General features: G+C 35.1%; 4 protein-coding genes across 5 annotated transcripts; 2 read left to right on the top strand and 2 right to left on the bottom strand.

Annotated features, from left to right (window-relative positions):
* Nucleotides 1-1,752: 1,752 nt before the first annotated feature.
* On the bottom strand, nucleotides 1,753-9,845 carry LOC107596274 (uncharacterized). Its single transcript, XM_016286970.1, has 10 exons — nucleotides 9,627-9,845; nucleotides 7,782-7,893; nucleotides 6,632-6,727; nucleotides 6,377-6,516; nucleotides 5,317-5,596; nucleotides 4,954-5,135; nucleotides 4,596-4,775; nucleotides 4,399-4,439; nucleotides 3,482-3,577; nucleotides 1,753-1,903 (listed from the first exon to the last, which is right to left on the bottom strand). The coding sequence occupies exons 2-10, from the start codon at nucleotides 7,834-7,836 to the stop codon at nucleotides 1,753-1,755; spliced, it is 1,221 nt and encodes a 406-aa protein (XP_016142456.1). The 5' UTR covers nucleotides 7,837-7,893; nucleotides 9,627-9,845.
* Nucleotides 9,846-13,974: 4,129 nt separating this feature from the next.
* On the top strand, nucleotides 13,975-28,681 carry LOC107596237 (serine/threonine-protein kinase NIM1). The gene is made up of 5 exons (XM_016286925.1): nucleotides 13,975-14,179; nucleotides 15,999-16,310; nucleotides 17,300-17,568; nucleotides 18,005-18,671; nucleotides 28,605-28,681. The coding sequence occupies exons 1-5, from the start codon at nucleotides 14,110-14,112 to the stop codon at nucleotides 28,640-28,642; spliced, it is 1,356 nt and encodes a 451-aa protein (XP_016142411.1). The 5' UTR covers nucleotides 13,975-14,109; the 3' UTR covers nucleotides 28,643-28,681.
* LOC107596238 (C-C motif chemokine 25-like) lies at nucleotides 28,423-34,852 on the bottom strand. 2 transcript variants are annotated; one of them, XM_016286926.1, is made up of 5 exons: nucleotides 34,797-34,852; nucleotides 34,128-34,209; nucleotides 32,447-32,564; nucleotides 31,955-32,066; nucleotides 28,423-29,537 (listed from the first exon to the last, which is right to left on the bottom strand). In XM_016286926.1, the coding sequence occupies exons 2-5, from the start codon at nucleotides 34,189-34,191 to the stop codon at nucleotides 29,523-29,525; spliced, it is 309 nt and encodes a 102-aa protein (XP_016142412.1). In that variant the 5' UTR covers nucleotides 34,192-34,209; nucleotides 34,797-34,852; the 3' UTR covers nucleotides 28,423-29,522. The 2 variants fall into 2 exon arrangements, with proteins under 2 accessions (XP_016142412.1, XP_016142413.1); XM_016286927.1 differs by having other exon boundaries at nucleotides 34,128-34,206; nucleotides 34,797-34,850.
* A 14,744-nt stretch (nucleotides 34,853-49,596) lies between these two features.
* On the top strand, nucleotides 49,597-68,108 carry LOC107596273 (ran-binding protein 3-like). Its single transcript, XM_016286969.1, has 13 exons — nucleotides 49,597-49,607; nucleotides 49,916-50,002; nucleotides 50,143-50,214; nucleotides 56,997-57,062; nucleotides 59,192-59,293; nucleotides 61,385-61,485; nucleotides 63,433-63,546; nucleotides 63,673-63,770; nucleotides 63,848-63,923; nucleotides 64,956-65,052; nucleotides 67,193-67,317; nucleotides 67,739-67,859; nucleotides 67,945-68,108. Exons 3-13 carry the CDS (start codon nucleotides 50,163-50,165, stop codon nucleotides 68,106-68,108), a joined length of 1,116 nt encoding a protein of 371 aa, XP_016142455.1. The 5' UTR covers nucleotides 49,597-49,607; nucleotides 49,916-50,002; nucleotides 50,143-50,162.
* Nucleotides 68,109-72,089: the final 3,981 nt, after the last annotated feature.

Raw genomic sequence — 72,089 nt, 5'->3', positions numbered from 1 at the left:
ACCGCGGGCGGTTGACTTCCCTCAAAATGGATCCATTAATTGAGACAAAGGAGGATAATGTGATACAGGAACAATAATTATTTCGACAAACACCGTGAGAAGGTTCCAGCATGTGCCCTGTGTTTTCATGTTAATGGCAGACACACCTGCTCAAACAGTTGGATTTACAATCTCGCGCGGCTCGTATGATAATGGGAACATTTATTTGAAGAAATGGGCTCGAGTGTGATTCAATATATAGTTAATGTAAGTGCGAGGGACTTCGCTGGGTGGTTTAGACTGGTTTAATTTCTCATCTGTAATTGTTTGTTTTCATTAGGGGCAGTGTGATTTTTTTAAACACTAATGGATTGCATAAGCTTAATGGATGGCATGAGCTCTTGATATATTAATGCCGAAGGAGACTGTTGTTGCATGGCATCTTTGCAATCAGTTATATTTTAGTTTCAGAGTTGTTGACTTATCTGATTGATATCTTCCAAGCTTTAAAATCAAAGTAGGTGGCCCCAGTTGAAGCATCATTACGGTGCCTCTTATGCCCTTAAAGACTATATTAGGTGCAAATACTGTCTGCACTGTACTATCTATGTTTTGGATGTTGCAGTTTACTCATTTATATGTCACAAATCACAAACAGTTGCAACAAAGCATTAGAAATGTGCATTTGGACAGTGCAGGGACTATAAACATGACATTCAATTTGACTATCTATCTATCTATCTGAAAACTATCTATCCATCTATCTATCTGAAATCTATCTATCTATCTATCTATCTATCTATCTATCTATCTATCTATCTATCTTTAATGATAGATAGAAAAATGTTTAAAATGTTTAAACATGTTTAAAAACATACAAATCTTAATGCAACATTTTTTAGTTTATAAATGTATAATCTTAGAATTATTTATTTTGGATTACAAGTTTTGCACAAATTTTATAATTTTGTAAACAAAATGCATAGATTGTGAATTGCACATTTAATTTCTGAAAACTTGTTTTAGATTGTGAATTGTATGTAATATTTTCCAAAAATGTAAGAAATTAGCTTACATTATTACATTATTATCTTATTATCTTATAGTATCTCTTTAAATAGATGCAAATGTTAATGCACAAGTTTATATATTTCTAATGTTATAATTTTTTAATTGGGATTAAAACTTTTTGTATATAAACTTTATTGTAGGCTATACATGTTTATAATTCTTTGTATAAATTGTGAATTTTACATTTCATAGTTATAATTTCCAAATAAGGCCAGAAATTGTCTTACCCACATTTGACAAATTGGATTGCTTTTTTATTGGTTTGCAATAACTTTTAGTTGTCTCTCTGTAATGATCTTTTTGGGATTACAGTATTTCGTAGGCTCTTTTGCATATGCAACACCTCTTTGTCATTTGCATTTCTTGCAACACTTTAATTATTGGTTGATTTGTAACGTGATTTAAAACTGAGACATGATTTGCATGTGTAACTTTCTTTAGTTGCTCTGTGCAGATTGTCATGTAATCCAAAAATCGTGGACTGAAACTTACTGACATAGATTTTATTTACAAAATACTTTTTACATAATTTACATATATTACAGAAATATCGGAACAGCATCATTGCATCATGCCTTTAAATTGCCATCCATTAATGCACATCCCCAAACCTGACATTACAGTCGTGAAAATGATCCATGAGGGAAACTTCATCATGTTCTCATTGTAGTTTCTGAAGTCATCCAGTAGAGGACGCCGTGTTTAAGACTGGCATAGACAGGAAGTGATGGCCAGAACAGTGCGGATTTGGCCATGTTGACTGGGGAACGTGTGGCTCTCGTAGTCTTGAGGAACACAAGCATTGCCCTGTCCTTCAGCCCACAGCAGACATTCACCGAGATCAGACGAGCTCCTGCAGAAACACACAAGTGTGTTAGTCAACATCCAATAAAATGCACTCAAATCATCAATGGCAAAGGTTTAAAGGTGCACTAAATAACTTTTCAACTGTAAAAAAAAGTGTTAAAACCCTACAAATGAGCAATACTTTTAGAAAATCTGTTTAAAATGATGTTAAATGATATATAGTGTCATATAACATCAAATGCAGTTTTGGACATCTCACTAATGAAACTTAACTAGATCAGTTATTGTCAAAATTTACCAGCATGTTCACCATCCAAGTATCACACATTATAATGAGCCATAGCATTATTTCTCACTAAGCTTAGAACATTTTGTGTGTCTATTTTTACATTTGTTCATTAACATTTACAAAAGCTGTTTAAAATTGTTAATGTTAATAGAAAGCTCACTCAGTGAGTTTGAGTAAAACATTCATTTAGGACAGAAACAACATGATTCTACAAGTTACATATCGATAGATCCTATACATTTATACTTTTATATACTCTACAGGTCAAAAGTTTGGAATAATTTGGAATAAAAAGTTTGGAATAATTAAATTTTTTAAATGATTTTGTCTCTTCTGTTCACAAAGGCTGCATTTATTTAATCAAATACAGTAAATATTGTGAAAATTGTTACAATTTCAAAAACTGGTTTCTATTTGAATATTTAAAATGCAATTTACTGTAGATACTAGAATGATTTCTGAAGATCATGTGAAACTGAAGACTGGAGTAATGATGCTGAAAATTCAGCTGCGCATCACAGGAATAAATGTACAATATGTTACAATAGAATACAATTAAATTGTAATAATATTTCACAAAATTGCTGTTTTTACTGTATTTTTGACCAAATAAATGCAGCCTTTGTGAACATAAGAGACAAAAACATTAAAAATAAAAGTTAATTATTTCAAAATACGCAATATTTTACTTTATATTTTTTATTTACTTTATGTATACTCTTTATTTATATATTTATACTTTATTCATTGACTGATTTTATTTACAGTGTAACATCTTTATATCTAACTACTGTCAGACTGTTGAATTATTATTTTTACACTGTATTTCATTATGTAAATTGTCAAATTACTGTATAAGGTATACTGTATATCTAATTTATATATACTGTGTATATATATATATATATTATAACAACTTATAACATCCAAGTGAAAGATAAAACACCAAAATGTCAGGGAAAGAAAATAAAAAAACAGAATCACTGAGATGGAAAAAGCCCCCCCCCCCCTCCTAAAAATGACTTGTAAACTCAATCAGGTGTAGCCTCTCAATCACCTTCTCAATGGCACACAAAGCCATTTGACCTTCAACTGTGATCAGCTGTGCTCATTTTGATTAGCTCAGCATGAAAAGAGCTTTCCTGGAGCATCTCAGTCCTACAACTGAAGCAAACAATCAACTCTGGGTGGCAAGGCACTGTCAAAAGATCTCTGGGATAAAGTTGTGGACAGGCACATGTCAGGAGATGAGACAATAAGATTTCAAAGGCTTTATCAATGAAGCACAGTGAAGTCTGTTATTAAGAAATGGAAGGTATTTGGTGAAACACAGACCCTCCCTGGATCAGGACGTCGCTCCAAACTGGATGAGAGAGCCGGAGGAAACTGCTCAGAGAGGTGACCGAGAGACCTACAGCAACTCTGAAGCAGCTGCAGGAATTTATGACAAAGAGTGGTCATTGTGTACACGTGACAACAATATCACAAATCCTCCACAAATGTGGCTTGTATGGGAGGCTCGCAAGAAAAAAGCCACATGCAGTCATGACTGAGCTTCGCCGAAACACACCTTGAAGATTCTGAGGTAGATGAGACTAAAATTGAATTATTTGGCCTCAACACCAAACGATATGTCTGGTGGAAATCCACTACAGCTCAGCATCCAAATAACAGCATTGCTCCAGTAAAGCATGGAGGTGGTGATGTCCTGTTATGGGGTGTTTCTCTGCAGCAGGGACTGGAGCACTCGGCATGATAGAAGAAAAAATGGACCGGGCAAAATACCGTCAAATTCTTGAGGAAAATCTGCTGTCCTCTGCCAGAAAGTTGTCAATGGGAAGAAGGTTTACCTTCCAACATGAACATGACCCAAAGCACACAGCAGAACTGAGCACACAGTGATTGAAGGAGAAAAAGGTGAATGTCTTTGCATGGCTTGTCAGAGCCCAGACTTAAACCCCACTGAAAATCTGAGACTGTAGTCCACAAGCACTCAGCATTAAATTGAACTGAACTTGAGCAGTTCAGCAAAAGGTGGTTCAACAAAATACTGACACAACGGGGTGATTCCTTTTCCAACTCAGTGATTCTGTTTTTTAATTTTTTGACATGTTGGTGTTATACCTTTTATTTTTTTTTCATCATAACACCAAAAAACAACTACCCTGAAAATGTTTAAATATGCATTAGAAAACAATGGAAATCACATATAAAATTAACTGTTGTATTTCTGCTTTGGATTAAAAACTGACCGAAGTGTCAAAGCAAACAGCGATATATCATTCAGAATAAACTGTTAAAAATCTCTAAAACAAAATTAACCACAATTAGAAATTGGTTGAAAGCCTGGGAATTGTGCAAAAACAAAAACAGTTTATTTTCATTCACTCACAGTTGAAGCTCAATTTATGCAATTCATGCAATTGCAATTGTTTGTTGTTTTACTCACCCTCAGACTTTCTACTTGGACTCCGTCATCGTTGTACGTGATCTCGTAATGATACTCTACATACGGGATTCGGTAGCATCCCTCCATTAGTTTGCACTGGGCCACCGTTTGGATCAGCTCCACTTTGTTTGGAGTTTCAATGAGGGTGGAATCAAACTTAGTCGGTACACATGAAAATCCCTCTGTAGGCATTAAGAAAATTAAAAAAGTATCATAATGCATTTAATATTGCATAAATTTAGAGGCATATCAGTAATTATTTGCTACTTAAGCTACTAGTTTCTTTCCTGTAACCAACAGGATTGATCATTAGGGATATATTCTAGTGCACACTGATTATAGAGGGAATTTTACTCACCCTCAGACTTTCTACTTGGACTCCGTCATCGTTGTACGTGATCTCGTAATGATACTCTACATACGGGATTCGGTAGCATCCCTCCATTAGTTTGCACTGGGCCACCGTTTGGATCAGCTCCACTTTGTTTGGAGTTTCAATGAGGGTGGAATCAAACTTAGTCGGTACACATGAAAATCCCTCTGTAGGCATTAAGAAAATTAAATCATAATGCATTTAATATTGCATAAATTTAGAGGCATATCAGTAATTATTTGCTACTTAAGCTACTAGTTTCTTTCCTGTAACCAACAGGATTGATCATTAGGGATATATTCTAGTGCACACTGATTATAGAGGGAATTTTATTTCGTTTTCTCTTACCTGGTGCCCCTTTCGACCCGACACATTTGCCTGCATCTATGACGCTTTCGTACGGAGTCTCAGAGTGGTATGTTTTCAGAGATGGCGCTCGGACACACCGGCTCATTTTGGCTTCGCAGTGACAGTCCTCGATGATCTCGACCTCCCGTAGACCTTCATACAGCATCACGCGGTCCACACGCACCCCGGCCGGCTCGCAGGTGGAGCTCAGTCCACAGGACGGGGAACCGCTGATGGGCGCTGCAGCTCCAGAGGAGGAGGATGGATCCAGATGCCTCATCTACAGTGGTTATGGGGAAAAAAATATTAAGTTGGGCTTCTAAGGTGTATGAATAACCAATTGTTGTGGATACTTACATTAAAATGTAAAAGTTTGACTTAATAAAATTCTTTTTTTTCTTTTTTAAATATATAATGTATCATTTATATGTAAATATATAATGTATTATTATTAATTTATCTTTATTTAAATTATATACATATATATATATAAATATTAATAATTAAAAAACTACTAAAATTGTAATTATAAAAATATAATGCATATTTTATGCATTGACAATTAATCTATAACATTATTTTTAATATTATTTAATTAAATGAAAAATTATTAATGTAAAATCACTTCACTCTTAAAAAGTAGTTGCTTGCTCTCTACACTCAAAAAAGCATTAACTAAATGAATGGATGTGAATGTGAATATTTATATGTACTGGAGGAAAGTAAATATATATATACACACAATATACAATTTATACAATTATATACAATTTCCTATTGTAATTATATATTTCAAATATATAATATCTAACTATCCCTTTCTCTTTATTTTATATAAATATATAATGTATAATTTATACATAAGTATATAATTTATTAATATAATATTAAATAATTTATTATAATTACAACTATATAATTTATAATAATAGAAAATATTTAGATATAATAAATAATTTAAACATAGCTCAAAAAAAAATTTGTTAAAAATATTTTGCATGTTTGTTTTTATTTCGAGAAATGTCTCCATCTTGTGGTCAGCAGTAGAATTTTTTTTTACCTTTTTGTGTCGCAGGAAATCAAGCACTGAGGGATGTTTAGAGCTCATTAACCCCGCCTCCAATGACGTAGAACGCGCTGATTGGCCACAATGCGTTCTGCACACACCCACATCAGCATTCACAGGACTGCCAGAAATATCTGTTACATAAAAAGAAAAAAAATTAAGTGACTGATAGTCATTAAAACAAATGATTGCTCCAGACTACTGAAAATGTGTTTCTATTTGTATTTATATAAAAGAACTAAAGCAAACCTTTGCCAATGTAGATGATGTGGCTCTGGCGTCTGCAGCAGGCTCTCTCTGTGAACAGGTTTCTGGACTCTGTGTTTTTACCTAAAACAGCTGTGACTAAATGACACAAATATGCAAATAAAGTGATATTAGGTCAAAATTGAATTAAGACTGGGGCAAAGCATAATTTGCATCAATGAAATGCAATGAAATTGTTCTAATATAGAGATAAAGACTGCATGTGACCAGGGATATCATTAACAAAAGTTACTTGAGATACAATAAATGTCAACTGAAATAAAATTAAATATAAAGAACACTTATTGTTTTATGCTTATTTTATTTCAGCTAGTGGTCAAGGCAAGATTTCTAATTTTTTGTCTAGTTTAAGTACTAAAATAACTCAAATTAAAACAGAAATAAAAAATGAATAAAAACACGTAGTCTATTTAAAAAACAAACAAATTAAAAATGACAAATAACAACTAATTCAAAATATAATTTTAATTCAGTTTAATTACTAAAACTTAAAATGGAATAATAGAAATGACATAGACGTGTTTTTAAAAAATGAATAAAAATGACAAAAAACACAACAAAACTACTAAAACTTTGTCAAATTCAAATGAAAAATATAAAAATAAGAACTTATCCAAAATATTATTTTTATTTAGTTTAATCTGAAATAAAATGAATAAAAACTATACAGACATACAGTATAAAAACAAAAAAACAAATGACAAAAACACAACAAAACTTTAGTTAGGAAATATAAAAATAAACACTAATTCAAAACATTATTAAAGCTATAATAGCATGATTCCAAAATAAAATAAATAAATAAAAATAAATATTATCTGTCATAAATTACTGTGACAGTACCATGGTATCAGATGCCACATGAAACAGCATGACGGTGAATTATTACCATATTCATATACCATATTGTATCAAAAAGGTACTGCAAAAATGTCATACAGTACATACAGTATCTTATCAAATCGCCATAAATGTCATTTTAACTGTTTACATTTCAAAAGCGTCATATTTTATCAATCACATGACAGATTACATTCACATATATTACATTCAAAAACAGATTATACTGTAGTCACATGCTCTATTAAATCAAGATGATCTTGTATTACAACACATCTGATAAAACACTCACAGGTCTGATGGACGGCGCAGAGCAGAAGAAACACAAGCAGCGGCAGTAAATCCATAGTAATGTTCCTCACACACACTGTGCCTTAAGTCCTGCTCCTCTGGGATATTTATACCTGCATGGGTTAAGTGAGTGGGAGAGAACTGATCACATTTCCATGACTCTAATGCCTGCTGTTAGGAGGCCAGCAGATCAAAGAGCATCTCTTCCACACCTCTTCAGCTCTTCAGCTCTGTCGTGTGTGCTGTCAGACCCATCCTTTCACTAATTAAGTACTTAAGGGACTTTGAGCCACTAAGCGGCCCTCATTCAAAGGTATTAATCATCTTTTATCTCAGGGGGAAGGTGTTTAGCACCTCCACTTAAAACAAAACTGGCTAAAAGCAAGTAAACGGGCCCCTGCCCCCTGTCGAGAGGGCCTTTGTGTTTATTCTACAACAGGACAAATGGTGCGTGGGAGTCTGTTGAAAGTGTAAGACTGTCTTTTCCCTTTACTCTGAATATTTTCATGTTTATTAAAGATTAAAAGTTTATTAAAGCCCCAACTTTTATTGTAAGTTGTGGAAAACATCAGAAAATGGTCTTTTTGGTGTCTGTCTATCTGTGTAAATGGTTAGATCTACCTGTCTATCGATCTCAAATTAAAATATTTATTTTATATAAATACATAATGTATAATTTATAAATAAATATATAATATATATACATATATCATTATTTTCCTGTTGTAATTATATGTGACCCTGGAGCACAAAAGCAGTGTTAAGTCGCTGGGGGATATTTGTAGCAATAGCCAACAATACATTGTATGGGTCAAAATTATAGATTTTTCTTTTATGCCAAAAATCATTAGGATATTCATATTCATATATGTTCCTTGAAGATATTTTGTAAATTTCCTACTGTAAAAAATTCAAAACTTAAATTTTGATTAGTAATATGCATTGCTAAGAACTTCATTTGGACAACTTTAAAGATGATTTTCTCAATATTTAGATTTTTTTGCACCCTCAGATTCCAGATTTTCAAATAGTTGTATCTCGACCAAATATTGTCCCATCCTAACAAACCACACATCAATAGAAAGCTTATTTATTCAGCTTTAATGTGATGTATAAATCTCAATTTCGAAAAATTGACCTTTATGACTGGTTTTGTGCTCCAGGGTAACATATATTCAAATATATAATATCTAACTATCCCCTTCTCTTTATTTTATATAAATATACAATGTATAATTTATACATAAGTATATAATTTATTAATATAATATTAAATAATCTATTATAATTACAACTATATAATTTAAAATAATATAAAATATTTAGATATAATAAATAATTTAAATACAGCTCAAAAATTGTAAAAAAAAAAAAATCCACTTCCTCGAAAACATATCTCAATGTAAAAAGTAGTTTGCAGGAACTCCATTTTTAACCTTTCAATTATTTATTTGGGATGGTAAATTTTTGCAGGCTGTATACTTATTTATAGCATTGTGTATTTTTTGTGATTTGTCAGAAATTGTCTTAAATTTGTCAAAGTGTGCTAATGTTTAATTAGCTCTCTACAATTATTTATTTGGGATTGCAGTATTTTGTCAAGTATTTGCATATCTATCTATCTGTCTATCTATCTATCTATCTATCTATCTATCTATCTATCTATCTATCTATCTATCTATCTATCTATCTGCTATTAAAATGTTAATTGAACACATTATTAGAAAATATAAATCATCAAAAGTGTGAATCCATCAACTGCTCATTTTCCTGTGAAATTTTACTAACACACATTTCAATCTTAGCTCTATTGTATTATTATATTAGTTGATGTTGCATTTCCTACATTGTATGCCTCTATGTGTATTGGGTGTGTTTCTCCGCTCTGATGTTTCCTCCTCTTGAGCCGTTTTCACCTCAGTCATTATAATCACTAAATAGGTTACACCTCGCACTACAAAGACCAATGCCTGCAATACCGCCGCTGATTAACCTACTAATCTAGTCAAAGAATCTCCTAAATCACAACCAATCAGTCATGATTAGCTTTCCACTAGCATACTGTTTGCTGTGCTGTTTTCATCCGTTTGATACGTAAGAGAAGTTTCAGACACATGCAACAGTATATGTGAATATGGAATGAGCTGGTTTGGTCTCAAAAGCAGCCATTTTCCACGATAATGCATTGAAAGAGATCCGGGACCCTCCTCCACATGAAGCATATGAATTGAGGGAAAGTTTCAGAGAAAAGCAGAGATGAATGAAGCTCAGATGCTGGGGCCCTCCGTTTCTCCAGACCTCATGAAAGAGCACTGCTTCAACAATAACGCTAGCAGTGTAGGATTTCTCTCACAGGTGCAGAAGAGAGAAACTCACATTTACACCAGAGAGTTTATCAGAAGTAAAGTTAAACAAACTAAAGTGCTTTACAAATAAAAGAGATTGGACTGACTTCAGAAGAACTAAAGTTTCTACACTTTTCAAACAGGTTTTTGTATTTTGAAATTTCATATGACATTATGTCACAAAACAAGTTATTGTTTTCACTATGACCCAGGTCTACGGTAGTTAATTTTATGATTTTATTGATAAAATATTATATGAATTAAGGAGCTAATTATTTTTTATTATAATCCAATACGTGATACTGATGTGCTTTTGCCTCAATGGACTTGTAATTGGCAATATACACACAAACACATACACTCACACACACACACACACACACACACACACAAGCACACACACACACACACACACACACACACACACACACACACACACACACACTTTGCTTAAAGACACTAACTTGATGAGATTCATACTTTGCTTTAATAAAAAGAATATTGATTACATTCTTAATATAAAAATATAAAATAGAATTGAATTTTTCCCCATCTTTTTCTGATTCTTCTTTGGTGCATCAGATGGCAAAATTATTTTATGCTGACATTTCAGTTGTATTTTCAGTGTTTCAACAAAAGTGATTTAGAACCAACACCACACTAACATTGATCAAACGATATTACCAATTATATATTTTTGTTAATTTAAAAATTGATTTAACAGCAGTGATTTAGAACCAACATCACACTAACATTGATTCAACAATATTACCATTGATTATTTTTTGAGCAGCAGTGATGTATTATCAATCATAGTGTAATGTTAATTCAATGGATTTATTTTTTGTTGAAATCTCACCGTTATTTCAATTGCGGGTGCAAAAGTGATGTTGAACCAACAAAACTTTGTAACATTAATTCAATGCAGTTCAACGCATACACATTGACTTAACATTGTTTCAATAGTTGCTTGCTATCTGGGTTCATATACTGTATATATATATAATTTTAAATGATTATTATACTTATATTTTGAAATTTTGAATATTTCATTGTTGTTTACTGCTGTCATCACCACTGTTGTTTATGAGTCATCTAAAAAAAAAAATGTTTATCTAGAATTTTTATGTTCTTATAAACGTGAACGTCTACCTGCCGTGACTCCTCCTCTGTAGGCAGAATGAACTGCAGAGGATCAGATCACTCTCTCTGTGACAGACAGACATCAGACAGACAGACAGACTCGTCTAGTTCCCTCTGATGCCAGACGTCTGGTCCTGGATTCTGGCTGTCTGTTTATCCTTCGGTCTGGAGGCGCTCAAGGAGACGTCCTATTACAACCATCAGACAAAAAATAAGTCTTGTATAATTAGGTCACATTATGCCATCATAGGCAAGTAACCTCTAGACTGCCCATTCATGTGCAAGAAGAGTACTGGACAAACAGATTAAAATAATAATCTACTAGTGGTGTTCTCACCCCAGTAACCATGCAGAAAGCCACAGAAAACATCTACAAACAACTTAGAGCTCCCTGGCAACCACTTAGAACACACTATCAACTGCACAGAAACGCCCTAGCAACCACCTAGTTATAGCACACATTAGCAACCATGCAGAAATCCATAGCAACCACCCTGACACAACTTTAGCAGCCACTAAGAACACTCAGTAACTGCATAGCAACACCCTAGCAACCACCTAACAATGTTGTAGCAACCACTCAAAACACCATAGCAACCATGCAGAAAACCATGGCAACCACCTTGACAACTTAGAACACCCTAGCAACCACTTAGATCACACAGCAACTGCACAGCAACACCCTAGCAACCACCTAACAATGTTGTACCAACCACTCAAAACACCATAGCAACCATGGCAACCACCTTGACAACTTAGAACACTCTAGCAATCACTTAGATCACACAGCAACTGTATAGCAACACCCTAGCAACCACCTAACAATGTAAGCAACCACTCAAAACACCATTGAAAACTATGCGGAAAACCATGGTAACCACCATGAAAGAACTTACAACACTCCAGCAACCACTTGACACTCAGTGACTGCATAGCAACGCCCTAGCAACCACATAGCAACACAAAATTGGAGCCAGACACACAAACCTAAATTCTGCTTGCATGTGGAGTGAGTGACAGACAGCTGGACGCTGTAATCCCGCGGCAGAAGGGGTCAGTGGTGAGTCACCTGTCTGTAGGTGAGTGTGTGAGACAGGATTACACACGCATGAACCAGCAGCGCAGAGAGAGACAGCGGCACTCTGTGTGACCGGAGCAAGCAGACCACGTGTGTCTCGATGGAAGATTCTAGTTCATTGAGATGAACGTTAATAAATAATACTCGCCTGATTGAATAAGACTGGTCTTCATTGGTCTTCACTGGATTGAATAAGACTGGATCTTAAGGACCTTAGGCAACCAGAAGGAGAAACCAGAAGACGTAGAGGATGTTTTTATGTATGACGAGCGGCACTTTACCACTAAAGACTGAGAAAAAAGGGAAAGGACAGGTTCTGTGTGAGTTTGAAAACACAATTTAATATCCTGAATGATCAAAGATGACAATGTTATTGCTCATATGTTGCTCCTTCATATAGCTCTGGAAACTTTAAGAAGATCTCAGATGTTCTCCTAAGTAGAAATAATAAGAATAAAAGTCATGAAGACAGTTTCGGTCTTTATAAATGTGTATCCTTTATCTCAGATAATTCGGACTAGAAAGCTTTTGATAAGAAATGTTTGAGTTCATATTGAAATCTCCACAAAGGCTCTCCATAACTGGATTTTTTTCCTCCTAGACAACAACGAATATGAGATTAAAAGGAGACATTTTCTGAAGTCTCTTTTATCTCAAGTGTTTCTCTTGAGAAAAAGGCCCTAGTAATCTCCTTACGAGATTCAGAAGACATCTAAAACATATCTCAATAAGAACAACTCTACATGAAGAGAACGTTTCTCCAAAGTTCTCCAAAGAACTGTATGACAGCTATTGACTAGTTGTATTTCTCATATGGAATTTTAAGAGAAACATCTGAGACAAAGTTGACACTTAAATGTCCTTTCTCACTGAGAAAAACGGATGAGCACAGATTCTGTGCGAGTTTGAAAACACATTTTAAATCCAGAATGATCTTATTTGAGTTTTTATGTCAACAAGGACAATGTTATTGCTCAGATTTTGCTCTTTCATAACTCATGACACTTTATGGAGTTCTCAGATGTTCTCCTGAGATTTCTTAGTAGATATAACTAAAGAAGGCATGGAAAAGACATTTAAATCTATTGTGTATAGCATCACTAAGGATATTTGGATGTCTGATGAGAAATGTTTGAGTTCATACTGAGATCTTCCCATTGGCTCCCCATATATTATGAGCAATTATGAGATTAAATGGACACTTTTGCTGAAGCACCTTCATTGCAGGTGTTTCTCTTAAGAAATAAACCCCAGTAATCTACTTACAAGATTCAGAAGAGATCTCAAAAATATCTCAGTATGAACTTAAACGATTCGTATGTAGTTCTCCATAGAATTTTATGAAACAATTGTATGTCCTAAATGGTCTTATTTGAGTTTTAGGACAAAGAAGAAAATGTTAAAATGTTGTTCAAACGTTGCTCTTTTGTAGCTCAGGAAACTGTGGAGTTCTTAGATGTTCTTTTAAGACTCCTTAGTAGAAATAAGATTAAAAGACATGAAAAAGACAATGTAGATGCTTTATAAATGTGAATAGCATAACTCTGATTATTTAGACAAGGAAGCATTTAATGAGAAATATCTTAGATCTTCCCATAACCACGTGTGTCTCGATGGAAGATTCTAGTTCATTGAGATGAACGTTAATAAATAATACTCGCCTGATTGAATAAGACTGGTCTTCATTGGTCTTCACTGGATTGAATAAGACTGGATCTTAAGGACCTTAGGCAACCAGAAGGAGAAACCAGAAGACGTAGAGGATGTTTTTATGTATGACGAGCGGCACTTTACCACTAAAGACTGAGAAAAAAGGGAAAGGACAGGTTCTGTGTGAGTTTGAAAACACAATTTAATATCCTGAATGATCAAAGATGACAATGTTATTGCTCATATGTTGCTCCTTCATATAGCTCTGGAAACTTTAAGAAGATCTCAGATGTTCTCCTAAGTAGAAATAATAAGAATAAAAGGCATGAAGACAGTTTCGGTCTTTATAAATGTGTATACTATATCTCAGATAATTCGGACTAGAAAGCTTTTGATAAGAAATGTTTGAGTTCATATTGAAATCTTCACAAAGGCTCTCCATAACTGGATTTTTTCCTCCTAGACAACAACGAATATGAGATTAAAAGGAGACATTTTCTGAAGTCTCTTTTATCTCAAGTGTTTCTCTTGAGAAAAAGACCCTAGTAATCTCCTTACGAGATTCAGAAGACATCTAAAACATATCTCAATAAGAACAACTCTACATGAAGAGAACGTTTCTCCAAAGTTCTCCAAAGAACTGTATGACAGCTATTGACTAGTTGTATTTCTCATATGGAATTTTAAGAGAAACATCTGAGACAAAGTTGACACTTAAATGTCCTTTCTCACTGAGAAAAACAGATGAGCACAGATTCTGTGCGAGTTTGAAAACACATTTTAAATCCAGAATGATCTTATTTGAGTTTTTATGTCAACAAGGACAATGTTATTGCTCAGATTTTGCTCTTTCATAACTCATGACACTTTATGGAGTTCTCAGATGTTCTCCTGAGATTTCTTAGTAGATATAACTAAAGAAGGCATGGAAAAGACATTTAAATCTATTGTGTATAGCATCACTAAGGATATTTGGATGTCTGATGAGAAATGTTTGAGTTCATACTGAGATCTTCCCATTGGCTCCCCATATATTATGAGCAATTATGAGATTAAATGGACACTTTTGCTGAAGCACCTTCATTGCAGGTGTTTCTCTTAAGAAATAAACCCCAGTAATCTACTTACAAGATTCAGAAGAGATCTCAAAAATATCTCAGTATGAACTTAAACGATTCGTATGTAGTTCTCCATAGAATTTTATGAAACAATTGTATGTCCTAAATGGTCTTATTTGAGTTTTAGGACAAAGAAGAAAATGTTAAAATGTTGTTCAAACGTTGCTCTTTTGTAGCTCAGGAAACTGTGGAGTTCTTAGATGTTCTTTTAAGACTCCTTAGTAGAAATAAGATTAAAAGACATGAAAAAGACAATGTAGATGCTTTATAAATGTGAATAGCATAACTCTGATTATTTAGACAAGGAAGCATTTAATGAGAAATATCTTAGATCTTCCCATAGGCAAGAAAATCTCACATTAGATCTCTTTAATATCTGGATTTTTTCCCACCTAGACAACGATTATGAGATCAAATGGGGACTTTTGCTTCATCTCAGGTGTTTCTCTTGAGAAAAAGACCAGAGTAATCGCAGAAGAGATCTCAAAAATATCTCAAACTGTGCTCAGATCTCAATATGAACTCTTATATAGTTCTGCCAAGAACTGTAGGACAGCTGTTGACTGATTTCTGTCTGTTTTTATTTCTCACAAGGAATTTTAGGAGAAACATCAGAGACAAAGCTTAGGTAAATGAAACATAATTGAGAACCGGAAAATCTCCTAAGCTATGAAAAAAATGAAACACAAAGGGTCTGAGCACAGTTTGAGACACTGAGATCTCTTCTGAAACTCTAAAGGAGATGCATGAGGTGAGACTACCGGGGTCTTTTTCTCAGGAGAAACATCTAAAGAAGAAGGAGACTAGTAAAAATTCTCCATTTAACCTCATTGCTGTCTATGAGGAGCAATTGAGATATTAATGAGATCTCTTTTTTTCTACAGGGCAGGTGGCCCAGCAAACAATGCCGTCTCGCCACAAAGAGCTTGTGCCTCAGTCGGCCTGGATGGAGGTCGATAAAACCACGGAGGAGAAGACGAGCAGTCAAGCACTGGACAGAAAACCTGCAGTTGAGAGCCCGGAGGTCAGCGTGAAGCAGACGCCTTTCGCAAGAGCCGTCTATGACCTCGGCCACAAGGAGAAGCTTGTCAATGACCTCACCTTCGGCAAATGGATTGGCTTTTACGAGCTTCACGGTGAAATAGGCAGCGGAAACTTCTCTCAGGTCAAACTCGGCATTCACGATCTGACCAATGGTGAGAGACACTTTCTTTGTTCTTTTAAGTCATTTAAAATGTCGGAGTGTTGCTGCATTCAATGCAAAATACCTAAACCTCCCTTCAGATTTTCTTTTGTTGTGAATGGTAATCGAACATGTGTTCATCACGTCATTTGTCCAGACAAATCTGGGTTAATCCAGAAGATTATAGTTAATCTTCATCAGGATGTGTTCATTTCTATAAACCCCCCTGGAGACCCACCTTGATGTCCTGTATAACCCGTCCTGTCACCATATGAATGTTACCTTTTCAGAAACAAAACAGTGTAGAAGGTAAAAGGGTGGTCAAATCATTTCATTTTTTATTAATATTTTTTTATGATTTTTGTTTTGTTTCAGAAGTGCATTTGTGTCAGTGCTCAGTGCTCATTTTTGTGCCCAAATCTATTCATTGAAAAAAAGAAATTAAAATTAAAATTAAAAAAACTATTCCATGCAATACACATCTTCTATGATGAATGCGCTAAAAGTTTCCTAATTAAGTTGGCTTGACCAGCTAAGACTAGACAACCAGCCTAGCAAAAAAAAAAAAACTGGTTTTAAGCATTTTTTTTTTATATAAATCAGATGGTTTTAGCTGATTTTAATAGGTTTTTTGCTGGGGGTTTTTCTAAATCAGATGGTTTTAGCTGGTTTTTAGCCAGATTTTTTTGCATTCACGTTAGCTATATGTTAAATCACAGTAAAACATGCTAGCAATAAGCTATAAATAAGAAATGTTGCCTTGGCAACTAGCTGAAATTTTTTTTTTTATAGTTTATTTCAAGTAATACGTTTTTTAATGGTTTTAATGTTGGATTTAAATTTAGTTAACTATAATAACCTTGGTTCACTCCAGATAACATTCTTATATAAATCAAGAATGTATGAAACGTGCAAAACTACATTTTTAAACAATCTGCCTTACTATAACTGACCCATGTGACATTGGCGTGCATTTACTCCCCTTTCACTCCTCTCTCTCAGAAAGGGTAGCTGTTAAGATCCTGGATAAGTTGTGTTTGGACAAGCGCTCGCAGAGGTTGTTCTCGTCTGAGATACGCTGCATGGAAAGACTGTCCCACCCCAACATCGTGCGTCTGTATGAGGTGGTGGACACGTTTCGCAGGCTTCATCTGGTGATGGAGTACGCGCCTGGAGGAGAGCTGTTCTCCAGGATCGTCACCAGAGGACGCCTGTCTGATCTGGAGAGTAAACTGGTCTTCTCTCAGATACTGTCTGCTGTCAAACACATGGTGAGCCACAGTGTTATTGGTTTTGGGAGGCATAAATGTAAATGGCGGTGTAATCATTTTTGCATTTCTTTTTCAAATACGTTTAACCCTTAAAATGTTCGATTTTTAGCACTCAAGTGTTTTCAATGTATAAGGAAAATATATGAATTTTTACACCACTTGACATTTTTATAGTCATTAATTCTTTATTTGCTACTACCTTATCTTCACTTTTAGCAGTCTGATAAAATAATGAGTCAAACGTGTTAAATATAACAGCTGACATGACTTGCTGTTCATTCTACTGGAAATGGAAACTCAAGGCAAGTGCATTACATTGTGCTGCACAAATGCACACAAGTACTGCATGCATACAGACAATCCACATACTGCATACTGTAATCAGTTAGCATTTCATGCAAATATCTAAAAAAATATATATGTGTTTTACCTTTAGCATGACAACAACATCATCCACCGGGACCTGAAGGCTGAAAACGTCTTCTACACCACCACATACTGCATCAAAGTGGGTGACTTTGGCTTCAGTGCTGAATGCAAACCCACCGACATCCTCACCACCTTCTGCGGCTCTCCGCCCTACGCCGCCCCTGAACTCTTTCGGGACGAGGGTTACATCGGACCGCTGGTGGACATTTGGGCTCTGGGCGTGCTGCTGTACTTCATGGTGACGGCCACGTTCCCCTTTACCGGCTCGAGTCTGAGACGACTGCGCTTCTGCATCCTCAGAGGATCCTACGCCTTTCCTGCGTTCGTGCCTGACGCCTGTCAGTATGTGATTAAGGGCGCGTTGAGGCTGGTTCCGGCTGACCGGATATCCCTGGCGCAAATCATGTCCAGCGCGTGGTTGAGGGGAGTCGAGTATCCGCAGCCGTACGCACCTGCTCCTCCCACACCTGCGCACCTGGCCGACCCCTCACGGACGCTCTCCGCCGACGAGCGCTCGGTCAAACTCGCCCTCGAGGAGCTGGGAATCACCGAGATTCATCTCAGGAACAACATGGTGTTGGATTGCCGAAGCCCGCTGACCGGGATCTACCGGATTCTTCTGCACCGAATCCAGAGGAGCAGATCCGTAGAGTCTGCGGGATACACGGCGCTCTGTCCCGCCAACACCCGTCCCGGGAGGAGGTGCTGGTCTCACCCTACGACCGTGCACAGAAAACAAGCGCAGTCCGCCGTCTGTGCCATCTTATAGACAGCATACAGCCATACAGAAAGAAATACGATTGATTGCTCTTTCTGTGCAATTTTTTGGATTTTTTTTTATTATTTAATGTGTTTAAGTGTTGATAAATTGCATGCCAAGCTTAATTAAATCATTTTAATTAGCGCAGACGCACGGTTGATTTTTAACGCTTAATTTTACAAGCCTTATGCTACAAATAGGCCTATTCACTTTTTCAGTTATCGGTCATTTGCTGTAAAACTTTAGTACTTGATAAATAAATATTCCATAAATCTTATTACTTTAGCATTTATGGATTATTTCAGCTGAAATTGAATTAACGATATTTAATCACTTGAAAAAGGAAAAAATATAGGCTAACTCGGCACACAATATTTTTTTATTAATACAATGCATGTATTATCTATTAATATGTCAACTAATAAGAAAATATTTTATATTTATATTCATAAAAATAGTTGTTAAAAGTTATGTGTTGATAAATTGCATGCCAAGCTTAATTAAATCATTTTAATTAGCGCAGACGCACGGTTGATTTTTAACGCTTAATTTTACAAGCCTTATGCTACAAATAGGCCTATTCACTTTTTCAGTTATCGGTCATTTGCTGTAAAACTTTAGTACTTGATAAATAAATATTCCATAAATCTTATTACCTTAGCATTTATGGATTATTTCAGATGAAATTGAATTAACGATATTTAATCACTTGAAAAAGGGAAAAATATAGGCTAACTCGGCACACAATATTTTTTTATTAATACAATGCATGTATTATCTATTAATATGCCAACTAATAAGAAAATATTTTATATTTAAAAAGTTTGTTTTCATTACAAGGTGCATATTTGAGCAGTATGACGTCATATTGCTCAGAAAATCTGCTTGATAATTGCTTAGGTTTTTCTGGGATTAAAAAAAAAGTATATGGATTTTTATCATTGTAGGGTGGTTGTGTCAACACCCTGCTAAGCCACATTTATATGCAAACACCATGTTTAAAAGTGAATTTTACATCCAATGTCCAATCAGTGTTGTTATTGGTAACTAAAACTAAAACTATTAAAAATATTTCCAGTAAAAATGTAATCTCAAATAAAAATACATATACATATTAGATGAAAAGCTTAAACTTAAAACACGTTAACAAAAAAATAATAATAATATTGTTGCTTTGGCGACTGACTGAAATAAAATTACATAAATACAATTACTAAAACTAAAATAAAAATGAATTAATAAATGAAAATATATATATAAAAAAGCTCATTTAAAACACTGACGTTGGCAGCCAAATGGCTCCCATTTTGTATAACATTTTGTAAAAGCTATTTTAATATGAGATATACAGTACACATAAACACACCGACTTTATTTGATTGTCAAGTATACTCTCTTATAGAGTGCTCATTGTCAGGGTCATGTTCTCTTTATATTTGGTTTTCAGTGCTCCTGTTTTTTCCTGTGCTCCCAGTTAAATGAGTTCCCTATAGTTAGTCTCCTTGGTTGTTAATTAGTTCCATGCACCTGTTTCAGTTTGGTAATCATGTATTTACACCCTACGTTTCCCCAGTTCCTTTGTCTGTTTCGTCTTAGTTGGTGTTTGTGTTTTCGGTAACACTTTACTTGAAGGGGTGTGCATAAGACTGACATGGCACCTTCATAATCATGACATGACACATGTCATGAATATGAAGGTTTTTATGCATGTTTATGACAAATGTCATTAATTGTCATTCACTCAGTTATGTCATTTTTATTGCAAATATGACATTATTTGACCTAACCCTAACCTAACCCTACCCCTACCCTTACCCGTAACCATAGCCCATAACAAAGACATCTCAAACAATGTCATCTTTGCATTAAAAATTACATAACTGAGCGAATGACACTTAATGACAGTTGTCATAAACATGCATAAAAACCGTCATATTCATGACATTACATTACACTCACCTACATGTGACACACATATTGAACTCTTATGTATTGATCAATATACGATCATTAAATTCCTGAGTAATAAAGTTTAAAGCAGTAATGCCACTGCATTGAAAGCCTTTAGAAGGTGTTTCTGTGAACATTCATTTTAAATGATTAGTGGCGGTTGCTATGGTCAAGCAAGAACTTATTACTGACAAAAAGTTCCCATTGATTGTTATTTATATGCCTGAGGGATGAAACGAGAGTTAAATTCAACAAGAAAAAGAGGAAAACAAATTAGGTTTAAGCCAGTTTTGCTTGTGGGTGAAACATTTTGCACATAAAATAAAGAAATTAACAACATATTCAACGATTTTGGGTTTTTGTAATAAATAAAAAAAATCTTTAAGGATAAAACTGTGGGTCACATTAGTAGGGTTAAAAATATAAGAACTTGAATCAACCCAAAATGTAGTGGTTATACTACAATCACTAAATAAATGGGCAGCTGTGTCTTTAGCAAGACCACAAAATGAGCAAATTTCATCAACATCCAAATATTTACAGATAGAGGAAAGCTTCTTTTTCTTACAGTCTTCTCCCCCTTTTTAAAGTGTATAAGGGATGTTTAAAAAATGCTTTTCTTAGTGAGTATTTTACTTAAAACAAGAAAAATAATCTTAATGCAAATGGAAACAAGATTATTTGTCTTACCCCATTGGCAGATCATTTGCAAAATAAGAAAAATACACTTAAAAGACTAAATACCTTATGTCATTTTTCTTATAGAAAATGCATCTTGATTTAAGAATCAAGTGGCCATGTGTTTATACTTCATGTTTAGCTGATTTTTTTTTGTCTTTTTAATAATTTTTTGGTTGTTGCTTTTTCTTTTGCCTGTGGGATACCATTATGCGGACGTCTTTTTGTCGGGTGCTTTTGCCATGGTGAATCATAATTTCGCTCCATTGATCATGGTTTTTCATAATTGTGGAGCACGCACTAAACTCAAGAGTCAACCTACTCAGAGTCGATTGAACTAACTCAGTTCAGCTGTTCTGAACCCGAAAAGTTTCCCATCTCAGGGTAAGTTCAAGTTCCAACTCAGAGTTGGCTGAACCTCAGAGTTGAAACGGGCCCCAGCAGGTAAACACCCACAACACCCGAGCATTACTGTGCAAACAGCATGACTTATTCTTCTTTTAAGACTGGTGACAAGCAGCCGAGGGCACCAGAGACTGTTTGATGTCTATGCAGTGAAGTAGAGCTAACCCTGAAACAACATGCAGAACTACCAAATTTTGTTACGAGTTTGATTGCATCATAATAATTGGGGGGAAAATTATTAAAAATTAAAATTTATAATGGTCTAATTTGATCCATTAAAGTACTTTTTAAAAGAATAAAATTTTTGTGCCTTCAGAAAAATAATAGAACTGAATGTTTTACAGTTTAATGACATTAAAAGCCTTGTATTCAATAGCAAGACACTTGAGGTGTTTATTAAAATGTAATGCTGATATATTATTTTCAATGATCAGTTGAACTATGACAGGCTGATGTTTTAAGATATTTGCAAACATAAATCATAAGATAAAAAGCAGAGACAAAATGTTTATTTAATGTTTAGTTTTCAAAATGTGCATTTTATACAGGAAAGTACACAGGTCAAAAAGCATCCTTTTGATGAAAGAACGCAAAATGTTTAAAAATACAACCAAGAAAGTGATTTCTATAGTAGCATTGTAAGCAAAAACTGACATCAGTTATTCATTCTTGAACTCATTTTGCACCGGTGTATTTGAGGGACACAAGAATGGCACCTGAATGACCCGTCAGACACAATTTATGGGTTTTAATAGTTCATTTGTTGACAAAACAGTTTCATTGTGATTGCAGTCATTAACATGAAACGCTGTGATGAAGCAGTCAATGTCATCCTATCAAGACTTTCACACCCGCATTTGATTAATCATAATACAGCCGAACTCTGTGCCAAATTCTTTTCATTTTGATTCACTGTAATTTTATGAAAAATACAAGGCACTGAGAAGTATGAAAACATATGAGTCACGCTCGTCCTCTCTACTGTTTGATCAGTGGAGCCCTGCAGTGATACTGTACCGAAACACATCCATATTCTTTGCCTTGTTTTTAAACATGCCAAAAGCTCTGTGTAATTTCTTTATCAGCAAGTTTGGGAAGACAATTTGGGGACATTACGTACTTTTATTCAGCAAGGATGCATTCAATTGATTGAAAGCAGCCGTAAAGACATTTATAATATTACAAAAGATTCTATTTCAAATAAACAGTGTTCAACATTGATAATAAGAAATGTTTCTGGAGCAGCAAATCAGCATGATTTCTGAAGGATCATGTGACACTGAAGACTGAAGTAATGATGCTGAAAATTCTGCTTTGATTACAGCATGCAATTAATTATTTTACAATATATTCACATAGAAAACAGAACAAAATAAGGTCATTGCATACTATATGGCACATGCTGCATCCTGCTTCATGAGCACTGGTGATGCTGTCAATTGTGTTGAAACATTTTTAATTATTGATCATGAAGTCAATTATTATATTTCTGCTGCAAAATTGGTTAATTATGACATGCAAACCGGCATAAAATTAAAGGATTTTCTTATCAGATGATTATAGGTCTTGTCTTAAACTTAACAAACCGTTCCCCAAAGCAATTACTTTTATCATGTTTTAGCACAGCACATTTTTGGCATTTGAGATTGTGACCATATCTTGGAGTTTCCCAGATACTTTGCTTTCTAACAGCAAATGTTTTTACTGCGTTAAAATGTTACATTTATTGTGTTAAAAAGTCTATATGATTCATTTCAATTAATCAAAAGTCAGAGGGTGCATCTTACTTTCTTTTCTTTCTTTTTTTAAATAATTTTATTCTTTCTGTTTGCTTATAATGCAATTCCATTTAATGGAAAACGAAAGTCCAGTCATACTTCCCGATAACAAAGCACAATCATATCACTAAATTTCTAAATGTATTAATGACTCTACAGTAAGTCGCCAAGCCCTAAATTCATGCATCATGGTATCATGAGCTATCAATGGTAAGGTCATAGGTTCGATTCCCATTGGAATTGCATGAACTGATTAAATTTATACCTTAAATGCAATGACATTTATACATTTGGCACTCTTATCCACAGCAGCTTGCCTTACATGCGTTTAAGATAGGCTATGCATTTTATCAGTTCATGCGTTCCTTAGGAATCGAACCCATGACCTTGCACCTGGTTGAGCTACAAAAATGCAGTTTATGCATGTGTGCAATGTCAAAGCATTTTCCAAATGTAATTTAAAGTTTCTTGTAAGACCTGCAAATAACTTACATGCCACGTCAAAAATCGGCGTAATCTACTGCACTTGTGCAAACACTGTACAGCACCCTAACTAGCACGTTAAAGCCTCAATAAGGAGTTTAGAAAGTACTGTTATTGGACCCTTTCCACCAAAATGTTTCACCAACTTCTGAGACTAATCTCCTCATAGTTGACATGAGGTAAAGTGTGCTTGTGTATTCCTGCATGTTAAAGCTGAGCTCTAACATGTTCAGGACTGAATTGCCTTAAATAAAACTAAAATCGAATCCCTCTAAGCTATGCAAGCGTTCCTGAAACCACCAATAGCAACGATAACAGTTGTCTTGGATTAAAGAAACAATGGAAAAGTATGGAAATGCATTAAACTGAAAGAACTGTAGTTCCTTATAGGCACAATGAGCACTGCATGTTGTTTTTACATCTGTGGCCTCAATATATAACCTGACCCACATATATGGATGCTGTTTTCTTTCCTAATATTTTGCATTACTAGCTCTGAAAGGATGAGCTTATTGCGCACCTGAATTGGTTTTTATGCATTAGGAGATAATATTCACCTGAGGGCCCGATCACCTGTAGGGTTGGGCAGGATAGGCCTACTTAAAAGAACTATAGTAGAATAATAAATACTCTCTCCTACATGTAATCGTGACATTTTATCATATTACATTATTATTGTAGATTTCTTTGTAATAATCCATATTTTTTGCTCGCAGCCCAGGAAAAGTGGCTAGTTTACACCTAAAAAGGACAGCACTTTTGGTGTTCTGAAGACAATATTGTTTAGAGATGAAAAGTTCTTGCTTGCTCATAAAAAATAATTTTTGAAACCGATTACGCTGGTTGCATTGAATGTTTTTTGACTCTCTAAAAAGAACCAGCTCATAATAGTCGTTTGTTGCATATTGTGTTGTTAATTCACTAAAAAGAACGGGCTCATGAGAGTCATTTTTTAAACTGATTATGCTGGTGGCATTGAATGTTTTGACTAATTAAAAAAAAAAAAAAAAAACCCTGCTCTGCTCATTAGAATCGTTTCGCGTAGTAGCCTACTTATGTGGTCGATTCACTAAAAGATTCAATAAAAAGAACCGACTCAGAGTAATTTATTATGAATGTGACTGCTTGCACTGAATGTTTTTGACTTGGCTACTAAAACGAACTTACGGTGACCGAGAAGTGCAAAACAAATCACAATTCTGAAAACAAAATAACAAATTACAAACGCAAATGCAAGTCTAAAAAACAAAATAACAATTCAGAAAACAATATATCCATATATAACAAGTCAGAAAACACAATGACAAATTCGAAAACAAATTAACAAGTCAGAAAACACAATGACAAACCAGACAAACCGGAAGCGGTAGGTATAGTTTGAGACAGCGTCATTGGTTTGGGATTAGTCACCGCTGACTGGACGAAACATCTGTCAATCAACGTATACAGAGAAGAACCAGCCGAAGAACAGCAGAGTCGTGGTAGAAAGTTCGGAGATGGTATTAAAGTAGCTCAGTTTAAATGTATTGTATGAATTGCCCTTACTCTGGAATAAAAAATACGGGGTGTATATTTACATTTAGTTAAAAGTGTCTGAAAACATCAGCGCCAGTGGCGCAGTTGGATAAGTGCGTGTTGCTGGCTTTTTGACACAATCGACCCGGGTTCGATCCCACCTTTTGCCAAACTTTTTTTTCCTCCCTTTTCAAATCTCGTATTAGCAATGGATTCTATTTACACTAAGTGAAAATATATATTAATAAGTAAATATAAGTAAAATAGCAGAATTTCTAAGTATACTATCAAGTATACTACTTGTTGCAAATAGTGGCAATTATCTGCACTTCAGAATTGTAGTACATTATAAAACAGTATGCAATAATAACGTATTGAGTGTAAATTATAATTTTAATTTTAATTATTAAATGGATGCCACCTTATTGGTACAATAAAGCCCTCCCTACACCTACCCTAACCCTACCCCATACTTTATTTTCAACTTTTTGATTATTTCCTTAATATTTATTGAAAATAAATGCCTTTACGATGTGATAAGAGATTTGAAAAGGGAGGAAAAAAAAGTTTGTCAAAAGGCTGGATCGAACCCAGGTCAATCGCGTCAAAAAGCCAACAACACACACTTATCCAACTGCACCATTGGAGCTGATATTTTGCATCCACTTTTAACTAAATGTAAATATACACTCCGTATTTTTTCTTCCATAGTAAAGGCAATTCATACAATACATTTAAACTGAGCTACTTTAATACCATCTTCAGAACTTTCTACCACGACTCTGCTGTTCTTCGGCTGGTTCTTCTCTGTATACGTTGATTGACAGATGTCTCGTCCAGTCAGCGGTGACTAATCCCAAACCAATGGCGCTGTCTCAAACTATACCTACCGCTTCCGGTTTGTCGTTGTGTTTTCTGACTTGTTCATTTGTTTTCGGATTTGTCATTGTGTTTTCTGACTTGCTATAATGTTTTCTGAATTGTTGTTGTGCTTTCTGAATTGTTATTTAGTTTTTTAGACTTGCATTTGCGTTTGTAATTTGTTATTTTGTTTTCAGAATTGTGATTTGCTTTGCACTTCTCGGTCACCATAAGAACTGGTATAAGAGTCAATTGTTCATTAATTGAACAAGTCGTGAAGTAGGCCTACCTATGTTAATTAACTAAAATAAACCAATTTATCAGTCATTTTTTATGAACTGCACTATGCTGGTTCCACTGTATGTTTTTTGACTCACTAAAAAAACTTGCTCATAAGAGTAGTTTGTTCCTGAATCGAACTACTAGTTGCGAAATACAATAGGCCTACTTATGTTGTTGAGTCACTAAAAGATCCGACTCATTATAGTAATTTGTTATGAATGGGACTACGCTGGTTGCGCTGAATGATTTTGACTCACTAAAAAGAACCGGCTCATGAGAAAAAGTACTAAAACTACAAAAAGTACTAAAAACAACTAAAAGGTAGGCTAAAGATTTACTCATGTGTAATGCTTCAGTCCTCAGGCTTTACGCTCCTCACACAGGAAAAGATTAAAAGAAAGATAAAAAGAACTATTTTCCTCAGTCACATCATTACCAGTGTAAATTATGTTTTTATGGCCTCCACATCTCGTTTTCGACATTTGAAGTATAGAAACCCAACCTTTCTGCAGGATATTTTTGCCTCGAGGCCAGAATGAACTATTTATGAAACAATTTATCACGAAGGAAGCCAATTTCTAAAGGCACATCTCGCTGAGATGCTATCTGAGCAGATATGCCTCGGCCTCCTTCACCACCAGCGATGAAGAGAAGGAAAAATGCCGTAAAGGTGCAAAAATGGGACTTCACATGTTACACGTGAAATGAGAACTCCAGGATGACAGCAGCATGCTGGAACCCGCAGGAGAGGCGGATATTCAGACAGCATGTCTAAAGCGTTCGCCATTAGCCGTGACAAGATAGTGATGCTTGCATTGTAGAGTTTGGCACGTCTTTCACTAAGAAAACAATAGCACGGTACTATGTTTTTGGAGATTTACCATGGTATAACCTTTGGGTACAATACTGTGGTACATTGTACTTTTATATCTAAAAGATAATTTCTTCCAAAGCAACTTAGGAAAGATTATTTATAACAATCAGTGTTGTGGTACATATCTGATTGTACCATGCACCGCCACAGTACTTTCATGTAAAAGCTGACCTTTAGAAAGTAAATGTAACAGCCTCGCTCTGTTTCACAAGAGCCATAGGCTATAATTCTCTGGCTTTTTATTGACCCTGTTTTATTGCGCAACAAGTCTTTGTTTCATGGGAAAGTGAAAGTAGGTTACAATGCAATAAAAACTATTTTATACTAAATAAAGTCTGAAATGGATTAGGACTGTCAGATTTGTCTACTACAGTCATGTGTCTCAAAACGTAATTGCAAGACACTGAAGTCATGAATTTAAATATTTCTCATCAAATTCTTCTAAAATCAACTGATCTACATTAATTTTATAGGTCTATACTTTCAGTATGCCAAATATTGATTTATCTGTGTCTTATCGTCTAATAGGGATTATAGGAGAAACACACTTAATAAATAAAACAATAAAATGTTATATCTCACATCATGCATGCATCATGTAAAAAAAGGATAAATCCAGTTATTTTCAAAAAATTTTATTTTTATATATATATGAGAAAATATCTGCAGTGTAAAGAATATTTTACCAGGTCTCGAACCCAAAGAGCTTATGACCCAGTTTCAAAACAGCAAAACAATAAAACACATCGTATCATATCCTATATAAAGATGCATTCTCACTGGATTAAGTGTGAACATTAAAGTGAAAAACAGTAGTTCCACTTAAATAAAAAAAATAAAAAAACCTCTACCAAACATATAAAATGAAATATGCAGAAATTGAGATTCATGAATATGAATGCGATCTATGAATATTCATTCTATCAATAACTATAAAATAATCACCCATTAAGCTTATTGCATTAACCAAAATAACAAATCATCATTTACAATGCATTATAATATCATACAAACTCAAAAGTCATTTGTCGGCAGTATAATAAACTCATAAGGAAATAGAAGGATTATCTGCTTTGCTTACAAAACCTTCCCACCCACAATTACAGCTAATAATATTTCGATCACACTGGCTATTTATTATAGATACTGTGGGGCAAAAGCAGTAAATCAAAGTGTGCAATGTGAAAGTTCATACAGGAGCTATACAGTAGTATACAGTATGCTATACACAACTAGTGAGCTGCCTATGTAGTCAGTATGTTCAAGCAGCATTTCACGCTTTGCTATATGGCGGACAAAACACAAGGAATTTAAATATACATTTTATTAAATTCAGAGAAGTACCAGTAAAAGTAATTTAAATGTAGCCTAATGTAATTTAAATGCGGTTTACATGAGCGCTAATTGAGTTGATTACAATGCAGAGCCACTTTTGAGCCTAGCTACAATTCTGTTTTTATGCGAACACTATGGTATTTTTAGGGTATTTTCGTCATCAGCACTTTGCAGTAATTAGTACACTGAACCAGGCCGTTGTTTCACAGTTGGAAAAGAAACGGAGGAGACTGAATAAGAACAACAACAAACTGCTGACTGTGCGCCTGTGCTAAACCAAAGTATGCTTCTGGGCTTTCTAAGCAGGCAGCTCACAAGGCTTTATAACAGAGGGCAACAGCAGCATGTGGAAAAGGAAAATAATGGCCATCTCCCATTCTGAGCATTTAACCAGCAGTCCGTCAGTGAAGCGACAAAAGTCTGGAAACAGGAAATGCCACCTTATCCCAGATAGAGCACAGGACGGAACACCGGAAGTACTGAGAATATCACAATCCATGCTGAAATGTGCGCTTGGAGAGCCAGATCTCAAAGAAAGAATGTGATTGGCCGAGACTCTCGGGCTGCTTTCCCTCTGGTCCTCTCTCGGCTGCCGCTGGTTTGTTTAACCCCTTAAATTCTGTACATCAAAACAAAAATTAAGTGATTTAATAACAGATTTACATTTCAAATAATGTCTTTTGACAAAAGTATTCTTTGATAAATATCACACATGCCATTTTTATGGTTTAGCTTATTATTAATAGATATTAAAGGGATAGTTCACCCAAAAATGAAAATTTGATGTTTATCTGCTTACCCCCAGGGCATCCAAGATGTAGGTGACTTTGTTTCTTCAGTAGAACACAAATTATTTTTAACTCCAGCCGTTACAGTCTATCAGTCGTATAATGCATGGCAATGGTAACAAAATCTATGAGTGTAAAAAAAACATGCACAGACAAATCCAAATTAAACCCCTGCGGCTTGTGACGACACATTGATGTCCTAAGACACGAAGCGATCGGTTTGTGCGAGAAACCGAACAGTATTTATATAATTTTTTACCTCTAATACACCACTATGTCCAACTGCTTTGAGCGCGCGCACGGCATCCGGTGTGTCAGGTGTGTACGCGCTCTGGCGTAGTTTATGTTAATGGGTGTGTTGATATCCAGCCGAAGAGCAATCAAGCATAACTTCAGGCGAGTAGGCTCAGAAGTTGGGAATACGTGGAAAGTCACCACTCCCGAATGAGTTCGCGAGAGAGAACATAATCTTTTAGTTTTAAGTTGGTTTGAACAAGCCGAATAAGCGCAAGTACACTCTTAAAAATAAAGGTGCTTCACGATGCCATAGAAGAACCTTTCTGTCTAAATGGTTCCATAGAGAACCTTTAACATCTGAAGAACCTTTCTGTTTCACAAAAGGTTCTTTGTGGTGAAAGAAGGTTCTTCAGATTATAAAAAGGTAAGAAAGAGATGGTTCTTTAAAGAACCTTTGACTGAATGCTTCTTTGTGGAACCAAAAATGGTTCTTCTATGGCATCGCTGTGAAGAACCTTTTGAAGCACCTTTATTTTTAAGAGTAAGTACCATTTTGATTAGTCGTCGTACCTACAACGACTGTGCACTCTGTAAACAAGGAGTGACGTATACGCGTGAGAGATCACTTCCGGCGCTTGCGTAAACTACGCCAGAGCGCGTACACACCTCACGCACCGGACGCCGTGCGCGCGGTTAAGGAAGTTGGACATAGTGGTGTATTAGAGGTAAAAAATTATATAAATACTGTTCGGTTTCTGGCACAAACCGATCGTTTCGTGTCTTAGGACACCAATGTGTCTTCACGAGCCGCAGGGTTTAATTTGGATTTGTCTGTGCATGGTTTTTTACTCTCATAGATTTTGTTACCATTGCCATGCATTATACGACTGATAGACTCCAACGGCTGGAGTTAAAAATCATAATTTGAGTTCTACTGAAGAAACAAAGTCACCTACATCTTGGATGCCCTGGGGGTAAGCAGATAAACATCACATTTTCATTTTTGGGTGAACTATCCCTTTAAGGAATATTAGTACATTTAAAGACATTAAAATAAAATTCATTTGTCACACTGCAGGCAGTATCTGATATACTCATATTTTGAATTAGATTTCATTTTTATATATCTGTAATTATTTTAGTTAAGGTTTTAGTCATTTTGTAGTTTTTATTTTGATTTTATTTTTTACTTTTTTAATAAAAGTATTCATCAATAAGTATCTATTACTTTTAGTTTATTTAATAGTTATTTTAGTTCTTCAAGTTAAACTAAATGAGCAATATCACACGAGTAGCAGAGCGACATGGCTGTATATCAGCACAGCTGTGATTCGGCTGTAGAAGCCTTGTTTACAACCCCTGTTTCACTCTCTTTCAATATAAAAGCCTTTACTGCTAACTCACTCATTAAAAAAGGAGCTCTGATATACAGCATTAAAGTTACATGAAATATAACATGATGAGATTTTGCCCTCAGACAAAACTATGTGCTCTGGAAGAAATAATAGATTAATGAGACCAAAACGACACTCGCTGTGGAAAAAAAATTGCAAGCGGAGTGAAACAAACGGTGAAACGATTGGAGTGCTGTTGTCACTAGAATATCGCACGGCTGGAAAAGGCTCTCAGCCAATCTGATTTGAGGACCAGAAAGAACTGTTGTATAAATAAAAATATGAAATGTTGCCCTGACAACTAGCTGAAATAAATAAAGTGTAATTGTTTTTTATAAATTGTATTTTATTTTATTTTGAGTAAAGATTTTTTTTATGGGTTTAATTAATAATCATAATAAAGTTCCTGTGGCTCAGTGGTAGAGCATTGTGTTAGCAGCACAAAAGGTTGTGGGATCGATTCCCAGGGAACACACATACTGGTAAAAAAAACCTGCTAAATGCATGAATTATAGAATTATTATAAATTATAACCCTGACTACAGAAGTATAGTCAATAGGTGATTACAAATGCTTAAAAAATGGTGCATTTTATATGAATATCAAAATATTCACACCTTCCTCTTCATAAATGAGGCCTTTGTTAGTCTGTCCACCCTCTGCATGAGTCCATGGACCCATTTTTCTCTGGGGTCGGTGCAAATCATACGGCCACGTTTCATTGTGAAGCTGCAGAGAGATGATTGCATTAAACATCATTAACTATGAGGTTTAAAATAGACAATCACATATAAAAGACAGATATCTCTTCTGTGGTTCACTGCAGTGCAATACATTTTATGGCATCCCTTCACTTTGTGTCACATGTCTCTCTGAGTGCCAGTCATGATTCCAAAGAAGTCTAAATGTTTTATTAAAACCCAACCAGATTCTTATATTAAATAACTAAAACATAGTCTAAAAGGTCTTACATATACAGCCGTGGCCAGAATTACTAGCACCCTCGGTAAAACAAAGAAGGCTATGAAAATAAATCTGTACTTTTATTTAGCTGTATTTCACAGCCTTCTTTGCTTATATTTACCAAGTAGTATATTAATGTTGCTTACACAACTGCTGGGATGTTGCAGCCTCCGTCCAGCTCTAGTTTTCTGTAGCTGATCACTCTGTTCCTCGTAGACGGCTTAATATTTCTGACATACTGCAGACAGCAGTCCTCATACGAGCCTACAGACATACAGACATACACATCAATGGCATAAAAAAACGCATTTGCATCAATGAATCATAGCATAAATATTTTTGCAGATGATTTAGTGAATGTGTCTAATAAAACCATAAATAGTGGCAAACAAGGAAGGGATGGAAAAACAACATGGGTGCTTATCATATGAGAACTGTTAACAGAGCCATAGAAGTGAAACTGAATTCAATAACTATTCAAAGTACACACATACAAAATGTTTAGTAACCTCTAAGTGACTTATTTTTAAATTACTATTACAGGAACATGGTGAGGTGGACACACTGTTATCAGTACTTTTACCATTTCTATTATTTCTTTTATATTTTTTCAATTAATTATTTGCTTTGTTGTACAAAACAGAAGAGGACAAATGGGAGTAATATTATCATTCCATTACTGTTTACTATATGCATATATGCAATAGGAATAAAAGCACTCAAAAATCACTTAAAATTACACTGTAAAAAAAATTCCGTAAAATTTACAGTAAAAAACCAGCAGCTGTGGTTGCCGGAATTTTACCATAAAAAATACGGTAGGAACGTTTTAGGTTTTACAGTTTTAATTTCATTAACTGATATAATGTTAATATACCAACCTTATTGAAGTACTGAAATCTGTTTTGTACCTTTGTAATACACTGATAACCACTAAATGCAGGAGGTGATGAGAAAGTCACATGATGAACCAAACCCCATCACAAGCATATCATAATCATATTATATTTAAATAATAACATATATAGAAGGTGCACAGTGTCATTCACACAAACACTAAACACCATCATGGTAACACACATGAAACTGAAATAATGCAATAAACATTCATTTAACAACATTAGGTGTAACACACAAACCTACTATACAAAACTGATAAGAAAAAACATAGTTAGAAGAAGAAACATAGTTATTACAACAAAAAACATCACATTTGAAATGTAATGCAGGGAATTCTGGGAATGTCAATTTACGGTTATTCACTGTAAATTATACTGTCTTTTTTACTTCCAAAAACGGTATACTACCGTAAAATTAATTTCTAATACATGTAATGTCCAATACAGTTTTTCACCGTATATAGTAGGGGAATTTACCGTTAACCATTTAACGGGTTTTTACTGTAGCATTTTTACAGTCTTTTACCGTTAAATTCACGGTCATTTTTTACAGTGTATGACAGATGCTGTAAAAATATACTTTAAAAATAATAATATATAAATAGCATAATTAAATATCATTTAAATATAATACATATCATGCAACAAATATGTATGGATATGACAAAAACTAATGATTACCAAACTTTACATTGCATGTGTGATTTTAATTAACATTTAGAATGATGCAATTTAACATTGCTGCACCATTAAATACATTAATTTGTTTTTCTTTTAGAATTCGTTTGAACAGGCAAAATACACCCTGACAATTGGATTTTGAAATGTAAAAATGTATTCAATTGTTGTTGTTCTGAACTTTGAAGAAGTGTTTTCTGTGTAAAAGAATCGGATTATTTGTAATACAATCATCACATGTGGTTTTTACCTTGTGCCAGAGTGAGGTAGAGGAATCCCAAGAGCACGATGAAGAAGAGGATGCTGAACCGCATGATTTCCCAGTGTCTCTGCTGTCAAAAATGAGTCAGAAATTCATGAACTGCTTTACCAGATACACTCACAAACACAATAGATGCTCTTACGAGAGCCTCCATAAACCTTATCAGCACCGAAGATGCGTTTTCCAACATACTTATCCTCATTTCTCCGGCCTTGACCCTTGGACATCATAAGAAAGCTCTTTGTGTTGTCAAAAAAACTGTTAAAATTATGACAGATGCTGTAAAAATATAATTTCATCATCTCTGAACAAAACAAGCAACAAAGACAAACCTACACATTTTATGAGAAGAAAACGAAGACAAAACAGAATGCAAGCTTTGTGGATGAACACATTAATCTTAATTTATCTTTAGTAAATCATTAATGAATATTGACCTGTGTTACAGTTTTTTTCCGGTCACTCCAACACATGCAGTAAAACCGCAATAATCACTATGTCAAATTTACTCGGAAACCCAACAGGTGAAGGTAAGCATTTCAAAGAGAAAACAAAAATCATATAGTTTTGTATCATAAAAGAGTTTAGATCTTTGAAGGATTGCTGTTAAACGTTAGATGCTGTAAAATTATGTTGTTTTCGTATTAGACTGCTCACCTTGTTTGTATAGAAAAGCGTAGTTTCTTCCCAGTACCAGGATTCTGTGCATGTTTCCCAGCTGCATTGACTTATAATGGGCCCAACCCTGATACCTGAGCCAGGTGAAGCCACATCCCTCACGAGGAAGTGATGGGACATTATGAGATCAGCTTTTGAAATTACGGTATTTAACTGTAAATTTAAGTTAAAACTGTAAAACCTAAAACGTTGCTACCGTATTTTTTTACGGTAAAATTCTGGTAACCACAGCTGCCGGTTTTTTACCGTAAATTTTACGGATTTTTTTTTACAGTGCATGGTTGGTTAAATGAAAACCACAGTAACCGATTTGTCTATCAGGATTTTGTATTTATTCCCTTTGATTCTGATGCGGCTAACCAACATATTAGTTTAAATGAATAGTTCATTCAAAAATAAAAAAATAATTGCCAAAAGGCCATCCAAGAAGTAGATGAGTTTGTTTCTTCATCAGATTTGGAGAAATGTAGCACTGCATCACTTGCACAGCAATGGATGCTCTGCAGTGAATGGGTGCCGTCAGAATGAGATTCCAAACAGCTGATAAAAACATCACAATAATCCACAAGTAATCCACACCACTCCAGTCCATCAAGAAAGGCAAAAAGCTGCATTGCATTATTCCGTTTACTGTTGAATAATGGTTAAAACAGTTGTTGTTAATAGGAATGTAACTCATGTGTTAAAAACATTCATTGCTATTTCTTTCAGCTTTATGCTACTGCTTTTGTTGCTGTGTTGCCGAATAATAAAAATAGCAATTTATGGCCGACAAATTTAAAAGTTGCTTTGGATAATAGCATCGGCTAAATCCATAAATGTAAATAAATGTAACATAAATAAAACCATGTACTGCACACATTTAGTTTTCATTGTTTTGATTAAAAATGAAAAAAAGTTCTCATGCACAGAAAAAAGGTGTAAAAAGAAGTTCCACTCAAAAATTGCTAATAAATTTCACAAACAATGAAATAAACATGAAGTTTTAAAAGTGTAAAACATATTCCAATAATCTTTGTTTAATTTACAACTTTGAAAAATCATTTTTACAGACTATTTTGTTTCCAAAAAGAATAAAAAGTACAATTAAAATGGAAAATTGTAAATCATGTATGATCTTCTGAGCCTTCAGAAGCTATATGATAGCTTTGTGTGAGGATCAGACAGAAATTTGAGTCATTATTCATGAAAATGTTTCATTACACCAATCAAATCTGTAATGGTAACAATACATGCAAATATGTATAAACCGCACACAGTAATAATCATTAGAAAGTGAATGCAAAAATATTCAGTAGCTGTTTTGGGTTTTATCACATGACAAACAGGGTTATGAAGTATAAGCACAGGCCAAAAACTACTATAATTGAAATGATTTTTTAATTAAGCAACATATTAAAGCATGTTTTGTTTGGCTTGCATAGTACAACAAGCTGCCTTATTCATGCATATTTGATGATGATCATTCAGTTCTTGCCAGGAAACACAAATATGGCACAAATTTGGGCCTTGCAGCGTTTTAAGAAATGTAAGCCAAACACGGAGCTGTTTAAACTTGACTTGTGTTGAATGAGACTTCTAGCATTTTGCAGCTACACAAAAAAAACGAGTGACAGGAGAAAGTGCATCAGATTTCAACCACCAAAGAAACAAACACGCTTCAGCTTAAAAGCACAGATGTTATAGCATATCATGTTTCCTACTTTAAGTTTCCTTAACCTTTTAGCGTGGCATCTTAATGAGTGACATTTTACTTTCTGATTGTCAGGTTGCTGTTATGTAAGTTTCTTCTGTTTTTCTAAGCTTTGACTTCAGTTTGAACAGAGAACCTGTAAAAGAGTTTCATGGACTGAAATTCAAAACGTGTAAATACTACAGCTGAGTGACTGTTCACCTTTATAAGTTAGGCTACTTGATTTGCTTTTACAATGCAATCGAAATTAATCTGGATTAATTTTACGGTTAAAAAATTACCAGAAATATTAGGCTACATATTATATTATTATACTATATTAAGTACTTTTAGTGAAATAAAAAACACTTAATAATAACTGGGAATAACATTTATTCCCTTTCAGTTAACTTTTTATTGTATAACTCTTATGATAAGCCATAAAACTGATGATAAAGAGGAGAACAAAGACATGACTGTGAGAATATATGATTGCTTTTTTGTAACAGTGCAAATAAGAGAAGATAATCCTAATGGATATAATGAAGTATTGATACAATGACACTGAACCTGCACTTGAGTCTTTTTTATCTATATGAGTCATATGTTGATTCATTCACCGCTCTGCCAGATTTGAGTTCATTTGTTAAACGGTTCGTCAGAAAGAGTGATTTGACTCCTGAGGTTGTGAGTCTTTTGAACGATTCATCAAGAGAATCAAATCATAAGAGTCATCGTGAATCGAACTACACGGGTCACGTAATCGGGCCGAACTGTGAACAGTTTTTTTTCTAGTATAATACAGTATGTTTTACGTTACGCGTATAATATTATGTCAGTAAATGTCCTTTTACCCAAAGTCCTTTTAAGAAGTCATGTCACTTGGCGGCCATCTTTGAAACGCCTCTTGGGCATGCAAGTGCAACTCCTATATCTTTGAATGGGGAAACATCAAATTCTGAGAAGGGTCTGGCTGCAGCCTTGCACTTGCACTCTCAGACTTGCACTCTCAAACACTTGCGCTTCCGCTAGCAACGTCACTTGCAGTCTTTTATTTTTTTATTTTGTTCTATTGATTACTTTCTGTTTGAATCTCTCAACATTTTACAACAGTAGCCAGGTGGTGAAGACAAGAAAAAAGAAACTAAATTACGAAGTCACTTGCAATCGCCACTTGCACTCTCCGATACCTGCGACGTCACTTGCAATCGACACAAATCGTGCGTGTTGCCAATGGAGACAAGAAGCTGTGGTGGTGATTAAACGATTAAAACTAATTTAGTACTATAACATACAGGGTCCTGCAAGAAAAAGACAAGACCCACAAATCCGTGGCCACAGAACAGCAGAATATGAACGCATGCACAAAGTCTCTCGTTAAGCGTTTTCCTCCTGTAGAAAAACATAGAACATTGCAGCCAGCCTCTAACGACCAGTTGACGAATTACAGTTTAAGTCACTTCCGTGTTGGCGTCACGAGAGAGAGTGCTATCACCAACTCTTGCGTCACTGAGGTAACATAGAATTCGAATTCTGATTTCGTAGAACGCATTTAAAAGATTTTAGTGCAGCCCGTGAGGAGTAGCCATGCGGAAACAGTGCTGTGAATCTGTGCACTGGAAAGTCGCAAGCCGTAGTTTGAAAACCGTTGCTATTGTAAATGTTGGAATTTTTATTTTAAAGGTTTTTAAAGTGATTTTTGAAGTTAAAAATGTCTTGATGGATTTGTTTCTTACAAACACGCGCCTTTTGGCTTTACAGCATGCTAACTGATGGACTGGAGTGGTGTGGATTATTGTGATGTTTTTATCAGCTGTTTAGACTCTCATTCTGACGGCACCCATTCACTGCAGAGGATCCATTGGTGAGACACTGATGCAATGCTACATTTCTCCAAATCTGTACCTAAGTCACATATTAAAGCATGTTTTCACAGTTTAAATACTGGAACATCAATGTTTCTAATTCACACATGTTTTTTGATGATCATTCAGTTATTCCCAGGTATTATGTAAAGAAAAAAAAGTGTATACATTACAAACAATATGAACAATAAATGCATTAAGTATGTTGTTACTCTTAGTTTTTACAGATTCATATATGAAGGCATTTGGCCAGCATAGTACCAAAAATAACTAAAACTATAACAAAACTAAAAACATCAGGGACTCCATAGGATTAAAAACGTCAAAAGGATGAACAGAGGCATTTATTTCCCAAGCTGTTCTCTATCTCAGGTTGTATCATGTTCTAACAGCGTTTTGCATCATATTTCAAACTCTTCTGTCACCAGAATATTAAACCATGTGTTCTAAATGTGTTGTCCCTTTGGCCCCTTATTTCCATTTAAGAGTCGTCTTGAGAAGCCAGAGCTTGATGTGGGAATGTGGGATCTGTAAGTGGCCATGTGATAGTGTGGGTCACTGTTTATGATGTCTCATTTTCTTCAGAGCGCCCACTGAGCCATAGCAAGAGCTCGATCAGTTTGCCTTAGACAGAGTTTTCTTTTGTTTCTTTCTTTCTCACGGGATGCAATGATTTATTTTTCTTTCGTTTTTAAGTGTTATTGGTTTTAATGAAAATACCAACAACTATATGCTGTTATTTTCTAAGCAATCACACATAATAATTTAGCAAAAAACGCATATGATCAATATAATGTATATATATATATATATATATATATATATATATATATATATATATATATATATATATATATATATGACTTTAAAAAAGATTGATATTTCAAATAAATTCTGTTCTTTTGAACTTTACGTTCATCAAAGAATCCATGAAAAAGAAAAATGTATCATGGTTTCCACAAAAATATGAAGCAGTTCAACTGTTTTCAACTGATAATAATCAGAAATGTTTCTCGAGCAGCAGATCAGCATATTAGAATGATTTCTGAAGATCATGTGACACTGAAGACTGGAGTAATGATGCTGAAAATACAGCTTTGATTACAGAAATAAATTACATTTGACAATATATTCATATAGAAAATGGTTATTTTAAATTGTATTTCTATTCTAAATCTATTTTTAGATTTTACTACATCCCCACCAAAATAAATAAATAAAAATACAAATTTGATCAGCTACTGTATTTATTGCTTGTGAATGGCTCATCACTTTATTTTCGGGCTGTTTTCAAAGGAAAACCAGCTGTATTATAATTACGAAATTGCATACCTTAAGAATCTTTCCCATGTTATATCTTTACAGTGTCTAAGGTCATTTTCTGTGAGTTTTTGGAGAAAATATATAGATGTCATAAATCATGAGCGGATCAGATTCGCCCCGAGCGGCTGGAGAATTCAAAGGGATGATTTTCAATCTGTCTAAACACTGAATTTATACAGTGTCTCCTGGAGACAGAGAGATGTAACAAAGATTTTCACATCGCTTATAAGAGAGAAACATCGCAAATGAGATCTCTACTCTTTGAATTGTTTCGACACTTTCAGAAAAAAAGCAAAAATTGTACGTTTAGGGGAACAAACAGCTTGTCACTAAAGCAGAAGAGTGACAAGTTTGTACCTTATTTCAAGTCAAGTCACATTTAGCACTTTATACAATACAGGTGGTTTCAAAGCAGCTTCACAGTAATGAACAGGAACAAAAATGTTGCATAATTCATCAATTATGGAACATCTTCAATGTAAGCTGTAAAGCTGCTTCACAGAAGAAAATAGTGTCATTATTTAGATCAATTTAGTAAAGTCAGTGTTGTATATCATATCATCATCATCATCATCATCATACGTACATTTTAGGAGAAGCTGTACTTTTTCTTTTTCACATAGTTGATGTTCCTCACGAAAATAAAGGTTCCGGTGATGCCATGGAAGAACCATATTTGGTTCCCAAAGAACCTTTCATTGAACAGTTCTTAAAATAATTTTGGTTTTTTTAGTTTAAAGAATATTCTTTCTTTCTTTCTTTCTTTCTTTCTTTCTCTTTCCACAAATGTCTCCACTAAATAACCTTTTGTTGAATGGAAAGTTTCCATTGATGCTGATAGTTCTTCATGGAACCAGCCTAAAAATAACCTTTATTTTTGAAAGTGTGTATAAATATATAGGAGTGTCTCCTGCTATGAAAGGGCAACCACTGCAATAAAGGAATTGAAACAAAATAAAGCATTTTGAAAATAAATTACGCTTTTTAATTTTTTTAAGTTTTTATTTGCATTTCAAATAATTTCAAATTGCCAAATTACATCCCAACTAACCATTTGAAGTTCACTGATGACAAATAAATACTATACAGAAATTAGTGATGTCTAAAAGTACTTTTAGCCTAAGTGGAGAGCCAACGGAGACTTGTGCTTCTTAGATGTTTCTTCTGAGAAAAGGTCTTGTTTGTCAATATAATATAATCTGAGCTGCTCCACATTAATTTTACAGCCCTGTACTCTTACTCTATGACAACTGTAGGCTCCTTTGTGTCTTTTTTATCTCTCCTAAGGAATTTTAAGAGCAACATCTGCTAAAAGTTAACACTCCTCATAAAAATAAAGATTCTAGTTTTTGCAGCGATGCCATGAAAGAAAAATTTCTGGATCCCCAAAGAACCTGTCAGCGAACAATTCTTTTAAGAACCATTTTTTAAACATCCAAAGAACCTTTTTTTGTGGAATGGAAAGATTGTTGTACATTGATGTTAAAAGTTCTTCATAGAAACGCTGATGCCAAAAATTTATCTTTATGTTTATGAATATAGCTGAGAGTCTCTTGCTATAAAAATTGCAATAAAGCTATTAAAATAAAATCTAGCATCTTTTTTTTTTTTTTCAAAATAATTTCAAATTGCCAAATTAATCATAATTAAATCCTATCTATCCATCAGAAGTCAAATATGTAGTGAAATCTAAATATTCTTTTATCCTGTCGTGTCTGCGCATTAACTCTCAACTTGACTGAAGAAATTTAATCTAAATGTGTCTGCACCTGAGCTGATATATGTGTCAAATATATTTCTGGCAGAAAACCAGACGTGTGCCTTCTGTCCACTGATGACTTAAATGCGTTACTGACTTAAATTGTACTTATTTGTTACATAAGCAACTGAGAACCGAAGCCTGAAAGACAGTAATGAGTATCAGTCATCCGTGAGATAAAACAATGAGGCTTTTTATTAAATATCTGACCTGAAATGTGGTTGCAAAAGAGAGTAAAGAATGTACCATGGTACCGATATGGTATTCTTTGAAGTAGCTTGGAATATTGTGTAAAAAAACAAAACAAAAAAACAGTAATAATGCTTTGTTTCCCAGTTTTTTTTATAGAGTCTGGATTTCCCCTGCTTATTTCACACATGCTATCCATGATAAAAGTGTTCTCTATATCTTTTGTATTACACAACTGACAAGGTGTTTATTAGCCACGAAACATCCTTTTATGTGAGCCAGTATGCCAAATCTAATCTTGAATTATCTGTGATCGTATTGTTTATGATCTTAATAACAGGGCCAGATATGGAACAAAGAGGGGATTCTGCACAGCCTGAATATCTCAAATGTATCTGTTATAGTTCTTAAAGTCCTTCATGCTCAAAATAAATGTGCAGATGAACGCTTGAATCAACCAATCTCTCGTTTCACTTTAAGCCTGAATGAGCCTGTGAGAAATGGATAAAAAATGACTGTGAATTTAACGGTAAAAGACTGTAAAAATGCTACAGTAAAAACCTGTTAAATGGTTAAAGGTAAATTCCCCTACTATATACAGTGAAAAACTGTATTGGACATTACATGTAATTTTACGGTAGTATACCGTTTTTGGAAGTGAAAAAGACCGTATAATTTACAGTGAATAACCGTAAATTGACATTCCCAGAATTCCCTGCGTTACATTTGAAATTTGATGTTTTTTTATTGAAATCAGTTTTGTATATTAGGGTTGTGTGTTACACCTAATGTTTATTGCATTATTTCAGTTTCATGTGTGTTACCATGGTGGTGTTTAGTGTTATATATGTTATATATGTCTATATATGTTATTATCTAAAAGCTGCTTGTGATGGGCTTTGGTTCATCATGTGACTTTCTCATCACCTCCTGCTTTTGGTGGTTATCAGTGTATTACAAAGCTACAAAACAGATTTCAGTACTTCAATAGGTTGGTAGATTAACATTATATCAGTTAATGAAATTACGGTATTTAACTGTAAATTTAAGTTAAAACCATAAAACCTAAAATGTCGCTACCGTATTTTTTACGGTAAAACTCCGGCAACCACAGCCATTTTTACTGTATATTTTTCCGGATTTTTTTTTTTACAGTACATCATAACAGTGCCACTGACTAATTACACAGAATGGCATTTAATGGTCAAATAAACATAGAAACAAATCCCTCCTTTTACTTTCTGTCTACTATATAGTTGGAATACAGTGAAAATAACACCTGTTTATACATATGATGCCCTTTAATGTACCTGTTTTCTCGTTTAGAGAGGAATCTAAATATTTCAATAAAGCGATTATAACTTCACTGATTTTTTTTCCCGCTAAATAATCACTCACATTTATCTTCATCTTTCTGTCTGTCTAGAGGTCTGTATGCTGCCTTGTTGCATGTGGTTACATGGGTTTTGCCCAAGGGCTGTGCCACCCGAGAACGTTCTCTTCTCATTTATGATCTATTAAGCACAGTTGCTTGCCATTAATAGGCTTTTATCCAAAGTTGATGGGTCAGGGTTCATGTGCAACACGGGGAGAAACGTCTTTATCGAGAGCACAAAATGATTGAGCACGATTGTTGTATATCAGAACTTTCTGTTTTCACTAATTGGGACTCAGGACTGAACCTGCAACAGTCTGCAGTTTATTGCATATGAATGAAAATAAATAATCAATAATCAAATTACTAACAATCAAATAAAATATCAAAATTTTAAATTAAAATGAAAAAATGTAGACCTAATTAAAAAAAGGAAAATGATCAAAGTGAAGTTCAGGCCATCAAGCCCATCTATAGAGTTCATAAGCTACAGCCCTGGCAAACTTGGCCATCTAGTGGTTATATTTCATTATTACAAAAGACATAGGAATGAAAATAATACAGAAATAAATAGAATAAGCAGAAATAATAGTTATATTAATTATTTATATATATTCAATTAACAAAATTAGTAGAAGGAGCAAAATATATATATGAACAAATAAAAAAGGAATAAAAATTACTTCCGTAACAAAATAATTCTGTAGTAGAATAAAACAGAAATAATAGTGACAAGTGATATATTACTAATAAAATAAGTAATAATTAAGCTTACATTAGACAATAGATTTTATCATCGTTATTTAATTAAAATTGTCAATCGAAGCAACAAGACAGAGGAAAAGCATTTACAAATAATACAAAATATATAATATTGTGATTAATAGCTATTACAATAATAATTAGGCATTGTAATACATTAACATAAAATAATGTTTTTATAGTAATAATTCATATTTTTAGTGGATGAAACAAGACATAAAGGAAAATAATGTTTAATAAATAGTAAAATAATATGATAGTGATGAATAACTTAATTTAATTTAATTTAGCAGACACTTTTATCCAAAGTGACTTACAGTGCGTTCAGGCTATACATTTTTAAAATTGAAAATTGCTGAAATTATAATAATTATTACGCAATGTGATGTTAATCGTTTTTTATCATAGTAATTAATATTGTTAGTACAAGCAACGAGACATACTGTAAAGGAAAATAATTTACAAATAGCAATACAATATTTTAGAGCGCTTATTAACTAGATGTTATACTAATATGAACATTATTTGGCATTATTTACTTTATAATATTAGTTACAACATTATATATTATTTATGACATTACTAAATGGTAAAGATTCGTGTAAAATGACATATTCAAATGTAAATGTATTTGAAGTGCAGCTGCTCTGTGAAATAAAGCGCGCTGATGCCGCGGTGCATTGTGGGTGTGCACGGAGAAGTAAAATGGCGGACTTGGCGAACGAAGGTAGGCAACCGTGTGAATCCGCAAAATGAATAAAATAAAGCAAACAAATCGCCACCATGAGCCGTACACACCGTAACAGTGTCGGTTAGAGTGCCGCGCGTGTTTGTGACGCCGCCTGCACGCTTCAACGGCTCTGAGGACGAGTATGTGTGATTGTTTAGCTCAAGTTAGCCGATGAGTGTGTTAGCTTCTGTGTGTGTGTGTGTGTGTGTGTAACGTACTAACTCCCGGCCTCGGTGTGTTTTCTCTGATTTTTAAGCGGGTGCTAACGCACGCTGTAAAACAGCGATTCATGTAATGCGTGATAATAAGGGATTCAAGAATGACGCTTTTCTTTCTTTTCTTTTTTTTAAAGGATTAACATATGTATCGTTAGCGTACAGTTAAGTGTTCTAAATATGAGGCATAGATGTATTCGTTTAATGCATTATGATGGCAACTTTATGAACTAACACTAGTAGGATGCGTTTTGCTCGCAACGTGTTGTTTTATTGGTATCGTGGCTTATGAGCTTAGACGACTATCTTTAGCCTGTCAGGATCAGTGATGTGTGCCGTTTGCGATTTTTAATTATTATTAATCCTTCTTTATTGAGGCAGCCCAATGCTTAAAATTAAACAAATACTGAAACGATAGCAAATGGTGGGTGGGGTTATGTAGTGAGTTGCTCAACTAGTGGTTGGTTTTGATCTGATCTGGATGCCTGGTCGTTTTTGACGTTATTCTGATGAATGCATCGATTAATAGTCGGAAACCGGAGTCCGGAGCAGGTGGCGGTGGTTCGTCCCCGGAGAAGCCGCCTGTCGGTGATGCTCACGCGGCTCGTGGTGTTACCGGGCTCCGCTGCCTGAGCTAATGCAGGCCCGCCCACCCTCCTCCTGCCCCGGGGTGAAATGCAACCCCATGCACACACGATTGTCCCCCCTTTAGGAGGGAAATATCCTCCAGTGCAGCAGCCTTGAGTGGTGAGATCACCCATCGGTGGATGCCTCACCCCTTGACCTAATTACAGTGATGTGCGGGTTTACAGTGCTGAAGGAGCCACCCGGATGACTGCATGATTTTGTTTTGAGGAAAGCAGCTGTTTACAGATGCACGTGTGCTGTGACACCCTTTAGTGGTTTGCAAATCATCTTGAACAGGCCTTGCACTCTTCCTCATGAATGATTGTTTTATTAGCCTGCAGTTTTGTTGCTGTCAAAGTCCTGCAGCTAAAAATACCAGATGTGTCAGCCGGATCATGTGTCTTTGTTTATTTACGAAGCATGATGGTCATTTCAAAGCCTTTTAATTGAGCCAGGAGTGTCTGGGGTTTTATTGGTTGGCTTGAAATGAGATAAGACATAAGATAACGTCTTTGACAGCACTGTTTGGCTTCCAGTGACTGGTTACTAACTCCAGTTGATCAGATTACCAGAGGCTTGTGATGGCAAGGACATACTACATGTTGCAGTTAAAAAACTAGTGGTTGGTTGATGGGGCTTTTTAATGCAATGGACAACATTAACATTTTTACTTTACTTTTGGCAGACGCTTTCATCCAAAGCAGTATATGCATTGCATTTAATGTATACATTTGTATTAGTTCATGCGTTCTCTGGGAATCAAACCCATGAGCTTGGCGTTGCTAGAGCTGTCTGAGCTGCATGAATTCTAGTTGCTCATGAAATTAATAAAACATTTAAGTGTCTGGTGACTTTTGCATTCAGCACTTCAAGTGCAATGGCTGTTCAAAATTACTTTGCATAATGCACACCCTATTTACATCCAAATGTTGGTTTCCTCTCTATAACAGAGATGGTTTTCTGATATGGTTTTCATAATGATTATAATTATTTAATATTGCATTTCTGTGAAAATGCCACCATTATTAAATTATTTATTATTTTAGTTTTTTTACGATTTTGGATTTCGAGAAAAAAAAAAAAATATCGGATTTGGATCGGCTCTCTCTGCCCGATACCCGATCTGAGAAAAATGGCACTATCGGAGCCGATACCCGATATGAATATCGGATCGGTGCATCCCTAATTATTTGTATGTTTATATATCCAGTAACCAATATGCAGAACTGATATGATGTTTTACTTCTGTTTTTGTTTAATTGCATCATAAAAAAACGTAGCATGCATAAATTGACAAAGTCTTAAGCTTTCATAATTGAATGGCAAGAGAGTCTTTGCATGATCTGTGCACTTTGCATAAATGTAATTTGTTTTAAACTTCAGTTTAAAGTGTTGGATATAAATCCAGGAATGATTATTAGTTGGTCACTCTTGAGTTAGTGTTTTGGTTGACCATCCTTGTCTCTAAACTGTGTTTTAAGTCTTGCTGAGTTTAGTAAACTCAGTAAAAAGAAAGAAATAGCCACATGTCCCAGTTTTTTTATTGTGCTTACTAAAAAATAATCATGCAAAAACAACTATTAAGCAAGCAAAACATGAAATGCATTGCATTAGAGTCACTGTCTTGCATGTAATTCTTGAAACGGTGTTTATTAATGGTGCCATTTATTGATGTTTCCAATATTACAAAACCAATATCCAAAAACAGGGATATTGCATTGAGGTTCCACTGACAAATTTGATCAAAACTTTGATCCTCTACTTAATTTTGTCAAAAATACTCCACAAATCTTTGCTGATTTATAATGTTTTTTAATTTGTAGTATTTTTTTTCTTTAACCTATGGATCTCTTCTTTCTTTTGTTTCATTATATTTTGATGTATAATTATTTAGTTGCATTGACAATTCATGTGGGTGCTAATGTACTTCTGTTTTATTCTCCTCCTTGGGGGCGGGTGGGGGAGACGGGCCACTGAGGCTTTTGACTGTTCGTGTTCACCTTTAGTAATTGTTAAAAAAAGAAATGGTGAACTGTGTAATTTCTGCTCTGCTAGAGGCACCAAACAGCATTGCAATTTTTAAACACACTTGTCCACCATTTTCTCAGCCAACAGGAAGTCCTACTGAAAACTCAAGCCTTTGGTTTGCGATTGCATTTCCATTTGGTGGCTTAGAAATGACATGCTGCAGCTTTACGTGTTGTTTTTAGCAGCTGTGTCATTGTGGATTACGTGGTTGCCAACTAAACAAACCCCCTTTCCATAATAACCTGAGGATGTTATGATGGAAGACACTTAGTGGGAAATATTAAATTTAGCTTCGAGTTTTCTTACAATAACAAAAAAGAAATTTTTCAATAAACACTCAGGCGAGGCATGAAATTATCACCTGGTACCTGACAAATTTCAGCATTGGCAAGTAATTTCACCAACTCAGCTGGCCCGTTTGGCTGGTAATGAGATGAATTTCAGCTGCCGACTGACTTACACAGATATAAATCACCCTCAAAATGTGATTTTCCCCGAAGCAGTTTAAGTGATTTAAACAAACTCAGCATTTCGACGGGATGGTTTTGGCTTTGGTGAGAAATTATTTGAAAACGGGGCTGTTTAAGATGTTGTTTTCCCTTGTACAGTGTGTTTCTCTCTAATGTAATCCAGCTCTGTGACCAAATTATTTTATTTATGTTTTTGTCTGTTCCAGAGATCCGCAGATGGGTCAAGTGCAGAGGATGGAGACGGTGAGTTTGAAAAGTTTTTGTTTCCAGTAATGCACCAAAGTGGAAATTATTGGCTGCTAAAAATTCTGGACGTATTGGGCCGAAAACTGAAAACGCAAATTTTGAATTAGCACTTATACGATGTAATAGTATGCTTCAGTCAAATGCTTTTTTTGATACCTAGTTTGGATACCAAAAACCGAACGCAAGGACCTCAAAAAACACTCCAACTGATTTGTCAAAAAGCACATTGTTCCTTACAATATATTGCATGAGATGTTATTCTCACTGTCTATACAATGCATGGGGGACAGACAAATGGATGTGTGCGCTCTTTATCAATCAGTATCCCAGAGGAGTGTCTTGCAAAATGCTAATATGTGTGTTGTAATTTTAATTTAAATTGAGTTATAATCATGTTTGCATATTGACTGCAGCATTCTTGCCATAGACTTGCGTGAGATAGTTGTGAAATCGCATGCAGTCTGCCTTTGCTCTGTCAATTGCTTTTTACGTTTCCGTTCATTTTGCGGCCAATTTTTGGTGGCAAAAATTACGATGCATTGAATGAAGTTTTGGGATTTTAATTTGGGGTTTAATGCACCATAATTTAATTCCTCAAAAATATCATAATGCCATATTTGTTATTCTGAAAATAAAACTTTCAACAGCTGATAACAGAAATATTGGCATGGAGCAAAAGCAGCGTGTACATGGAATGATGCAATGATGATGTTTTGCTGGAAAGGAACTTGTATATGATATGTGATGAGATGCAGACAGTGAGATACTAACACAACGTCTCATGAAATATATTGTAGGACGCAGATGTGCCTGTATCATCCAGACATCAGTTTGAGAGTTATTTGGAGGTCATTGTCTGAATTAAAGGGATGGTTCACCCAAAGCATTTACATTTATTGATCCCCAGGTCATCCGAGATGTAGATGAGTTTGTTTCAGATTTGCTTCAGATTTGTAGAAATGTAGCACTGCATCACTTGCTCAGCAATGGATGCTCTGCAGTGAATGGGTGCCGTCAGAATGAGAGTCCAAACAGCTGATAAAAACATCACAGTAATCCACAGCACTCCAGTCCATCAGTTAATGTCTTGAGAAGACAAAAGCTGTGTGTTTGTAAGAAACAAATCCATCAAGATGTTTTTAAGTCATCTATCCATAATAACGCTTCCTCCAGTGGAAAAAGTAGTCTGTTCCAAATCAGGAGAGAAATCTGCGCAGATCAAGCACTGTTTACAAGTGAAAACAGTCCAAAACAAAACAGTCCATTTTGATTATTGTATGTATTTTAGTCAGAAGCAACAGTTTAAATTCGAAATGCTTTAATTGTTTCTTACAAACACTCAGCTTTTGTCATCTCAAGACATTAACTAATGGACTGGAGTGCTGTGGATTACTGTGATGTTTTTATCAGCTGTTTGGACTCTCATTCTGACGGCACCCATTCACTGTCATTGGTGAGCAAGTGATGCAAGTTTCTACAAATCTGAAGAAGAAACAAACTCCTCTACATCTTGAATGAATGGCCTGAGGGTGAGCACATTTTCAGCTCATTTTCATTTTTGGGTGAGCTATTTCTTTGTCTGTTATGCATTTATTGACATAATAAACATGTTTTTCTATACAGATGTCTTTTTATTTTTGCATCCTTTTTTTTGTAATTTTTAAAGTCACATCGGCTGAAGGTAGAAGCAAGTGTAATTAATATTATCAGAATGGTCAGTGATTGCAAAAGGATCATTTAAATCGAGCATTTTCAGTTCTTTGCGCTGTGTCCAGAATTTTAGTGCTTTACTAGTTTTAGTTTCTGGTTGGTCTATTGATTTAATTGTGTTCTCCAGATTCAGATCGGGATGATGGCGAGTACTGTCCTCCAGTAAAGAGAGAGAGGACCTCATCTCTGACCCAGTTCCCCCCATCACATTCAGGTGAGTCTATAATGAGCCGTGGCACTGCAGTGGATCGGGAACGGGGTGGGTTCTAAGTATTACTTTGCTGATTTTTGCTGAAAGTGTTACACTCCCATCTGAAACTCTTTCTTTCATGCTTTCTTTGACTCCTGCTACAGTTCCCAAGAATAATATCTTTATGCCCTCAAGTTTATGCCAGTCTCCAACTGGTAATTCAGACTCGGAGCCAGGTAAGAACCAACCTTCTTTTAAAAATGGTTTAATATGCAACTGTGGAGGAGATTTCGCAGTGAGTGGAGCTACTATTCACAATGCAATAGAAATAGAAACCAAAACTGGCAGAAAGTCTTGTTTTGGGTTCATGACTCTTCAGTTTTATTGTTTGGATTGGAAAAAATATTTTTACTCAAGTTTCAGAGTAATCGACTGTTCAAATAAGAAATACAAATTCATAATTCTTTAAATCTGCCATAGGCCCACCTTTATTTAAACATTATCTGTAGTCAGAGGTCTTCTAGAGTAGTTTTAAAAACAGTTTGCAATGATATTGATCAAAATCTAAAAATAAATGATTGCTTATTTTGCCTGTCACTAGATGCTTCATCACGCCAGTCTCTGTCAGGACATCTGTTACTCAGTGTAATTTACAGGGTTCTGTGGCCGTCCACAGCTTTTGTCATGTTTGACAGTCTTGGGCTTTGTTTACGCTGCACACATCCAATTTGGTTTTCAAATATGATCTTCAGGAGTGACTGTCTGCATTGTAATTTTTCACATGTGGATGTGGTTTGGATTGGGTTTGTAAACATCAAATTTCTTTTTCCTTTTTTTTATGCAGACAAAAAAAAACACCTAAACAAATTTGAAATGGATACGTCAAACTATGAGATTTTGCTGCTTTTCCTAACTAAGACATATTGTTTGTTTGGTCATCAAATCAGATTTCTCCGTTCATTAATGGGATGCATTATAACGAAAGTATCATGAAATTTTGTAATCTTGTCTCAAGATACTTTTTATGTATGCATGTGTGTATACACACTAGGGCTGGACTATAATTCAATATCAATATGTCATTCTAATATGCTGATTTGCTGATTATCAATATTTAAAACAGTTGAGTACATTTTTTGTTCAGGATTCTTTGATGAATAGAAAGATCCAAAGATCAGCATTTATCTGAAATAAAAAGCTTTTGTAACATTATACACTATTCCATTCAGTATAATTTTTATTATTTTTTGGGGGAAAATTATAGAAATTAATACTTTTATTTAGCAAGGATGCTTAATTTATCAAAAGTGATGATAAAGGCATTTATATTTCAGATAAATAGTGTTCATATCGATATCGTATTATCGTATCGACCGAAATTAAGAAATATATCGTGATATAAATTTTGGCCATATCGTCCAGCCCTAATACACACACACACACACACACACACACACACACACACACATATATATATATATATATGTATATGTGTGTGTGTGTGTGTGTGTGTGTGTGTTTTTGTATTAAGTTGTATATTGTATTAAATGTATTAAAAATGTTAATTGTTATAAAAATAATTTTACAAATATATGTACATTATAAAAAATAATTTCAGTGTAAAAAGCACATCAGTGTATGAATTACATTTTATTATTACATTCAGAAATAATGTAAAATACCAGCAAATAAAAGGAAACATTTACAGACATTTTAAACTATATATATATTTTTTTTTTTATTTTTTTTTAACATACACTTTGCAGTACCTGCAAAATGTTAATTATTTTACCAAAATACGAGGGATCATACAAAATGCATGTTATTTTTTTAGTACTGACCTGAATAAAATATTTCACATAAAACGCGTTTACATATAGTCCACAAGAGAAAATGAACCCCGCCGATATGAGCGTGTCGCCGATATATCGGTATCTGCGAATATGCCGCCGATATGAACATTTTTACAGAACATATAATGCAGATAAAATGCTTGAAATGGTGTAATTACTTAGTTTGTCCAGCAGAGCGCGCTCCATTGTTTGCTACTGGCGACCTGGATGAAACGCTTTAAAGCTCAAGTCAATGGAAAACCATTGAAACTTTGAACGGCCATATCTCCGTAACGGCGCGGCGAATCCGCAACAAATTCGGGGGATCTCTTCAGCTCAAGGAACCCTCTCGAACGCGAATCGAGTGTACGTCTCGAGGCCCTCTTTCGAATGAGACCACCCCCGCGTCGATAGCCCCCGGGGTTCGGGAGTTACTGGTGGTTAAATTTGCAGTCCGGCGCCGACCAATCTAGCGATCCCGGGGGGCTACCGACGCGCGGAGGGTGGTGTTCAAGAGGGCTCGTCGAACTGAAGGGATCCCCCGAATTTGGTGGAGATCCGCCAGTGCGTTCGCAAGTTAGTGACACCAGTCAACACTTGCACTTCAGTAAGGAGGTCTCTTGTTCAGGCAGCATTCAAGCGTGGTCTTATTCGACCATAAGTGCCCTGCGAAGTGGACTTCATATGAGATTCCGCCATGATTCCAGTTCCAAGGGAACATACACGTTACATTCAAAGGGCATTAAAGTGCGCGAGACGTGAATTTATATTGTATTTATTTACAGAGGTAGGGGAGAGCGGGGCACAAAGTAACACTTTTTGACTTTCTCAGTTTGTGTAAATCCACATGGGGTTCAGAATATATATATTTTTTTTATCCACGGTAATTTTACACTTGTCTAGTACAAATATGTTGCTTTGTTTCATAATTAGTGTATAGGTTTTTCTTTATTTTCCCTAAAAAAATGGAAGTGAAATGTGACAACATGCCCCATAGGTGGAACACATTGTAACATCTGAGGGGCACTTTGTAACTTGACCATATGACAGCTTAAAATCTTATCTGATCGAATGAAACGCGCATAGAAGACAAACTAAAATATTTTGTTAATATATATTTTTTTTGTTCAAATAAAATAATGGCATTTTTTAAGAATTAAAAATAATCTGATTTTGGAGTTTGACAATGAACACATTGCAACCATGCTTGGGACGGCCCACATAAACGAGCAAAAATGCTTTACATGTCTGACTGTCAGTCTTTATTCACCTGTTTCTCATTAAAATTAATTAAAGTAAATAGTGTAAATTACATCGCTAATGTCATAGAATAGCACATTGTAATGCGGTGTTACAACGTGCCCCATCAGCGCAACTGGAATTTAAAACTGGTTAGTGTCTTCTGCTAGTAATCAAAGCATTAAAAAACTATCTGAACTGATAAATAACCGATTGGAGATTAAAATAATAGCAGATTTGTCTCATTTTAAATGAATAATAAAAACTGAGATATAAAATTTACTTAAGCCAGAATTTAAATGTTACTATGGTAAAATAAATATTCAAACCACGTGTGTTACAACTAACACCCTGTTACTTTGTGCATCGCACTCATCGCAAGTTTATTGTTAAATTGTTAAATGCCCTTACATATCTCTGTCACCATTATAAGTGTTTGATCACCACATTTGAGTGATCATTGCAAAAAATGTGTTTATGTATATATATTCTGTTTATGCATATACTGTATTCTATATATAGTACTATAATGTACACAAAGAATACCGGCCAATATATCGGTATCTGCCTTTTTTCTGCCGATATCTGCCCATATCGGTCGGGCTCTAGTTGTTACCTGGATGATCCACAGCGGCATTTTTATTTTATTTGTTTTTGATAGTTGTTCATGAGTCCCTTGTTTGTCCTGAAGTTAAACTGCCTGCTGTTCTTCAGAAAAATCCTGCATGGCCCACAAATTCTGGTTTTCCAGCATCTTTTGCATATTTGAACCCTTTCCAACAATCACTGATTTTGAGACCTATCTTTTCACACTGAGTACGACTGAGAGACTCATACGCAACTATTACAGACTCTTTATGCATCGTTTTTCCTTCTGGAGCATCAGTGAGCATTTGAACCTAGATAACATGTTACACACAGTAATGTAAATGGCAGATGCTGTGCATGCATCTGAAGGCAGCTTTCTGTTTTGGTCTCTCTTAGAAAGAGGCAAGCACACTAAACCCAAATGTGTATCGGCTGCTGTCAGGGATAGGCATGGGACGGTATGAGATTTTGGCGGTATGATAACCTTAAGCAAAAATATCACGGTATCACGGTATTGTCGTTACAGCTCTAAAATGTGTTATTTTTAAATGACTGGGTAAAAAAAAAAACTTTTTTCTGCTGAACACAATATATTTTGTTTTTGAGCAACATACAGAATATTAGGAACCGTAGAATTTGTTTATTTTTTCTGACTTATTTGTTTCCTAAAAAGAAGAAAAAAGACTGACATCTTTATTTAACCTAAATCTGTAATTACAGTTATTTAATTTTAGTTATATAATTCATATACATGTCATTTATATAATTTCATATACATCATTTGATTTAATAATAACAATTTGAAACAAAAACAGAATGTTCTGACTAGCTTTGTGAAATTATACTACTTGCCTGAACGAATCAACCAGCAGATGCTCTGAATGAGAGGCAGATTCACTCTCTGACAGCAGGAGGCGCTTCTGGAACACCAGATACTGCTTTTCCTTGGTTACCGCTGTGAACAAAGTAGCACTGCGCTGAAACACTGCTTTAATATGAACTATACAGAGACGAGATGAAAAGAAAATACCACGTAAACTTTTCTGAAGCCGGATGTCTTGAAATAATAATTTCTAAACATTAAACATTGACTGTCAGTCTTTTCACTTGTTTCTCATTAAAATTAAAGTAAATAGTGTAAATTACATCGCTAATGTCATAGAATAGCACATTGTAATGCGGTGTTACAACGTGCCCCATCAGCGCAACTGGAATTTAAAACTGGTTAGTGTCTTCTGCTAGTAATCAAAGCATTAAAAAACTATCTGAACTGATAAATAACCGATTGGAGATTAAAATAATAGCAGATTTGTCTCATTTTAAATGAATAATAAAAACTGAGATATAAAATTTACTTAAGCCAGAATTTAAATGTTACTATGGTAAAATAAATATTCAAACCACGTGTGTTACAACTAACACCCTGTTACTTTGTGCATCGCACTCATCGCAAGTTTATTGTTAAATTGTTAAATGCCCTTACATATCTCTGTCACCATTATAAGTGTTTGATCACCACATTTGAGTGATCATTGCAAAAAATGTGTTTATGTATATATATTCTGTTTATGCATATACTGTATTCTATATATAGTACTATAATGTACACAAAGAATACCGGCCAATATATCGGTATCTGCCTTTTTTCTGCCGATATCTGCCCATATCGGTCGGGCTCTAGTTGTTACCTGGATGATCCACAGCGGCATTTTTATTTTATTTGTTTTTGATAGTTGTTCATGAGTCCCTTGTTTGTCCTGAAGTTAAACTGCCTGCTGTTCTTCAGAAAAATCCTGCATGGCCCACAAATTCTGGTTTTCCAGCATCTTTTGCATATTTGAACCCTTTCCAACAATCACTGATTTTGAGACCTATCTTTTCACACTGAGTACGACTGAGAGACTCATACGCAACTATTACAGACTCTTTATGCATCGTTTTTCCTTCTGGAGCATCAGTGAGCATTTGAACCTAGATAACATGTTACACACAGTAATGTAAATGGCAGATGCTGTGCATGCATCTGAAGGCAGCTTTCTGTTTTGGTCTCTCTTAGAAAGAGGCAAGCACACTAAACCCAAATGTGTATCGGCTGCTGTCAGGGATAGGCATGGGACGGTATGAGATTTTGGCGGTATGATAACCTTAAGCAAAAATATCACGGTATCACGGTATTGTCGTTACAGCTCTAAAATGTGTTATTTTTAAATGACTGGGTAAAAAAAAAAACTTTTTTCTGCTGAACACAATATATTTTGTTTTTGAGCAACATACAGAATATTAGGAACCGTAGAATTTGTTTATTTTTTCTGACTTATTTGTTTCCTAAAAAGAAGAAAAAAGACTGACATCTTTATTTAACCTAAATCTGTAATTACAGTTATTTAATTTTAGTTATATAATTCATATACATGTCATTTATATAATTTCATATACATCATTTGATTTAATAATAACCCAATTTGAAGCAAAAACCGAATGTTCTGACTAGCTTTGTGAAGTTATACTACTTGCCTGAACGAATCAACCAGCAGATGCTCTGAATGAGAGGCAGATTCACTCTCTGACAGCAGGAGGCGCTTCTGGAACACCAGATACTGCTTTTCCTTGGTTACCGCTGTGAACAAAGTAGCACTGCGCTGAAACACTGCTTTAATATGAACTATACAGAGACGAGATGAAAAGAAAATACCACGTAAACTTTTCTGAAGCCGGTCGGTTCCCCTCAGAAACACATTCATATAAACCCCCAAATCAATATTGAGGATTTTCTTCCAATAGCCCGTGAATCATGAACAGTGATTGATCTGCCTGCTACAGTATTTTTCTCTGTGCGTCTGTCTTCAGCGTTTTGAAACAGTGACATTTTCAAATTGCGGTATACCTTGAAACTGGTAATCGGCCCATGCCTAGTCGGGAATGTGCTAAAACAAGTCCAGAGGCCTGTGGGGGGACTAAGGTCTAACAGGAAGTGGTCAGAGCCGTTTTGATGCTGTAGATATGAGGCACAGCGATGAGGGCCCTACAGAGATGGAGTACTAGTGTATATACTGTGCGGTATATAGTTCATACTGCCTACCGTTGAAAAAACATGAAGCCGTATGCATCAAAAAAAAAAAACTGTACTACCCCCCCCCCATTTCTGACGGAAAAGCATGAGACCCTTTTAACTTGCATAGTAGTGCAGAAAATGCTTTAATCGCAGCGTCTTATTCTTGACCGATCTGTTTGAGGTAGTGTTGTGTCCTCATATGGATGAACTTTGAGTGTTTGTTTATCTGAGAGCTCTTATCTGGTCTTGCATAAGGCATGTTTGGTTTATCATCTTAAATGTTTATGCTTCTGTTTGTCTGTCTCAGAAGAGAAGCCCGTCGGGTTCAGGTTGAAACCTCCCACACTCATTCATGGCCAGGCCCCAAGCGCAGGTAAGATCAACTCATTCCTGCTTTGAACGTTTACTACATCTAAACACGCGTGCAACACATGAATGTGCTTTTTTAGAGCACGAAAGATTAGGGAAATGACTCCCAATGTGTCTGACTGACTGTAAAGCTTCCTCTTTCAGTACTTGTTTTTTTTTTTTTTTTTTAAATGTCATCTTGTGCGTTTGAAAGCTCCCTAAATAGATTAAGACAAAATGCTTAAATGTTTAGCTATTCAAATAGATCTTGCTTAGAATATTATTTAGATTTTATGTACTATTTTATATTATGATTTTATATATATATATATATATATATATATATATATATATATATATATATATATACACATTGTTATTATTACTACTATTAGTGGTATTATTATATACTTAAATATTGCTTAAAAATTACTATTACTTTAATATTTATTAATATTTTCGAATTTATGCATTTAGCTTTTATGTTTAGAATTAAATTTTTTGTTTGTTTTAGTTGTTTATTTGCTTTTGTCATTTTTTTTATTTCCCTTTAGCTCTAGTTTATTTTTATTTCAGTTTAAGTAATTCTAGTACTTAAGTAGTAAGTTTTTAATCTAATATTTATATTTAATTTGAGCTTTATTTCAATTAATGAAAAAGAAAATTAAAATTTTTAATTATAATTAATTTAAATTAAATTAGTTTTAGATAACTATAACGACACTATCTTAGAAAGCTTTTCCATATATTAAAACATCCCATTGCATGAGAATTGCAATTAAGGCTTTTTATTTGATCATCAAACATTGGTGTGTGCTGTTGTGCTTAGGGATGCACCGATACCATTTTTTTTCAGAACCGATCCGATACCAAAAAATGAGTATCGACCGATACCGATCCAATACCAGCACAGTTATTTTTTTATTTTTATTTTTGTAGAATTTCTATACCTCTGTGTGTTGACCTGATCGTCACTGTTTTGTGTGGTAAACACAATCTACTAATACAGACAACTTCATTATACAGAAAAATAACAAATGAAAAAGTACATAATCATAATCTATGAAAAATAACACTATTATAATCTAGTTTAGTGGATAATTCAGCAGCAGAAGTTACTATAGAAAAATGATGAATGCACAATAATTTTTATAAAATCTAAACATTAAGTCAAAAGAACTATTTAGTGGGGAACAAATAAAAGTGAATAAATGTAGGACTAAATCTGGTAAAATGACACATTGCTCTTTGTATTGTTGTAAAATATATTTAGATATGTGTACTGTAAGACATTTCTTTTAAATATATAGCACAGTAATTAGGCAGCAACATATGATAGGACAAAACAAGAAAGGCTATTAACAATCTTTCATTGCGCAAAAGTATTATGATATGAAATGCTCCAATACAGAGCGGCACAAATCGCTTATGCGTATCCCGTGCGCAGAATTATGCGCTTGAAGCTACACCGAGTCACAGCACGCTGCGCTCTGCATAGAAAAGTTCAAAGCACAAAGGGAAGAGATATTGATGTGTATTGTATGATATATGTGCGATAGTCTTTTCTTTGAACAGTTTTACATTTCAGTTACTGTGCGCGTGAAGAACAATTCATAGTGCTCTCTACTCCAGTGTTGTGACCTAACAGACACCCGGTAGAAAGTAACATGCTTTAGAAATGGCACTAAACTCCAGCAAGATAAAGTCCTTACAGGCAAAACCACTAATCTTTATCTACAGATCAAGTATAATAATAGCAACATTGTATCATTTTGGAGAGAGTTTCATCGTCTTGACTGTCGTAACCGAACGCAACACGCAGTTTGAATGCTGAATGAATGACAGGCGCAGCAGAGAGAGAGTTTACACCAACTTGAACTTAATGACTGTACCTCACATTAAACTATGGAACGGTTTCAGAACACTTAGAATATAGTGCATGGAAACTTTATGGTGCTTTGTTGTGCCTTTCGTGGGGCTTAACAGTAACACGGAATAGTATACTCACAATATCGTCTCGTCTGACCGATACCCGATCCGGCAGAAAATGGCAGTATCGGAGCCGATGCCGATACTGAGTATCAGTTCGGTGCATCCCTAGTTGTGCTGCGGCGTTTGGTTTCTGATTCAATCCGTTAGTAGGTTGTTTTCCAGGCGTTCCCAGTCAGAAGCCCAAAGAACAGCAGCGCAGTGTTCTGAGACCAGCCGTTTTACAGGCGCCTCCGGCCAAAACCCTCACAGAACCCGTCAAGACCAGTACGTACATCTCGCATAATGCTCACTGCTGGCTTTCACAGCAACAGAATCTGTGGAGGCCTCAGTCTGTTCTGTATAGATTCATATTTCAGGCTCATTTTGTGCTTGGAATGAATATGTAATCCTCAGTCAAAACTACCCAGTTCTCCTGAAATCTATTTTATTTTTTCACAAATTTGGTTTAATGTTTTAATGGGCTAATTCATTTCTAATAATCAAAGCATGTCAGATTTTTTTTTTCATAAGTTTAGTCAATTTTTTTTATGCAATTATTCATTCTTTTCATTTTAATATATTTCATTTTAAAGCGTTTCCTCCTTGTATGGCTTCCAAAATCTACAGAATACGAAAAATAAACTGTCAAGTGAATATTGAGAGAAATAAGTGTTTATTTCAGTTGGGTTTTTACTATGTCTCACTTGTCATTATTAAAGGGGTCATATGATGCGATTTCAAGTTTTCCTTTCTCTTTGGAGTGTTACAAGCTGTTCGTGAATAGATAAGATCCCTAAAGTTGCAAAGACTAAAGTCTCAAACCCAAAGAGAGATTCTTTATAAAAGTTCAAACTCGTCCACGCCCTCCTGCGTGTTTACGTCACTGTGTGGGAAGATTTGCATAACACAAATTTGGTTTAATGTTTTAATGGGCTAATTCATTTCTAATAATCAAAGCATGTCAGATTTTTTTTTTCATAAGTTTAGTCAATTTTTTTTATGCAATTATTCATTCGTTTCATGTTAATATATTTCATTTTAAAGCGTTTCCTCCTTGTATGGCTTCCAAAATCTACAGAATACGAAAAATAAACTGTCAAGTGAATATTGAGAGAAATAAGTGTTTATTTCAGTTGGGTTTTTACTATGTCTCACTTGTCATTATTAAAGGGGTCATATGATGCGATTTCAAGTTTTCCTTTCTCTTTGGAGTGTTACAAGCTGTTCGTGAATAGATAAGATCCCTAAAGTTGCAAAGACTAAAGTCTCAAACCCAAAGAGAGATACTTTATAAAAGTTCAAACTCGTCCACGCCCTCCTGCGTGTCTACGTCACTGTGTGGGAAGATTTGCATAACGCCGCCCAAATGTTCACGCAAAGAAAGAAGAACTTTTATTCTCACTGTAGTATTGTTTCCGCCGTCATGTCGTGGAGACGCTGTGTGTTTCGTTGTGAAAGCGAAACTACATTGTTTGGTCTTCCAAAAGAGGACACAACTAGAAATCAGTGGGTAAGTTGTATTTACAACACTGCTCCAGAACAGTTCAACCCAAATATTCAGATGTGTGCAGCACATTTTATGGAGGACTGTTTCCTGATCCTGGTAGAGTAGACAAAGTAGGCAGTAGTACAATGCCGGCTGTTCTGACTCACAGCTTGTAAGTATGTTTTCATATTTAAAGAATTTGCCACTGACGATTCAAACGCGAGTTTTGAGCAGTGTAGTCCGATCACAAATGCAGTGCTTGTTGTCCGATCACAAATGCAGACATAGTTTGGTTTATGCGGCGTGATACACAACGCGTAAAAAGACAGTATTAGTAATTATAATCAGTAATTATGTCCTCACTGGATGCAACAAATGCCTCGTTTATAATGCGTTTTAATGTTTTTGTCTCGTCGCTCCGGCCGGGACACAGCATCTCAGTATGGTAAGGGTTGTAACATTTCCGTCACATGCTTGAGGTATTCGGCCAATCACAACGCACTGGATAGCTGGCCAGTTACAGCAAACCTCGCTTTTTCAGACCGATGAGCTTTGAAAAATCGACACGTTTCAGAAAGGCGGGGCATAGAGGAGAAACAATAATGTACAGTATGTGGAAAATTTGTTTTTTGAACCTTAAACAGCATAAACACATTTCATTACACCAAATACACAAAATAATGTTTTTTTTAGCAACATCATATGACCCCTTTAAGGTATATTATTTGTAAATGTCAACATTATATTGGCCATCAATCATCTTGCTCTTTAGATATATTAGTGTGGCCTAGTTGACGTTTCGGGTGACCACTAGTATTCATGACTCATTGCTGTAATACATGTGTTGATAGTGTGATGCTGTGAGTTTATGCCGTTGTTTTCACTCGTAGACTCCAGCTGTGGAACAAATGGAGTGGGGAAGTTTGGAGATTCATCATCAGAGAGCCGATCCGTTTTCCTGAACAACACGGAGAGCTCGGACAAATCACCGGTGAGGACATGCGGCACAAACATCTGAGATGGAAACGCTTGATAAATAAACCACAACTAATTGCATCCTGTTTAGAGCATCTCGGAAATATCAGCGTCACCTGTAGTCATTGCTCATGGGTGCTTAGGAATTCATAATTGATGACTAATAAATATAACTAGGAAATTCTGATCTGATCTAGTTCCAGCATTAATGCAGTTTTATTTTAGAGTTAATCGTCTTGGTTTTCAGCAGCAGGAATGTGGTGTAATTGTGCTGAACTGTGACATTTCAAAGGCGTTTCGCTTCTTGAATTATGAAATATTTACTATATAGAGACTTTATTATACAGACTTTATTGAAATGGGCTTAAATTTTCACAATCTTGGCAAATCTTAGCAAATATCATCTTACTAAGACATTATTGGGAGATATAATGAAAAAAACTCATATTTCTATGCATTGTAAGTAGTCTGTTATACTGTTATAAAGATCTCATTGATTTACATTACCAGCATCAGAATTTCATCTTACCGTTTGGCCATATAAATGTCAGCATCTGCACCATATTGCATATTTTTGCTCAAATAAAACTGAGGTGTTTTTTTCCCCTTGATTATGAGCTCCATATTCTCACTATATCATAGAGCAGGGATCCTCAAATCTGGCCCACGAGATCCACTTCCCTGCAGAGTTTAGGTCTAACCCTAATCAAACACACCTGAGCATGCTAATCAATGTCTTCAGGATCATTAGAAAATCACAGCTAGGTGAGTTTGATCAGGGTTGGAGCTAAACTCTGCAGCGCATTGGCCCTCCAGGGCAAGATTTGAGGAACCCTGTCATAGAGGGTTTCTGTGGGTCTTAAAAAGGTCTTAAGTCTTAATTCACCCTTCCACAAATTAAGGCATAGAAAGTCTTAAATCAGGGCAGCAAGTATTAAATTCATGAAGTCATGGCATTCACACCAAAAAAAAAAAAAGTATATCTTCCTCAGTATTTCTGTTTTCCAATACAAATATCTAAATGTCCTTAAATCAGGATTTGAGATGCGAATTGAACATATGAAGTCTTGTTTTCTGGGAAACTGAACAAAATTAAGTGAGTTTATGCTTAAACAAGAACCAAAATCTGTCAGTGGGGTATAAAACATTTTTTGCCTTTGAATTTAGTTGATTTTTCTGAGCCCATTGGCTGATGTTTTTCTTTTTAATGAAATACTATGTATTTTGATCAATTTCACAGAAAGACTTCTTATGGCATTTGCTTCACAAGTAAATGTATTTTGATTGATTAATCTTTAGACATTTGCACTGTCAAATTTACCTTCATAAACCCTGCAGTCTCAAAAGGTCTTAAAGTCTTAATTCACCCTTCCACAAAAATTAAGGCCTTAAAAATGCCTAAACATCCTTAAATCAAGATACGTTTAACTTTAGATGCAAACTGAACATATGAAGTCTTGTTTTCTGAGAAATAAAACAGATTTGAGTTTATGCTTGAAACAAGAACAAATCTATAAACAGTGAATTATGTAGATTTTTCTAAACCTATTGGCAGATATTTGTCTGTTTTAAATTAACTCACTTTATTTTGATCAATTTCTCAGAAAACAAGACTTCTTTATTTTGTCATTTATCTTTTAAATGTATTTTGATTTGAGTCTTTAGATTTTTGCACTGGAAAACGAGACAAAAATACAGATGAAAAACATCACCTTTTTGCAGTGTAGTAATAAAATGCCTTTACATTCAGAAACCAAATTGACGTATTGTTTTCCATTTCGTTTTTTCCTTAAATTCTTTATTTGGTCTTAAAAGTCTTATTTGCCTTCATAAAACCTACAGAAACCCTAATGCTATAAGAGTCATAAAAGCCTGTTGTATCAAACGTAATACTCAAAATACACGCGTTCCTAAAAACCCACAGACTTGTTGTTGGATCTGCATTAATTGTGTTCCTTTGCAGAAGCGGGAGAAGGAAGGAGAAGAAAATGGAGGTGGACAAAAAGTCGACGGCAGTCAGACGGAATGTGCAGTGGACTCGTTTGTGTTCGGGCAGAATATCAAAGAGCGAGCGAAGGTCAGCGCTGACTCACTGCTGCATTGGTTTCATTCTTTATTCGAAGGAGCAAATTGGCACGATAGAAGTTCCCAAGAAGAGTTTGTGTTTATTCTCCGATTCTGTTAATGTGTTTTTCTTGAGCAGTTGGATGAAAACAGCACATCCAGTGACTCAAAAGACTCCACACAAGATTCTCAGTCTGGCCGCACCAATTATTTCTTACAGTACATGGGCAGCGCTAGGTAACGATTCAGTAGAGCTCTATGAATCTGTTCGCTTTCTCTGGACTGGATAAATCTGCTTCTGTTTGCTTTTACAGCTCCAACAATGCCACCAACAGCTCGGATAAAGGCTCCAAGTTTGTTTTTGGCCAGAACATGTCTGAGAGAGTTCTGGTGAGTGGATACCATCACTAGTTTGCACACCAGACATATTTTTTCACTGTTCAGCTTTTAAATGAAGCATTTGAAGGAATAATTTACCCAAAAATAAAAAAAAATTTACTTAGGCCTGTCACAATAACTACTTTTTGTTGTGTGATATATTGCCCCAGAAATAAATGCGATAAGCGATATTATTGTCATTTTAAAGACCATTTTATGCCACTGAATATATAATCATAATGTAACCGCATAATAATGCAAGAAGGTCTACACACTTCCAAATGACAAACTTTTAATTAAGAATATTTAGATCATGGCAATTATGTATCAAAATATTAGATACCTTAAAAATCCTGAATAAATAGTAAATAAACATTTTTTAACAAAACGTGCAAAGTAACAAGTAGAAAAAAGAAAAATGCACAAAGAACTTGTATGGAGATTTTTCCATCTACAGATTTTTCCCTGACCTTCTTTTCTCTGTAAGTAAAAGGTGCACACTATTGCTGAAAAACACAATCACTACTTAAAGCAGTCAGATGTACACGTGCACAAAGGCACAGATCCCTAAACAAGATCATATCTGCAGATTAAACTTTTTTTTTTTTTTTTGTAGAAGCATTTTTTTAAATTTGAACTAGCATCTAATGACCACACCACGTTATGCACGAGAAGCTGCAAAAGACACTGGTGCAAGTGGAATGTACAAAATATTGTGACATTAATTTAATATAATGGGTAAATATAATGGGCGATATATTGCATCACCAAAAATTTAGGTCATGTACATATATTGCGCGATAAGTTGATATATTGATTATTGCGACAGGCCTACATTTACTCCTCCTTTTTATTTTGCCTTAAGACGTTTAGCAGAAAGTCCAAGCTGCTCTTTTCCATACAACTAAAGTAGGAAGTGACTCCATAAAAAAATTTTTTTTATCATGGCTGAACTATTTCTTAATTTCAACAAACACCAGTGAAAACACAGTAAATGGATCATCAGAGGTGTATAAAGATAGTTTTGTATGGGAATGCTTTCAGAGCCCCCCAAAAGGAGGCGAGGTCCCAGTCGAGGCCAGTAAAGACAGTTCAGCTCCAGTGTCCGAGCCGTCATCACAAGAGGCCACACCTGAGAAGAGTAGGTGCTCAACTCCATTTCACACAGTGTGTATGTATATATAATACACACACACACACACACAATTCAGGGTTTCCGCAGGTCTTTTAAAAGTTTTAAAAAGTCTTACATTTGGTTTGGTATCAAATTTAAGGCCATAAAAACTCTTAAATGGAAAGTCTTAATTATGATTTCAGAAGGTCTTAAATTTGGGGATGGAAAGACAATTTCGATACGGCTTAATGTGATGATTCAACTTCGATATGAGCGCTGCACGTTTCAAAGTCAGGTGCTGCACTGCTTTGCTTTACAGCCGTTACCGGGGAAACAGCTGTATTTCTGCCTTTCCAAAAGCGCCACCTACTGGCAGAAGTGAACCATTAGCACAAGTTCATCCTACTGGAGAAGTGTCAGCTGATTGTGGCTTTTTTTACGTCATTATTTTAAAGCATTTGTTGGTGTTTATTTGTACAAATCTAATTTTAAAGATACAGTTCATCCAAAAATTCAAACTGTCATCAATTTCTTACCATATGTTTTTCTGTAATATTTTTTTCTTCAGTGCATCATAAATGAAGACGTTTAGCAGAAAGTCCAAGCTGCTCTTTTCCATACAACTAAAGTAGGAAGTGACTCCATAAAAAAATTTTTTTTATCATGGCTGAACTATTTCTTAATTTCAACAAACACCAGTGAAAACACAGTAAATGGATCATCAGAGGTGTATAAAGATAGTTTTGTATGGGAATGCTTTCAGAGCCCCCCAAAAGGAGGCGAGGTCCCAGTCGAGGCCAGTAAAGACAGTTCAGCTCCAGTGTCCGAGCCGTCATCACAAGAGGCCACACCTGAGAAGAGTAGGTGCTCAACTCCATTTCACACAGTGTGTGTGTATATATAATACACACACACACACAATTCAGGGTTTCCGCAGGTCTTTTAAAAGTTTTAAAAAGTCTTACATTTGGTTTGGTATCAAATTTAAGGCCATAAAAACTCTTAAATGGAAAGTCTTAATTATGATTTCAGGAGGTCCTAAATTTGGGGATGGAAAGACAATTTCGATACGGCTTAATGTGATGATTCAACTTCGATATGAGCGCTGCACGTTTCAAAGTCAGGTGCTGCACTGCTTTGCTTTACAGCCGTTACCGGGGAAACAGCTGTATTTCTGCCTTTCCAAAAGCGCCACCTACTGGCAGAGATTGAGTTTGCATTTTCAATCTGCTGGTTTTGTTCAGACCAATGTGAAAATCAACCCATGGTTTACGCAGCAAACACAGTTGTAGACGTGAATCAGTCATCAAATCTAAACAATTATGACACTAAGATATGTAATTTAATCAATATAATAATTGATTGATAATTGTTTAAATTAATATAATGGATACTTTTGACATCATTTTCTTAAAAATTGTTTAAATATCATTATATCAATAAATATCATTAAGTTATCATAGACATTACCCTACCCCGCTCATATGGGGTTTATATGCAGTTATATTCACTTTTAAGTACTATTTATTTATTATTTATATACATATTATTTTATATATATATATATATTATTCTATATGTTTGTTTATATATTGTTTATTTCATATGCATTATTCTATTTATATACATTAATGTTTTACATATACTATTAAAAATAATAAATTAATTTAATTAAAATTAATCAATTTAATTTAAAAAATGAATTTAAAATACATTTAAAAATGGCATGAATATTCAAGATACATTTAAGAGAGATATATATATATATATATATATATATATATATATATATATATATATATATATATACATGAAACGTGATGTGAATTATTATTTTTTCTTTTTCTCTCTGGTCTGATTGGCTGTGGTTTATGTTCCTTAGTGCAATTTTTTTTTTTCTTTCAGTGAGAATAAAAAAAAAAACGATAATTTTACTTGATGCTGAGAACGTTTTAACTTGACATTGGTCTTTCCAAAATCACACTTTGATTGTTTGGCTCAATGAATATTAAATTAATTATGTGACTGGATGCTCTGGGATTAGCAGTCAGTGTTGTCTTGCTCTAATTAATATTCATGAGTTAAGCCTTCACCATTATAGGCATGTCTGCTGCGTTCAGTTCATCCTGAGGTGTTGAAGTGATATTTTTCTCTGTGTGTGTGTCAGATCACAGTGTAACGGAGTCTCTGGAAGAGTCGGCAGCCGCGTACACCAAAGCCACTGCCAAGAAGTGCATTCTGGAGAAGGTGGAGGTCCGTACGGGAGAGGAGGCGGAAAGCAACGTTTTACAGGTGAGATGACGTTTATATTTGAGCATACCACTCAGCAAAAGTGTTGGGTTGCAGTCCACAATTTAAAGAATGTTCCGGATTCAGAACAACTTAAAGGATTAGTTCACTCCTGATCATTTCCTCACCCCCATGTCATCCAAGATGTTCATGTCTTTGTCTTCAGTCGCAAAGAAATTAAGGTTTTTGAGGAAAAAACTTTCCAGGATTTTTCTCCATAAAAAAAAAATATATATATTTGATGTACTTTTTAACCAGAAATGCTCGTCTTGCACTAGCTCGACTAGGCTACAGATGCGTTTCATAGAGCTTGAGTTGAATTAACCTGAAACATTCTTTTAATCTATGCAGGCCTGTTTTGTTTTTTCCTCAGTAAAACTTTGATGTCCTGATAATGGTCTGACTTGTGTCCATCTTTCCACAGATGCAGTGCAAGTTGTTTGTGTTCGATAAGCCAGCTCAGTCGTGGGTGGAACGAGGCCGCGGTCTGCTCAGACTTAACGATATGGCGTCCACTGATGATGGCTCGCTACAGTCGAGATTAGGTAGGAGCTGCGTCGATCCACTCGCTTTTCTCTAGAGCAGCTGAAATGTCTTGATGTTCCTCATCTGTGTCCGTCTGTCTCTTAGTGATGCGCACGCAGGGCAGTCTGCGTTTGATCCTCAACACCAAGCTTTGGCCTCAGATGCAGGTGGATAAAGCCAGTGAGAAAAGCGTTCGAATCACAGCCATGGACACTGAGGACCAGGGCGTCAAGGTCTTCCTCATATCGGTAGGATGGACACCTCCATAACACGGAACATGCTTAGGTTTTTAATTGTATTTGTCCGTTAAATAATGCAACGGTTTGAAAAGCAACTGGTATCAGGTTTTACTGTTCACAGAAAACGTGGCAATATCAGGTGAAAAACTTTAGGCAATGAATAAATATTTAAATGCCAAGGCAACATTCCTTGTTTTCTTGATGTACTAAACTTGATGTACTGAAATGTTCCTGTTTGACACTGTAAAGCTGCTTTGACACTGTATTGTATACATCTGTATTGTATAAAGTGCTATATAAATAAAATAAAGGTGAAATAACTGAAATATATATATTTTTTAAAAGTATGTATACACATGACTAACACAAAAATGTACTGCCTGAAAAATTACAATGGAAACAGAAACTAATTCAAAGTAATTTACTATAATAGCATCCCAATGATAATAAAATAGCCTTGCTAAAATTTAAATCAGTAGTATTTTAAGCTGTGAATTGAGTCATTTCAATATTACAGTAATGCATTGTGAAATACTGAGAGCTGTTCATTGTAAAATCTGAAATCTGCTTTGTCATCACAATACGGTTTCATTTGTCGTCATTAGTCAAATATAATAGATAACTTGAGCTAACAATGAACAATATACAGTATATATGCACCATTTATGAATCTTAAAGGCAGGGTCGGTGATTTGGTCCAAAAACATTTTTTGTTATGCCTAATTCAAAGTCTCTTCACATCCCGATAGCAATCACTAAGTTAAGTGCTCTAAATGTATTTATATCGTCTGTGGAAGGCGTAGGACCATAAAATGTTTGTCTAATCCAGTCAGATTGTTCGGTCCGAGGATTACGATAGGCTGTCCTGCCTGCCTGTCAACGTATGTATTTGCACTCTTCTGTGCACCCTGTTCACGCAGACATGATGCGTTGTTGTAGCACGTTGTGTTTTGGAGGAGGCGTGGCTTTGCAGAGTGATTCTGCAGGAAGGGCGGGATCTTATGCTTTCAAAGCTTGCTTGAGGCTGAGAGCACACCCGCCCCAGCCGAACCAGAGATCCCACAGTCAAACGAGGACGACAGCGATGATGATGAACCCACTAACAACAACAGCACCGGCACGGGGAACTCCACCGCCAGTGGTACGGACACTTCACTTTACATGGGTTTGAACTGAACATACGAACACTTAGAGTTAATTGTTTTAGATGGACTAAATTAGAGATGATCCAATAGTGATAAGCCATAAATATTTCTGTCAAGTACAGTAACAAATAAATGGCTGATATTAAATATATATACATTTTGTATATATTCATTTAGTATAAATTCACTATACAGTTTACTCGCATAAATCAGTTCTACATAGCAAATCTTGGCTGCATGATTGTTTATATCATTGCAAGATGTAAACTATATTATCGTCCAGCTCTGATCTGCTAAATGCAACTACAAGGCATGAAGATATCAACATATTCTGAACATTAACATCATGATTTTCTGTTTCAGCTAGATGCCAAGGCAACATTCCTTGTTTTCTTGATGTACTAAACTTGATGTACTGAAATGTTCCTGTTTGACACTGTAAAGCTGCTTTGACACTGTATTGTATACATCTGTATTGTATAAAGTGCTATATAAATAAAATAAAGGTGAAATAACTGAAATATATATATTTTTTAAAAGTATGTATACACATGACTAACACAAAAATGTACTGCCTGAAAAATTACAATGGAAACAGAAACTAATTCAAAGTAATTTACTATAATAGCATCCCAATGATAATAAAATAGCCTTGCTAAAAATTTAAATCAGTAGTATTTTAAGCTGTGAATTGAGTCATTTCAATATTACAGTAATGCATTGTGAAATACTGAGAGCTGTTCATTGTAAAATCTGAAATCTGCTTTGTCATCACAATACGGTTTCATTTGTCATTATTAGTCAAATATAATAGATAACTTGAGCTAACAATGAACAATATACAGTATATATGCACCATTTATGAATCTTAAAGGCAGGGTCGGTGATTTGGTCCAAAAACATTTTTTGTTATGCCTAATTCAAAGTTTCTTCACATCCCGATAGCAATCACTAAGTTAAGTGCTCTAAATGTATTTATATCGTCTGTGGAAGGCGTAGGACCATAAAATGTTTGTCTAATCCAGTCAGATTGTTCGGTCCGAGGATTACGATAGGCTGTCCTGCCTGCCTGTCAACGTATGTATTTGCACTCTTCTGTGCACCCTGTTCACGCAGACATGATGCGTTGTTGTAGCACGTTGTGTTTTGGAGGAGGCGTGGCTTTGCAGAGTGATTCTGCAGGAAGGGCGGGATCTTATGCTTTCAAAGCTTGCTTGCTGTTGCTAGCCTCTCCGAAATCACCTACCCTACCTTTAATGCAATTTTCAACATTTTCTAATACAATTTTAAAACTCAAAGGTTGTAACATGAACTGAATTAATGAACAATTGGACTTTTATTAACAAAGATTAATAAATTCTGCAAAAAAAAAAAATGTATTACTCTTTAGATCATTTGAGCCATTGCATGACTTAACTAAAAAGTGGGAGCTATTTTTACCTTGAGCTATTTCTACCTGATTTAACCCATAAAAATGAGTTTTGTTGGTATAAGAACATGAACTGAATTAATGAACAATTGGACTTTTATTAACAAAGATTAATAAATTCTGCAAAAAAAAAAAATTTATTACTCTTTAGATCATTTGAGCCATTGCATGACTTAACTAAAAAGTGGGAGCTATTTTTACCTGATTTAACTCATAAAAATGAGTTTTGTTGGTATAAATTAATGTATTTAGGTTGTTTCAGTGATGTTAAATATTTTTGACTTGAATAAAACCAGGTAATTTAGATTTTATGTAACGCTATCAAATGAGACCTGTGAATTTGACGGTTATTAATATCCTAAATATTGAATAATTAAAAAAAATACCTAATATGGACTGCTAACTGATAAGTTGACAATATATCATGCTTTTCATGCTGTGATTGCATTGATCAGCCTGTTGTTTTATTGCATATTTTCAGAGTTAACGTTGACTTGTTTTCGTGCAGGTAACTGTGAGAACAGCAAGACCCCAGCCGCTGAGAGCACATAGCATCCTGACCCTCTGCCCGACCCACAGCCGCCCACCGGGGTTTTAGCGCAGGCATCTCTGTGGACAGCCCAGACAGGCACGGCCCCTTCGGACCGGAGCCCTGGACCTCTGGAGCGGAGTCTCTCTCTAACCCAAACTTCTGTAGTTCATTTTCCCCTCCGTTTATTGTAAATCTAGAGTTTTTTGTTTTTTATCATTTCATTTGTGTTTAGTTGTTTTTTTTTCTCCTCTTGGACTGCAAATAAACAAATTAAGAAGACGACAAAAAAGGAAAAGACAAAAAAACCCCCAGAAAACAGAGACTTTTCCATGTATGGCTTCGGACTTGGTCGCTCATCATATTGATGAGTGTGAGGGTGTTTTTCTCTCCGTTTAAGACGTGGCTCATCAAGACTGCAGTTTCTACCGTGGGACCGTTTTTTACTCATTCTCTCTATCGCTCTCTCTTCTCATTGGCTCTCGGCTTTGTGAACTCGCCACTTCATCGTGCTTATCAGCCAATCGGCTGGCTGGAAGCTCCACGGTCACCTGACCTCTGCTGTGTTCCGTATAGTTGTACCATTTTTCCCAGCTTATCTTTCCGCCAGCTTCACCAAGCATCTCCTGGATATATTCACTTTCTAGGACAAGCTGACACTCTTACTAGTCTGTTAAGATGGTAGTTAGATTTCTCATTGGTGTTAACAAATAAAGGACTTAACGGGCACACGAACTCGTGCTGTAGTGAATCTGTTTCTAGATCTCGCCCCCTGTGAACGAGAAAAATATCTTCGCCCCAGCGTCTCTTGAAACATCAAATTGAGTTGTGTAGCTTCGTTTAGGGGCAAATAATGTTAATTTTTTTCTTCCTTTTTTTAGTTGATCTGATGTAAAATGTAACATTTA

The sequence above is a fragment of the Sinocyclocheilus grahami genome, unplaced genomic scaffold (genome assembly GCF_001515645.1).
Source record: "Sinocyclocheilus grahami isolate Dianchi unplaced genomic scaffold, SAMN03320097.WGS_v1.1 scaffold216.1, whole genome shotgun sequence".
Classification (NCBI taxonomy): Eukaryota; Metazoa; Chordata; class Actinopteri; order Cypriniformes; family Cyprinidae; genus Sinocyclocheilus; species Sinocyclocheilus grahami.
The sequence above is the reverse complement of the archived record's forward strand: the minus strand, read 5'-3'. Positions and strand labels throughout refer to the sequence as shown.

Bases quoted from the DNA above. Each gene is read 5' to 3' on its own strand.
- LOC107596274 (XM_016286970.1), bottom strand. From the start codon at position 7,836: ATGGATTTACTGCCGCTGCTTGTGTTTCTTCTGCTCTGCGCCGTCCAT. The intron at 6,517-6,631 runs GTTTGCTTTAGT...TTTATGTAACAG, and splicing joins CATCATCTACATTGGCAAAG to ATATTTCTGGCAGTCCTGTG. The intron at 4,440-4,595 runs GTGAGTAAAACA...GATTTTTAACAG, and splicing joins TCCAAGTAGAAAGTCTGAGG to TTTATTCTGAATGATATATC.
- LOC107596238 (XM_016286926.1), bottom strand. From the start codon at position 34,191: ATGCGGTTCAGCATCCTCTTCTTCATCGTGCTCTTGGGATTCCTCTAC. The intron at 32,565-34,127 runs GTAAAAACCACA...GTATGTCTGTAG, and splicing joins CTACCTCACTCTGGCACAAG to GCTCGTATGAGGACTGCTGT. The intron at 32,067-32,446 runs GTAAGCAACATT...ATCTCTCTGCAG, and splicing joins TGCAACATCCCAGCAGTTGT to CTTCACAATGAAACGTGGCC.
- LOC107596273 (XM_016286969.1), top strand. From the start codon at position 50,163: ATGCCCTCAAGTTTATGCCAGTCTCCAACTGGTAATTCAGACTCGGAG. The intron at 50,215-56,996 runs GTAAGAACCAAC...TGTCTGTCTCAG, and splicing joins TAATTCAGACTCGGAGCCAG to AAGAGAAGCCCGTCGGGTTC. The intron at 63,547-63,672 runs GTCAGCGCTGAC...TTTCTTGAGCAG, and splicing joins ATATCAAAGAGCGAGCGAAG to TTGGATGAAAACAGCACATC.
- LOC107596237 (XM_016286925.1), top strand. From the start codon at position 14,110: ATGTTTTTATGTATGACGAGCGGCACTTTACCACTAAAGACTGAGAAA. The intron at 14,180-15,998 runs GTGAGTTTGAAA...TTTTTTCTACAG, and splicing joins AGGGAAAGGACAGGTTCTGT to GGCAGGTGGCCCAGCAAACA. The intron at 18,672-28,604 runs GTCCCGCCAACA...CAAACTCAAAAG, and splicing joins TGCGGGATACACGGCGCTCT to TCATTTGTCGGCAGTATAAT.